Source organism: Vicia villosa, linkage group LG6 (assembly GCF_029867415.1).
Source record: "Vicia villosa cultivar HV-30 ecotype Madison, WI linkage group LG6, Vvil1.0, whole genome shotgun sequence".
In the NCBI taxonomy this organism is placed as follows: Eukaryota; Viridiplantae; Streptophyta; class Magnoliopsida; order Fabales; family Fabaceae; genus Vicia; species Vicia villosa.
Window position 1 is genome coordinate 86,526,577 of NC_081185.1, and position 72,089 is coordinate 86,598,665.

The 72,089-nt window shown below is 36.9% G+C and overlaps 3 protein-coding genes and 2 long non-coding RNA genes across 5 annotated transcripts; all 5 read right to left on the minus strand.

The window, feature by feature from the left end:
- Positions 1-12,800: 12,800 nt before the first annotated feature.
- LOC131611820 (transcriptional regulator TAC1-like) lies at positions 12,801-13,570 on the minus strand. Its single transcript, XM_058883680.1, has one exon. The coding sequence runs from the start codon at positions 13,460-13,462 to the stop codon at positions 12,977-12,979; it is 486 nt and encodes a 161-aa protein (XP_058739663.1). The 5' UTR covers positions 13,463-13,570; the 3' UTR covers positions 12,801-12,976.
- Positions 13,571-18,294: 4,724 nt separating this feature from the next.
- LOC131614051 (uncharacterized) lies at positions 18,295-30,100 on the minus strand. Its single transcript, XM_058885680.1, has 4 exons — positions 29,800-30,100; positions 29,178-29,396; positions 28,228-29,088; positions 18,295-18,788 (listed from the first exon to the last, which is right to left on the minus strand). The coding sequence occupies exons 1-4, from the start codon at positions 30,098-30,100 to the stop codon at positions 18,295-18,297; spliced, it is 1,875 nt and encodes a 624-aa protein (XP_058741663.1).
- Positions 30,101-30,286: 186 nt separating this feature from the next.
- On the minus strand, positions 30,287-38,294 carry LOC131614053 (uncharacterized). Its single transcript, XM_058885681.1, has 14 exons — positions 38,241-38,294; positions 37,985-38,155; positions 37,831-37,899; positions 37,527-37,738; positions 36,347-36,431; positions 34,441-34,637; positions 34,105-34,281; positions 33,800-33,931; positions 33,264-33,347; positions 32,879-33,081; positions 32,657-32,746; positions 32,118-32,559; positions 31,094-32,007; positions 30,287-31,002 (listed from the first exon to the last, which is right to left on the minus strand). The coding sequence occupies exons 1-14, from the start codon at positions 38,292-38,294 to the stop codon at positions 30,287-30,289; spliced, it is 3,546 nt and encodes a 1,181-aa protein (XP_058741664.1).
- Positions 38,295-55,186: 16,892 nt separating this feature from the next.
- LOC131611821 (uncharacterized) lies at positions 55,187-56,286 on the minus strand. Its single transcript, XR_009287168.1, has 4 exons — positions 56,161-56,286; positions 55,874-56,031; positions 55,667-55,787; positions 55,187-55,519 (listed from the first exon to the last, which is right to left on the minus strand). It is a non-coding gene; the product is annotated as an uncharacterized LOC131611821 (long non-coding RNA).
- Positions 56,287-56,427: 141 nt separating this feature from the next.
- On the minus strand, positions 56,428-61,038 carry LOC131611822 (uncharacterized). Its single transcript, XR_009287170.1, has 5 exons — positions 60,161-61,038; positions 57,688-57,843; positions 56,938-57,205; positions 56,639-56,857; positions 56,428-56,505 (listed from the first exon to the last, which is right to left on the minus strand). It is a non-coding gene; the product is annotated as an uncharacterized LOC131611822 (long non-coding RNA).
- Between the last annotated feature and the right edge of the window lie 11,051 nt (positions 61,039-72,089).

Sequence of the window (72,089 nt, forward strand, 5' to 3'; positions counted from 1 at the left end):
ATGTATTTTAAATTTTAAGATTAAATTATGGGTTTTATCATTGCCTCTCATAACCAATAGATTTGGTTATTACATGACAACGAATTCAATTATTTACATTTTATTATTTTATCTCTCGTCATTGCGACTAATAGGTTTAGTCGGATCGAGGAGACAATTAGATAAGAATTAATTAAATTAACGTTAATCAACTAATTCGATTAAATTTATTTCTCGCCAATGCGACTAATAGGTATAGTCGGATCGAGGAGAAAATTGTATTAATCCAAAATCAATTGAATAAGAATTAATGTTTTTTAAAGGGCCAGTAGGATTGGGCAAACCCTAATGCGTTGATAACTTTCTAGTTTTTTTGTGATTTTTTTAACAAAAAATTAATTAAATCAATTTAGTCGAAATAATCGAATAATCGGGACATATTATAATCCTAACCCTAACCCTAATTTTATTATTCAAATCCTAATTATACTATATTATTTTAATTTAAGTTAACCTTTAATATAATAAGAAATCAAAATAATAAAAACAATAAAAAACAAAAAAACCTAGGCGCCGATTGCATGTGGCCTGCCTCTGAGGGTCTATGGTGCATGTAACACCCGTATAATTTTAATTTTTAATTTAATTTGAATATTAGATTAATAATTATTATTATTATGGATTTTATGAAAATAAGAGGAAAATGATGGTTAATGGCATTTGGGCCATGTGTGAGATTAGTAAGAAGAGGGGGTGTGGTGCAGTAAAGCCCTTACTAATTTAATATTATTTTCATAAATAATTAGAATTGGAGAATTGGGAAAGAAAGAACGTGAGAGAACAGAAGTTGGAACAAGGAACGTGATGGAGAACCGTAGAGGGAGAGACCAAGAACCAAGATTCTATCTGAGGTAAGGGGAGACTCTCCGTTTAATCTCTTTTATCGTATTATAGGTGATAGTATGGATTAGGAGTATGATTTGATCCATTGATTCTATATTCTGAATATTCATCTGTGTTCATCATTAAAATTGAACTGTTAATCCCTAATAACTGATAGATTTAGGGTATGATGAATAGAATTGGTAGGGAATCATATACTATGGTTATGGATGAATTCGTATGCTGTTTAGATGTGCTTTTCTCTGGTTTTTGGACTCAAAATCGTGGACTGGTATGAGTAAAAACGAATGGGTTTTGGACTGTTACGAATTCTGCAGGTTCTGGGCATTTTCTGGTGTTTCGCGTATGAAACAGTGCCATACGCGTATGGGATGGGGTCATACGCGTATAGGGGACACTCCCAATGGACTATACGCGTATGATACGCAGTTGCCCTGTCCCAAACACCATGTACTGGTGTTTTGCGTATGAGAGCGTATGAGGATGCTCATACGCGTATGGGAATTTGGAAGGAGGAAAATTATTCTGGTGATACGCGTATGACTATACTGATACGCGTATGAGGTTGATTGTAGGCAAAATTTGGTTCTGTTGAGATGCGTATGATACGCGTATGAGGCAAGGGGATACGCGTATGGACGCGTATGGACCCTATGATACGCGTATGGCTTCCTGTATGTGAAATTTCTGTTTTGTGATTTTTCTGGAAAGTTCGATGATGTGTAACTTTCGATTTGTAGGCCTGTTTGTATGCTGTTTTAGACTGTGTAAACCTTGTGATGCGATTCTGTGGTTTACTGATGATTGATTGTATTGAATGATGTAATGTATATATGAACATGCTTAGTATTGATGATGATGATGATGAAATGAGTATAGATGATGCTACTCATAGAATGGTGATGATGAAAGTATGTTATATATATGTTGCATGCATTCATAAACATGGGCTGAATCCTATATGATGAGAGGATTCAGCGATGGGCAGAATTCCCATTGTGTGGAATTTGTGCTGGCAGGGCCGTATCTGGATGATGATAGATCGGTCGGAGGATGATTTCCACTGTTGATGATTGGTACCACATGCGTAGTGTCAGTTTCATACATGTGCATGATTTGTTTATAGCATGATGATAGGTGATACATGTTGACTGTTTGTTTATCTGTGGATGTATGAATGATTAAATTGTCTGAGTATGAAACAATTGGGTGATTGATATAACTATGATATGTTATTATTTATGATGCAATAACATTGGTTAACTGTGATGAGACTCACCCTTACTTGTTGTCATTTTCAGATTGAGGATAGCGGCGTGACTTGGTGAGGATTAGCTCATAAGTCGGTTTTAGTATTGTGTCGGTGTCATGCTCTGGTAGATGTAACACTGGGAACGCTTTGTTTTGTTTTAGAGTTTTGTTTATAACTCTATTTATTTATGATGTTTGAAGTCTGATACGTTGTTGATGAATGTTGACTTGATGAAGTATTTCCGCTGTGTAAAACATGAATTGATTAATGAGTTATGATCTCAGGTGTTTTCAGTGAATGCATGACTTATACTGACGTGTGTTTTCTTCATTTTATGAATTGTGACACCTCTTGCATGTTTACTCTGATTAATAATTATTTAATTTCCGCGGGTTATTAAAGGGGTGTTACAATAGTGGTATCAGAGCATAGTCGGTCGTTGTGACCAGAGTCTTAGTGTCAGTCTTCTGTGTATACGACTAATACGAGTTATTTGTCGATACTTTTATTCTGACCGGATTGTTTGTGTTAAGCAGAACAATGGCTGGAAGAGGAGGAAGAAACGACGATGCTATCGCTGAGGCTCTGGGCATGATTGCTGGTGTGCTGGGAGGGAATGCCAATGGAGCTGCGATTGGTGCTGACAGACAACTGAACAGTTTCCAGAGGAACAATCCTCCATTGTTCAAGGGCACGCATGATCCTGAAGGTGCTCAGAAATGGCTTAAGGAGATCGAGAGGATTTTCAGAGTCATTGACTGTGCTGAAGATCTCAAAGTGAGATATGGCACTCACATGTTGTCAGAGGAAGCTGATGATTGGTGGATGTCAACCAGAACTGAGCTGGATGCTAGTGGTACAGCAATTACCTGGACTGTATTCAGGAGGGAATTTCTGAGGAGGTTTTTTCCTGAAGATGTCAGGGGAAGGAAGGAAGTTGAATTTCTGGCGCTGGTTCAAGGTAATATGTCAGTACCGGAGTATGCTGCTAAGTTTGTGGAACTGGCAAGATATTATGTGCATTACAATGATGATGAGACCAGTGAATTCTCAAAATGTGTCAAATTTGAGAATGGTCTTCGTGATGAGATCAAGCAGGGTATCAGGTACCAGAGAATCTGGAGGTTTGTTGATCTGGTAGATTGTAGCAGGATTTTTGAGGAAGATAACATCAAGCTGAGGTCATCTCACTCTCGCGAGTTGGTTGACAGAAAAGGAAAGAAACATATGGATCGATGTAAGCCATATGGTAGAGGTAAACCTGTTGATTGGAAGAAACCCAGTGGGGGAGATTCCAGTGCTCGTATCAAATGTTACAATTGTGGTGAGATGGGACATCGTAGGAATGAATGCAAGGTTGACCAGAAGAAGTGTTACAAGTGTGACCAAGTGGGTCATATTGCTGCTGACTGCAAGAAGAGGGTTGTGACTTGCTACAACTGTAGTGAAGAGGGTCACATCAGTTCTAATTGTCCTAAGCCAAAGAAGAACCAATCGGGAGGAAAGGTTTTTGCTTTGACTGGGTCTGAGACTACTCCAGAAGACCGGTTGATTAAAGGTACGTGTTTCATTCATGGCACACCTTTAGTTGCAATTATTGATACTGGAGCAACTCACTCTTTTATTTCTTTGGATTGTGCTGAGAGGTTAAATCTTGAGATATCTGATATAAATGGAAGTATGGTTATTGACACTCCTGCGTCGGGTTCAGTAACTACTTCGTCTGCATGCTTGAATTGTCCGGTTGACATTTTTGGTAGAGAATTTAGGATGGACTTAGTGTGCCTTCCGTTGAAACAACTTGATGTAATCCTGGGAATGAACTGGTTGGAATTCAACCGTGTTCATATCAACTGTCTTGCGAAGACGGTGATTTTTCCTGAAGAGGTTAGTTCTGATAGTCTGGAAATGACAGCTAGACAGGTGAATGAAGCTATCGGAGATGGTGCAACAGTGTTTATGTTGTTCGTATTGATGAATTTGAAGGAGAAAGTGGCGAGTGGCGAATTTCCTGTGGTGTGTGAATTTCCAGAAGTTTTTCCAGAAGATGTGAATGAATTGCCACCGGAAAGAGAAGTGGAGTTTTCTATTGATTTGGTTCCGGGAACTAGTCCAGTGTCAATGGCGCCGTATCGTATGTCGCCGTCTGAATTGGCTGAACTGAAGAAGCAGTTAGAGGAATTGCTTGAGAAGAAGTTTGTTCGTCCTAGTGTTTCGCCGTGGAGTGCGCCTGTGTTACTGGTAAAGAAGAAAGAGGGTTCAATGAGGCTGTGTGTAGATTACAGACAATTGAACAAGGTCACTATCAAGAATCGGTATCCATTGCCGAGGATTGATGATTTGATGGATCAGTTGGTTGGAGCACGTGTGTTTAGTAAAATTGATCTGAGGTCTGGGTATCATCAGATACGTGTGAAGGATGACGATATTCAGAAGACTGCTTTTAGAACGAGGTATGGACATTATGAGTATTCTGTGATGCCGTTTGGAGTTACTAATGCACCTGGTGTTTTTATGGAATATATGAACAGGATTTTTCATCCGTATCTCGACAAGTTTGTGGTGGTATTTATAGATGATATCCTGATATATTCTAAGAATGAAGAAGAACATGTGGAACATCTCAGAACTGTGTTAGAGCTGTTGAAAGAGAAGCAACTTTTTGCCAAACTATCGAAGTGTGAATTCTGGTTAGAGGAAGTCAGTTTTCTTGGACATGTGATTTCTAAGAATGGTATTGCTGTTGATCCTACAAAGATAGAAGCTGTGTCTCAGTGGGAAGCTCCCAAGTCAGTGTCAGAGATTCGTAGTTTTCTTGGTCTTGCAGGTTACTACCGAAAGTTCATTGAAGGATTTTCAAAGTTAGCATTGTCGTTAACTAAACTAACCAGGAAGGGACAAACCTTTATTTGGGATGCAAAGTGTGAAGAAGGATTCCAAGAGCAGAAGAGGAGATTGACTAGTGCTCCTATTTTGATTTTGCCGAATCCGACAGAATCATTTGTGGTTTATTGTGACGCATCACTGATGGGTCTAGGCGGTGTATTGATGCAGAATCAACAAGTGGTCGCTTATGCGTCGAGACAACTCAAAGTGCATGAGAGGAATTATCCGACTCATGATTTGGAATTGGCAGCTGTGGTGTTTGTCTTGAAGTTGTGGCGACACTTTTTGTATGGTTCGAGATTTGAGGTATTCAGTGATCATAAAAGCCTGAAGTATCTCTTTGATCAGAAAGAGTTGAACATGAGGCAGAGAAGGTGGTTAGGATTTCTGAAGGATTATGATTTTGGTTTGAATTACCATCCGGGTAAGGCAAACGTTGTTGCTGATGCATTGAGTAGGAAGACCTTGCATATGTCTATGCTAATGGTGAAGGAATTGGATTTGATTGAGCAATTCAGAGACTTGAGTTTAGTGTGTGAAGGTACTCCTATTAGTGTCAAATTGGGTATGCTGAAGCTGACTAGTGGTATTCTTGAAGAGATCAGAGAAGGTCAGAAAGCCAATGTTGAATTGATTGATAAGTTGACTTTGATTAATCAAGGCAAGAGTAGTGAATTCAGAGTCGACGAGAATGGTATACTGAGGTTTGGTGACCGAGTTTGTGTTCCTGATATTGATGAACTCCGAAAGCGTATTTTGGAAGAAGGACACCGTAGTGGATTGAGTATTCATCCTGGTGCTACCAAGATGTATCATGATTTGAAAAAGTTGTTTTGGTGGCCTGGAATGAAGAAGGAAATTGCTGAGTTTGTGTATTCTTGTTTGACTTGCCAGAAGTCAAAGATCGAGCATCAAAAACCGTCTGGGTTGGTGCAACCGATGTTTATTCCTGAGTGGAAGTGGGACAGCATCTCAATGGATTTTGTGTCGGGTTTGCCGAGAACTGTCAGAAATTGTGAAGCTATCTGGGTCGTGGTGGACAGGTTGACGAAGTCTGCACATTTTATACGGATGAGAATGGATTATCCGATGGAGAAGCTGGCTCAATTGTATATTGAGAAGATAGTGAGTCTGCATGGTATTCCTTCAAGTATCGTGTCAGACAGAGATCCGAGGTTTACATCTAAGTTCTGGGAAGGTTTGCAGAAAGCTTTGGGTACTAAGCTGAGATTGAGTTCTGCTTATCATCCGCAGACGGATGGACAGACTGAGAGGACGATTCAGTCGCTAGAGGATTTGTTGCGTGCTTGTGTGTTAGAAAAAGGAAGTACTTGGGATAGTTATCTGCCTTTGATTGAGTTTACCTACAACAACAGTTATCATTCGAGTATCGGTATGGCTCCGTTTGAGGCTTTGTATGGTAGGAGGTGTAGGACGCCGTTGTGTTGGTACGAATCTGGTGAGAGTGCTGTGATTGGTCCAGAAATTGTACAACAGACTACAGAGAAGATTAAAATGATTCAGGAGAAGATGAAGGCTTCTCAGAGTCGTCAGAAGAGTTATCACGACAAAAGGAGGAAAATACTTGAGTTTCAAGAGGGAGATCATGTGTTTATGAGAGTTACTCATATGACAGGGATTGGTCGGACATTGAAGTCGAAGAAGCTGACTCCGCGTTTTATCGGACCATTCCAAATTTCTGAAAGAGTGGGAGAAGTGGCTTATCGTATCGCTTTACCGCCGATGCTTGGAAATTTACATGATGTATTTCATGTGTCTCAGTTGAGGAAATACATTTCAGATCCGTCCCATGTGATCCAAGTAGATGATATACATGTGAAAGATAACTTGACGGTTGAGACTTTACCTGTGAGGATTGAGGATCGAAGGTTGAAGCAATTGCGAGGCAAGGAAATAGCTTTGGTCAGAGTAGCTTGGAGAGGACCTGCTGAGGGAAATGTTACCTGGGAGCTTGAGAGTCAGATGAAGGATTCTTATTACCTGAGGTATGTTTTCGAGGACGAAAACTCTTTTAGTGGGGGAGAGTTGTAACACCCGTATAATTTTAATTTTTAATTTTTAATTTAATTTGAATATTAGATTAATAATTATTATTATTATGGATTTTATGAAAATAAGAGGAAAATGATGGTTTATGGCATTTGGGCCATGTGTGAGATTAGTAAGAAGAGGGGGGTGTGGTGCAGTAAAGCCCTTACTAATTTAATATTATTTTCATAAATAATTAGAATTGGAGAATTGGGAAAGAAAGAACGTGAGAGAACAGAAGTTGGAACAAGGAACGTGAAGGAGAACCGTAGAGGGAGAGACCAAGAACCAAGATTCCATCTGAGGTAAGGGGAGACTCTCCGTTTAATCTCTTTTATCGTATTATAGGTGATAGTATGGATTAGGAGTATGATTTGATCCATTGATTCTATATTCTGAATATTCATTTGTGTTCATCATTAAAATTGAACTGTTAATCCCTAATAACTAATAGATTTAGGGTATGATGAATAGAATTGGTAGGGAATCATATACTATGGTTATGGATGAATTCGTATGCTGTTTAGATGTGCTTTTCTCTGGTTTTTGGACTCAAAATCGTGGACTGGTATGAGTAAAAACGAATGGGTTTTGGACTGTTACGAATTCTGCAAGTTCTGGGCATTTTCTAGTGTTTCGCGTATGAAACAGTGCCATACGCGTATGGGATGGGGTCATACGCGTATGGGGGACACTCCCAATGGGCTATACGCGTATGATACGCAGTTGCCCTGTCCCAAACACCATGTACTGGTGTTTTGCGTATGAGAGCGTATGAGGATGCTCATACGCGTATGGGAATTTGGAAGGAGGAAAATTATTCTGGTGATACGCGTATGACTATACTGATACGCGTATGAGGTTGATTGTAGGCAAAATTTGGTTCTGTTGAGATGCGTATGATACGCGTATGAGGCAAGGGGATACGCGTATGGACCCTATGATACGCGTATGGCTTCCTGTATGTGAAATTTCTGTTTTGTGATTTTTCTGGAAAGTTCGATGATGTGTAACTTTCGATTTGTAGGCCTGTTTGTATGCTGTTTTAGACTGTGTAAACCTTGTGATGCGATTCTGTGGTTTACTGATGATTGATTGTATTGAATGATGTAATGTATATATGAACATGCTTAGTATTGATGATGATGATGATGAAATGAGTATAGATGATGCTACTCAGAATGGTGATGATGAAAGTATGTTATATATATGTTGCATGCATTCATAAACATGGGCTGAATCCTATATGATGAGAGGATTCAGCGAGGGGCAGAATTCCCATTGTGTGGAATTTGTGCTGGCAGGGCCGTATCTGGATGATGATAGATCGGTCGGTGGATGATTTCCACTGGTGATGATTGGTACCACATGCATAGTGTCAGTTTCATACATGTGCATGATTTGTTTATAGCATGATGATAGGTGATACATGTTGACTGTTTGTTTATCTGTGGATGTATGAATGATTAAATTGTCTGAGTATGAAACAATTGGGTGAATGATATAACTATGATATGTTATTATTTATGATGCAATAACATTGGTTAACTGTGATGAGACTCACCCTTACTTGTTGTCATTTTTAGATTGAGGATAGCGGCGTGACTTGGTGAGGATTAGCTCATAAGTCGGTTTTAGTATTGTGTCGGTGTCATGCTCTGGTAGATGTAACACTGGGAACGCTTTGTTTTGTTTTAGAGTTTTGTTTATAACTCTATTTATTTATGATGTTTGAAGTCTGATACATTGTTGATGAATGTTGACTTGATGAAGTATTTCCGCTGTGTAAAACATGAATTGATTAATGAGTTATGATCTCAGGTGTTTTCAGTGAATGCATAACTTATACTGACGTGTGTTTTCTTCATTTTATGAATTGTGACACCTCTTGCATGTTTACTCTGATTAATAATTATTTAATTGCCGCGGGTTATTAGAGGGGTGTTACAGTGCACCTTCAACCTTGTATGCGTAAGATCTAGCTTGCTAGAGATCCAACGGATGGCTGCAACGGATACATCATGGGGCGGATGCGACTTGTTGCGTGTGATCTGGAAGTGTGAATTGCCACGAAAAATAGAGAAAAAAAAAACGCGCCCTGGCAAGGATCGATCCCAGGATCTGCCTCTCACGCGCATAGACGCTTCACCGACCCAGCCAATTGCGCTTATTGATATTAACTTGGAGCGAGATGTATATTAGAAAACAAACATCGTTAAGAGATTTTAAAAAAACCAAAGCGCCATTACTATACGTTCTTCTTCTTCGTTTTATAAAAAAAAAACTCAGAACCTATGCCCATGGTTTTCACTTGCGTAGCTATAACATGGCACCATCCAAATTTCAAATTAGCGTTAATAAATACACAATAATAACTCAGATTAACTATAGAGAACCTTATGAATCCATTGGACTCATTGATTTGGCTTAATTTCTCCTCAAACCGAAAATCCCAATTTGAAGCTTCCAAACCTTATCAATGGCGAAACATTATATATGCAACCAAACTCCAATTAACTTATGCCAAGAGATTCAGAACATCATCATGAACTCATATATATAATCAAACCGTAACAACTAATCAAGAATTAGCGAAATCGATGCAAACAAATATAACACAAACCGTGGGCACCAAGGTCGTGTTTCTGGACCTGTTGATTATCTGTGATGATTGGTATAGCCCCAGAATCATCCAAGGAACGTGTTTGGATCGTTGGTAGCTCTGGAATTGGTCTCAATCCTTCTATCCGAAAATTACTTTTACTCTACTTTCTTGAAGTTTTGCGTTCTTTTTTTTTCAGCCGACCCCCCTCTTTTTTTTCCCCTCATGCCCAGGCTATGTTATATTGGGATCAAATAGGTCAGAATCTTGATATTCTATTTTTATGAATCAAATATTTGGTTCTTTTGAAGGAATATAGAAAACTTCCAATCTGGTCTTCAATCACCATTCAATCATGCCACACGGTTTCTTGCCTTCCCAAAATCTGTTATTTGTGATTTAATCCAATCCTTTTATATTTTGTGCATTTTATTCAATATTTAAATGAGTAAGAAAAATCAAATAAATATAAAATAATAATGATAAAATAGCGTGGTGGGCTTAAAGGCTTCTCTTGGTGTCATGGGCCTGTTTTACTTGATTTAATAAAAACCAAAAACCTGATTTACACCTAATGTGCAATTAAAATAATAATCCAAGTAAAATCAAGCCTATAATTATTTATTTAAACCAATAATCTTATTATTAACAATTTTATGATAGTGATATTTACACAGTTATATTAATAATCTAGCCTAATCCCCTTAGTTAAATAATAACCAAATTAATTAATAATCCCATAATAAACTAAGTCAATAATAATCTAATTATAGTCATAATAATAATATCCCAATAAAAGATAAATGGTAAAAAAATGATAAAAAACCTTTGGAACGAGATAAATGGGCCTAATGTCTCGGGTTCAAATACTCCATAATCCTACCCCTATTTTAATTCGGGACATTTCATAGGAGTGTGGATTTGACATTAGGAATGTCAAACCCCATGACTCTTAATTTGGACCCTTGATGAATTAAAAGACATGAATTGATCGGGCAAATTTCGGGGTATGACACAGTGTAATTACCTTAACACCTCCTCATCATCTTCCAGGCACAGTGTTTTGTACCTAATCACCACATCTCACGAACCGGCAACACAACCTTAGGTTTAAAAATAAATCAAACCAACACCAAAACATACCGCAACTTTCGATGCTCAACACAATTCATCCTCCACTTCAAGGGACCATGTACACATCGATGTTCAAACATATTTTCATTACAAACCTTCCTTGCCAAATCAGAAAGTATCCTCTCAGGATCTCATCCAAAGACAAAACATGATGCCTGCTCTGATACTAATTGAAATTCTGGTGTAATAGATCCAGATGTCTTGAGAGATGTTGAGACATGTGATCATAAGACATCCTCTTGTTGTACCTGTTTTCTATTTGCAAGTTTTACATCCTTTGATCATATATAGTTAGCCAAACATAAATGCCAATTACAAAATTCAGAGAATTAACATAGAGAATTGCAATTGTATTTCACAATCCACAACATTTAGATAACATTGACTTTCTATCAATTGCTCACCAACTGTTTGTGAAATTGTTTGTGCATAATAATACTTTCACAACAAGTGTTCAACAAATTGACAGAGTTAATTTTTTCATTTTCATATTGGAGGTAGGCTACTTAAGTGTTTAATTGTTCAAACGACTAATTTCAAAATCAAATTATTCAAGTTCTTTCTCATCTTTAGTATCTCTCACATTTATTAAAGGTTTAAACGCATATATGATTCTACCAATAGCGGTTCGGTGTAGACGAAAGTTGATCCTGGAGCACTTCCGTTAGCCATCTTTAGAAACCGTTTAAAAACAAAATAAATTTTTAGTGGGATCTATTCACCACCTCACTCTAAAGTGAAGCCTATCGTTTGACATATATTAGTTGATTAATGCAATTTAGATACTCACCCTCAATTTCTCTCTCTAATTTCTCTTCATCTATCACTATCAGGGTTTTAAAAAACGATCGCGGTCGCGTCACAGTTACGTAAAGGTTTTTGCAATTTCGGTCGGTACATGTGTACTGTGGTCGTTGCGGTGTGAATTAACTATAATTGTTCTTTAATATAAAAAACGGTCATAACGTATCGATATCGGAACTTGCAGAAACCACGGACGGTTTTTTGAAACCTTGATCACTATCTTCTCCCCCACAAACACCAAAAACTTTCATTGATTTACAATGTGTAATTATATGTTGTAACACATTAAACATAAAAAGATCCTATTAACATTAAACCTGGCGCCTATACACCTTAGCAAACACCTGCTTACGATCTCTCACTTCGTATCCTCACCATTATATACACTTCTGCCTCATCACTCAACTTAAAGGAACATTCTACTTTTTTGTCTATTCATAAATTTTTGGTAGCTAAATTACTATGAAGATCATTGAAATTTTCTAAAGCTAAAGGAAAAGGTTGCACTAAACGTGAAGCACGAGAAAGAAGACCACCTTCTAGACAGATAGAGAAGGAAAGTCACCTTACACTCATACCTCTCTCTAGAATAGACCTAGAAACTATCCTACATACAAAAATCAATATAAGCATTAGGACAAAGAAAATCATCCATGTATGATCCAACAGAACTACACAAGAGAGGAGAAGCTACAATAACATACAAATCCAAATTGCAAACAGCCACCAAAGAAAAAGAAATCACCACCAGAGAAGTAACCATCATTGAAAAAGGAACCAGCAAATCACCCAAGTAGTCCTCACAACGAAAAGCTTCTTAGTAATTTATACACCGAACAACGACTTCAAATATTAAAAAAAAAATTGCTATATTCAAATAATAGCTATATATGATCACAATGACATAATTGATTTTCTACATATAATATAATAATAGCCCTGAATTTGATAGGAATGAGCACTGTTCGATCACCACAACTGCGATCGGAAGAGAACTGAAATAACTTGATGTCAAAAATCACCTCCAAATCAGATTTGTCGATCCCGTGGATTGGATATTTGATATTGAAAATAAAAAAAAAATTAATGATGACCACTAAAACAAAAACAAAAAAAAAACCACGAGAATAAAAAAACTCCTCTGCAAATATAGTAGAAAAATACAATTAACTTTTTATGTAAAATAATGATAATACAAGTAATTTTTCTATATAATAATAATAATAATACAAATAATTTCACATTTAGTTATTTTCTCTGGTTTTCTATATTAACAATACCTTTTTGTTTATATAAAAAACCAGAATTAATATACTTTAGGAAAAAAAAGTGACCTAGTTTAGCCAATTTTTCAATTGGCATGCAACTCAAAAGAATGATCGAGTGCTCAATGATGAAGAACCTATTGGCTCATAACCTAACCTAAGTTCAAGGTCTAAATCACATTTATTCTCTTCAATCCTATGTGTCACCCCACCACTTCCCTTTATATCAACAAATGAAGAACTTCTAGGAAGTTCTTTGGTTGTAACCAACTTTCCTTTTTGAGTCTCATGATTCTCTTCCAAATCAACATGGTCAATTGTGTTCTTAGTTGATATGTCCAAAGAAAGCAAGTTTTCTTCAGAAGATTGTTGTTTGAGCTTGGCTCTATCTCTTCTATGGATATTCATGTGGCCTCCTAATGCTTGTGCATTTGAAAACCCTCTCTTGCAAAAAGTGCAAGAATAGGATCTAGCTTGTGCTGGACCACCTATATCATCTGAGTTCCATCTTATTTGCTCAGATTTATTAGGGTTTTGAGTGTATTCCATCTTTCTTTGGAAAGTAATGGGGAAATAGCTATAAGACATAAAGAATGCAATGGAGAAAAGAGAAAAGAGAAAAGTGATTTATATAACTTGAGTCAAAAGGTTATAGTTGCCACAAAATTTATAGTGAGATTGAGAAACTACATAAGATGGTGTTGTTTTTTATTGTTTATTTTAATGTGGTAGCTAAATAATATAATAGTTTACAATTTAGCATGGAAGCTATTAAAAAAGGTGAGATAACCCTAAAGTTAATTTATTAAAATATTAAGTGCTTTGGTTTTATTTACTCATTCAATGATTCTACTAGACATTTTCCTTTCAAATTGCCTTGAGAGGATCAATAAGAATTAATATGATTTTTATCTTGTGCTCTTTTAGGGTTTGTGAAAAGCTAAAAATTGATTTCCCTTAGAATGAAAAGTTAAATAAGGTTTTTACTCATTGTGTATTAGCTTGTGTGTTTCATGCAAATACTATAATATGCCTTTGAAGAAACTATAACTGTCACAGGCAAGATTTTCTTAATTGGCTAAGAAGTACAATATTTGACAAATGAAAAATGAAATAAACTTAGACACATTTGTAGTGGCGTTAGACTCTTCATTTACAATAAGGTAAATTAAAATTTATTATAAATTCGGAAAAAATAAAAGGAAATTCACTATACGATGATTGCTATATCTAATTTTGTCCTATTATAAAGGTTCAAACTTCAAAGATAATTTTTTATTACTTTTAATTAATATTAATAAAAATAGCAGTGATCTTCCGAAATCTCTTATTTCTCATCGGTAACTTGGCATACTAGAAATGATATTAGATTTTAAAATTGTAATATTAACTTCAATAGAGATATTTTTCATGTTGAATAATTGATATCTACGACATCTACTTCTTTCAAGGATAAATGTTTTGACATCAAATGCCAACCTCTTCTCGCACTTAGAAACATACAACGTACAAGTTAATTTGTGTTTCCTTTATCGTGATTGGATTAATTGCAATACAAATGAAGTTTGAAGATGAAATCTTAGAATATCAACTTGTAGTGACATATTCATGGATAATTTAAGAACATTTTTGAAAGTTTTCTCAGCTAAGATTGGAGTTTACACCTCCTTTTAAAGTTGAATTGCATGGAATCATGCTAACTATCAAATATGTTAATAGGAAGAATTAAAGAAATATTTAGCTTGAAACCGAGTCGATGCTAGTCATTCGTGCATTTTCTAATTTGAATACTGACATTTAATAAGTTTTTTTGTTGATTATGACACTCGGTAGGATTCACTATCTATTTATATATTTGAAATTTTTGAGAGAAGAGTTTGTTGAGAATAATAATTCAAGTGTGAGTTATTTATAAGTGGAAGAACTCATACACCTATCACCTTAAGGTTTTGGGTGAATATGTTGTGTCTCTCTGACTTGTGTGTTGCTCTTGATCCAATGGTAAATTCTCCTCCTCATAAACCAATAAATGGCATCAAAGCCTTTGGTTTCGAGAAAGAGATCGACTTACTTGTATTGAAATGTTCAAGAAGAGTTGTCTCGTTGAAATCGAAATGTCGAGGAAGAGGTGTATTGAAATGCCCAGAAAGAGGTGAAAAGTGTCAACGGAAGTACAAGTGTATATGGACAAAAACAGTTTCCACTTGAGGGGGAGCATTGTGGACTCACACTTAAGGGAAAGTGTTGAGAATAATAATTCAAGTGTGATTTATTTATAAGTGGAAGAACCCATACACCTATCACATTAAGGTTTTGGGTGAATATGTGGTGTCTCTCTCACTTGTGTGTTGCTCTTGGTCCAATGATAAATGCTCCTCCTTATGAGAAAGTGAATAAGGTGTATAAGTGATGTATGAGGGTTGCATGCGCGTATCGAAAGAGAAATCGAGCGTCTAAAGTCAATTTAATATTTAAGCAATTTTTGTTTTAATATTTAAGCAATTTCTATCACCCATCACTTTATTTGTTTTATTTAATTTTGTTTTGATATTTAAGAACCCATACACCTATCACTTTATTTGTTTTATTAAATTTTATTTTGGATTAAAAATCCATAAGGCCCAATAGGGTTTCTTTTTTTTCTATATTTAAAGACCTTTGGTGCGGCCATAAGCATCATCTTTCTTATGATAAAATTTGATTTTTTCTTTGTTCTAGTGGATTCCAGCTTATCTGACAGGTTTTGCGCTTGCAACCGTGTGTTTTATTCTAGGTATGCGCTTGCAACCCTAATTCTTTATTCTAGGTTTAGCGCTTTCTATTCCCTAAGACTTCCGACTACGTCAGTTGGTATCAGAGCCTAGTTTCTCCGTTCTTTTATTAGCTTGACAATCATGGCAGATCACCCGACGGCCAGAGAAGATCTTGTGGGAGTTACTGCAGCTTTTACCGCGATTTTAACTGATTTGACTGAATAGATGAAGAATTTAGCAAATCAGGTGAAGATTGCCAACAACATCGGAAATCAACGAAGAGTCGGGAGAAGAGGACATGATAGGGGCAGAAAACTTTTGGATAATTCAATTTTCATTCTACATCCACCATCCAGAATGGATGAAATAATACATCAAATAGTGACAAAAGAATCATCAGGCCTACGGAAGCCATCTACTTTCATTGATTTCTTTTCTTAGGTAAAAGCTTCCAGTTTGCAAAAAAAATTTATACCTTGTAACCCAGAGAGTAACATTCTTAAACTAGAGAAGTTGGAACAATTTATGTTAAAGAGGCAAGGTCCAAAATTGTCAAAGGGGCAACAAAGAATACCGAAGTAAATTATGGTGATGATGAATTTAGTAAATATGAAGTAGATGCACAAGCGCATTTACGGAAAGAGTCTCACAATCAACTTGATGATAATGATATTTCTTCTCAATTTGATTCTTGTACTGAAGTGAGTAAAGATTCTTTTACAATTGAAGTTGCTTTGAAATCTGAGGAGCATTGTCTTTTAAGTGAAAATTCAAAGTTACTAACTTTTGATATGCTTGTAAGCAAAGGTGAAAATGATGACATGGATAAAAGGTGGAACATTTGCAAATCAATGATATAAAAGACAGAAATCATATGGATGTTTGTCATATTTTACTTGGTAGACCTTGGCAATTTGATGATGATATCACTTATCGAGGAAGGGATAATCTGATGGTGTTTACATGGGGCACACATAAAATTGCTCTGGATTCTGTTTTGCACTTTGATAAGAATCCAAGAAAAAAAGTCTAGTTTCTTGGTGATGACATCGAGTGAAAAGAAGTTTGATGAGGCTATTCAAAAATTTTATGTCCAGTACTAACTAAAGAGGTGATTATTGTTGTAAAGGAGAAAATAATATTTAGAGAAGAACTGTTAGGGGTCCTAAAGGATTTCAAAGAGTTCACCGCAGATGAGTTACCAAACGATTTGCCTCCTATGCGAGATAAACACATGGAAGTTAAAGTTTTCAATGTGGGAGAAAGATGTAATCGTGTTTCTGCGTAAGGAAATATGTCTAGGTGATACTTACAGTAAGTTGTATCCAGATGAAGCTCTTTATCAAGAAGAGAACTCGGGGTCGAGTTCTTTAAAAGTGGAGGAGTCTGATGTAGAAGGGATGCATGTGTGCGTATCGAAAGAGAAATCGTGTGTTGAAAAACATTTTAATATTTAAGAAATTGTTTGTTTTAATATTTAAGCAATTTTCTATTTTATTTATTTTATTTAAATTATTTTTGGATTAAAGACGTATAATGTCCAATAGAGTTTCTTTGTTTTTTGTATTTAACGACCTTTGGCGTGGCCATAAGAATCATCTTTCTTATAATAAAATTTGAAGGTTTCTTTGTTCTGGTGGATTCAGCTTATTTGACAAGTTTTGCGCTTGCAATCTTGTGTTTTATTCTAGGTTTGCGCTTTCAACCCTAATTCTTTATTCTAGGTTTAGGGCTTGCGATTCCCTGAGGCTTTCGATTGCATCAATAAGTTGAACAAAGCGCTCTATGGCCTTAAGCAAGCACCTAGGGCATGTAACAAGAAGTTCGACTTATACTTAATAAATCTAAGTATGGTATCAGAGTCTATCGATTTGACCATGGGCCGCCCACCATTAATATTCACGCACTAAGCCCAAAATAATGTTGGGAGTGAGGGGGTGTGTTAGGAATATCCTAAATCCCACATTGGTTAGATATAGAGCTCGAAAATAGTTTATATAAAGTGACGACACTCCTCACTTTACCAACTAGTTTTGCAAGGATGAGTTAGTCAAACTCTAATAGAATTAAGTATGTTCAACTTTTTTTTCTAATTTTTTTATTAGTTAAATTTTACTTCCCTCGTGCTTTTTCAAAAAAAAGAAAACATTTTTTTTATATATTATATAATAGATGTACACAACATAAAACTTATATAGAATATAACTAGTCAGAAACCCGTGCTGCCGCACGGGTAAAAGTAATATGTATATTATGTAAATAACTATAAAATGTTGTGTATCTAAGAATCTTCCAAAAGAATGATATGGTAATAGAATGACAATTAGTTTTCTAATAATGTGAATAGACAATAATGAGTGTTATTCCTAATTGATATTGATTGTCTCAAAAAAAGGTGTACACTACAATATTCCTTACAAAAGATTATAACAAAAAATATGCAACATGAGTCTTCAAAATGTAGTGGAGGCTTAAACCTGAAAAGTACACAAAAGTCAATTGACATGTCCTAATAATAAGTAAAGAAAGTCATTATAAGTTAAATAGTATGGAATGGTAAAAAATTACAAGCAAAAGATACCTTTCACAAGTTTTGGAACACTTCTTTGAAAACAACGTTAGTGGTGTTACACATTGGTTCTCTATCCTTATCATGAATAAGAATCTTTAATCCTTTTTTGATTTAACTCTTGAGATCGCGACATATAATTGACCATGACTAAAAACCTCTTTTGGCAAATAAAAACCAACATGGTCAAAAGACTGTCTTTGAGACTTGTTAATAGTCATGGCAAAGGAAATCATAATGGGGAATTGGTGTCTAACCAATTTAAATGGCCATGGTGACTGTGAGGGAGACAATGACATCCTAGGAATATAAATGATGTTACCAACATTTTTTCCAGAAATGATCTTAGCTTCAATGACATGAGATGCAAGCCTTGTTACAGTGAGTCGTGTACCATTGCACAAGCCTTCAGACTGATCTAAATTGTGCATTAACATTATTGTGACGCCAACTTTCAACCTAATTGAATGATTAGGAAATCCAGAAGTTTTGAGAGCATTAAGGAATTCAGGTGTGACATGCTCATATGCATTAAAGTTAGTAGCATCGGATTTATCTATAGATTCGCTACTGAAGTATTCTTTGTCTTCTCCTACAAAAGATAAAAAAAGTTCAACATTACATAAATGATTTTGATCAGCAAGTAATGTTAGAACAAGATTTGTTCTGATCAATATTCTTAGTTTTGATGATAACAAGGATATGAATTTTGTGTGAGATAATGTGGTACTCTAATACATTGCAATTTCCATTTCAGGAAATATATAAAGAGTATGCACAAATCAGCGCTAAGAAGCTTTGTCTCAGAAGGTTCAGCATGCAACATCAGAACATGGTCTGGCAAGACATCAGAAGATGGTCAAGGCAGAATCAGAACATGGGTCTATGGAAGCATCAGAAGAACTTGAGATCAGAAGCAGTAGCACTGAAGTTCTGATGGTATCACGCTCAGAAGCACTTCAAGGTCAGAAGACAAGAAGATGCTTTGCACCAAGCTGTTTGACTCTGATGATTTTCAAACATTGTATTCTCAAACATCAGATCAGAAGAAAGTACAAGTGGAAGGCTACGCTGACTGACAAAAGGAACGTTGAAAGCTATTAAAGGCAAAACAGTGAAACATTAAATGCAATGTTGTACGGAATACGCAAAGCATTAAATGCGCCCAACGGTCATCTTCTCAAACGTTTATAAATATGAAGTTCTGATGAGAAGCAAGGTTACCAATTCTGAACGAAATTATTCTGAAAGACTTGTTGAAACGCTGTTCAAATTCAAAGCTCAGAAACTTCATCTTCATCAAAGCTCACTACATTGCTGTTGTAATATATTAGTGAGATTAAGCTTAAACGTTAAGAGAAATATCACTGTTGTGATTATAGCTTTTTAGAAGCATTGTAAAACTCTTATTTGATTACATTAATTTGTAAGTAACTAGAGTGATCAAGTGTTGATCAGGATACTCTAGGAAGTCTTAGCTTGTGTCTAAGCAGTTGTAATTAGAGTGATCACGTGGTGGTCAGGATACTCTAAGAAAGTCTTAGCTTCTGTCTAAGCATTTGTTCCTAGAGTGATCAGGTTGTGATCAGGATACTCTAGAAGACTTAGTCGTGGACTAAGTGGAAAACCATTGTAATCTGTTGCGATTAGTGGATTAAATCCTCAGGTGAGGTAAATCACTCCGTGGGGGTGGACTGGAGTAGTTTAGTTAACAACGAACCAGGATAAAAATAACTGTGCATATTGTTTTTATCGTTCAAGTTTTTAGACTACACTTATTCAAACCCCCCCTTTCTAAGTGTTTTTCTATCCTTCAATTGGCATCAGAGCGCCGGTTCTAAGGTGCAAGCACTTAACCGTGTTTAGAAAAGATTCAGGAAGAGAAAAACGCTTCAGTAAAAGATGGCTGGTGAAGTTCATACAAATCCAACTGCATCTACATCTGGCTCTGCTGAGCAATACAACGGTAACAATGGTTATACTAGACCACCAGTATTTGATGGTGAAAACTTTGAATACTGGAAAGATAAACTGGAAAGTTACTTTCTTGGTCTAGATGCTAATCTATGGGATCTTCTGTTGGATGGTTACAAACATCCTGTTAAAGCTACTGGTGTAAGGCTCACGAGAAGCGAAATGAATGATGATCAAAAGAAAGATTTCAAGAATCATCACAAATGCAGGACTGTTTTGTTGAATGCTATCTCTCATGCTGAGTATGAGAAGATATCTAACAGGGAAACGGCCCATGACATATATGAGTCCTTGAAGATGACTCATGAAGGAAATGCTCAAGTCAAGGAGACCAAAGCTCTTGCACTAATCCAGAAGTATGAAGCCTTCAAGATGGAGGATGATGAAGACATTGAAAAGATGTTTTCAAGATTTCAAACTCTGACTGCTGGATTGAGAGTTCTCGACAAAGGCTACACCAAGGCTGATCATGTAAAGAAGATCATCAGAAGTTTGCCCAGAAGATGGGGCCCAATGGTGACTGCATTCAAGATTGCGAAGAATCTAAATGAAGTTTCTTTGGAAGAGCTGATCAGTGCCCTGAGGAGTCATGAGATTGAACTTGACGCTAATGAACCTCAGAAGAAAGGTAAGTCTATTGCTTTAAAATCTAATGTTAAAAAATGCACTAACGCTTTTCAGGCTAGAGAAGAAGATCCTGAAGAATCAGAATCTGAAGAAGAAGATGAACTGTCCATGATCTCCAGAAGGGTAAACAAACTCTGGAAGAGCAAGCAAAGGAAGTTCAGAGGCTTCAGAAGTTCAAAGAAATTTGAACGAGGAGAATCATCTGGTGACAGAAGATCTGACAAGAAGAAGGCTGTCTGCTATGAGTGCAATGAGCCTGGACATTACAAGAATGAGTGTCCGAAACTTCAGAAGGAGAATCCCAAGAAGAAGTTTCATAAGAAGAAAGGTCTTATGGCAACATGGGATGATTCTGAATCAGAATCAGGATCAGACTCTAAAGGAGAGCAGGCAAACTTTGCACTGATGGCGACAGAAGATGATGGATCAGAATCTACATCAGAATCAGATTCTGAAGAGGTATTTTCTGAACTATCTAGAGAAGAGTTAGTTTCCAGTCTAACAGAGCTTCTTGAATTAAAAGCTCATCTTAGTATTAAATACAAAAAGCTGAAAAAGCAATTTGAATTTGAAACTAAGTAGCTTGAGTTGGAAAATTCTGAATTAAAAGAAAAAGTTTTAAAATTATCCAATAATGTTGGATCTCCTTTTGATTCAGAAAAATCCACTCCCAGTCTGAATCATATTCTGAAAGAATATGATTTAAGTTTCAGGAAGTTCTTATCTAGAAGTATTGGCAGAAGTCAGCTAGCTTCTATGATATATGCTGTGTCTGGGAACAAGAGAGTTGGCATTGGTTATGAGGGTGAAATCCCATACAAGCTTGAATCTGTGGATGATATGAAAATATCATACAAGCCTCTGTATAACCAATTTAAATTTGGCCACTCCCATGATATTAAGCACACATCACATGCACAAAGTTTTCACATAACACACACCAAGAAGCATGTGACACAACCTAAGAAATATCATGGAACTAAGAATAAGAAGTATCATACTGTTCCTCCTGCTAAATATTTTGCTAAACCCAAGTTCAATCAGAACTTGAGGAGAACTAACAAGAAAGGACCCAAGAAAATGTGGGTACCAAAAGAAAAGACTATTTCTATTGCAGATTCTCTTGGTGACAAAGAAGACAACATTCAACATGTCATGTCATCTGGACTCAAGATGTTCTCAACACTTGAAGGGAAGAAGGACTGCTTTTCAAGTCCTGCTACTTAAATCTTCTGGAGAAGTTAAGGTTGAAGGAGTTCAGAAGAGCAAGTTTGTTAGTTTTGGAACCATCTGTTTAGGTTGTTTCTAAAGCAATAGTGTTTCATTCTTGGTTATTCTGAATGCTCAAAAAAACTACAGAATATACAATATTGAAACATTGATTGTAGAAGAATCAATCAATACCTGGTTTGATGATAAACTTGGTTCTAAAGAACCAAAGCAGCTTAAGAGCTTTGCAGATAAAGTCTGTCCTATCAGAAGCTGCAGAACCGAGAAGCAAATCTCCAGAAGCTGTGTATATCAGAAGTAATGAATCAGAAGATCATTCAGATTTACATTAGCACACTTCAGAAGAAGTGATTCCAGAAGAGAAAGTTGATCAAATCAGAAGCAGTGATCAAAATCAGCAGGCGTAAAGACTATTCAAATTTTTACAGCTGTCATCTATTATCTGATGGTAAACATGTGTCTGTACGGTTAGTACAAAGCGTGCAGTTGAAAAGACGCCGACCTAGGTAACTGTGTTAAATCATTTCATTTACCACGTTCTCTCACCTAACGTCACTTATCAATTAATGAAAATTGATTTCTCTTGATTCTGTAACTGTTCATTTTCTAATCTTATTGCATTTTTTTTAAAATCCGTCTCTATATATTCTTTTCAAATCATCTCATATATCTTTTTCGCTCCGAGTCTCTCTTTCTTCTTGCATACTTTCGTTTGAAATCTTCTTAGTCGCTTCTAAAACCCTAACCGAAAACCCAAAATTTGTTCTTCCTAGCTGTTCATTCTGTTTCAATGGCTACTTCTTCATCTCAAAATGTTGGTTCATCTACTCTTCTCCATATTCAAGATGAAGTTAATCAGGAACTCACTCCAGTTGTTGCGTGCTCCATTCCTAAGGATAAATTAGAAGTTCTATGTGAACTCATGGTTGATTTTGATAACATTGAAGAAAACGAATTTCATCTCAAAGAAGATATAATTTTTCAAGGATGGACTTCGTTGTTTGCTGAGTTCTGTGGACCAGTCTACCCAGATCTTGTCAAGGAATTCTGGGTACATGCAGTTGTCGCCCCTAAATCAATCTTGTCCTTCGTCCATGGAAAGTTTGTGGTAGTGACTGAGAACATCCTAAGGATGATGTTTGATCTGAGAAACGCTGAAGGAGTTTTTGAAATCGATAAAAGGGTAAATAGGGAAGATGTTTTGTCTACTCTCTACCCAGACATAAATGAAACAAAGAATGTCAAGGATTTGAGAGATCTCTACAAAATCTGGACCAAGATTCTTCTTGGGTGTTTCTATCACAGGAAAGGGACACATGCTTCTGACTTCATCAACAATGAGCAAAAATACATTCTGTACTGCATTGCCACTAAGAAGAAGGTTGATGCTATCTACATTATCTTCAACCATATGTGGAAGGCTGTGAAGGAGTCTAGAAATGCCTTCAGAGAAAAAAGCTGTACCATCATTCTGTTTGGTAGAATTATCTCAAATCTTCTGGTTCATTCCAAGATTGTTGAGAACCTGGAATCTGAAGGTATTATCAAAGACCTTGCTGTCACAACAGGGGCCTGTCTGAATGCCTTCACTTTAAAGAAGATGAAAGTGATTAAGGCCATCACTAAGACTCCCCAACCTCTTGCTGGAACAAGAATCAGAAGAGAACCAGTTCTAGCTGAATTTGAAACCTTCTTCAATAGTGAGGTACCAGAAGTCAGAACTAGGTATCTGAAGTCACAAAAAGAGGATAAAAGTCTTAAAGATCAAGAGAAAGGTGCTCCAATTATAGTAAATCGCAAGAAGGAAGAAAGGACCAAAAGAAAGTTTGATCATCCTGCTTCTACCACTGAGAAAGAAGTGGTCCCAGAAGAAGTCATTGCAAAGGTTGTTAAGGCTGTCTCTGTTGATTTTGAGAAAAATAAGAAGGAAGCTGAGAAAAAGAAGAAGAAGTCAAATAACAATGCTGAGATTGTTGAAGTTATTGAGAAGAAGAAAACCAGAAAAAGGACGTTGATTCTTCAAGAATCTGATGAAGAAAATGTTGTTCAAGAGGCTGTGAATCAATAGGAAGTTCTGGCAAGCGTCAGAAGGAAAGAGATCTCTAGTGGCAAAACAAAAATTGTTGAAGAGCCGAAGAGTAAGAAGCAGAAGAAGACTGAGGCTATGGTCAAAGCCCTTCAGAAAGCATCCAAAGGTATATGTATTTCTGAACCTGATTCTACTCCTGCTGGTATTTCAGAAGTTGCACCAATAGCGGTTGCCCCTATCCCTGAACCAGAAAAAGACACATCAGAATCACCTATAATTGTCCATGTTCTTACACCTCCCTCTTCTCCTGTAACCATTCCTTCTCCTCCACCCACCATCAATCCTGTTCTGGATATACCACCCCTTCAAACTCTCTTTCCACCTCACATATATATCTCCATCTCTCAACCTCCTTCCCATGCCAACTTTGAACCCATTCCTTCTACCTCTCAAAACAACCATAGTGGTTCTGATCTTCCAACATCTGCATCACTTGAACAGCTACTCCGTGATTGCAACTACACTCCCAAGCCTCGTCCTGAAGCTGAAGTGGTAGTGTTAGATTCTGATACTGAAGCAGAATCTTCTTATAGATTGGATAGAGAACCTCAACCCTATTTCATCCCCAATCCTGCCTTCTCAAAAACCAAAATAAAATCCCGCCTTGTCTACCCTATTGGTGTAAGTTTTGAAAAAGTAAAGAGGAATCTCAGAAGTATCTTTGACACCCTCAGAATTGCTGAAAGTTCTGGCCTGAATGACGTCGCTATGAGGAAGTTTTGGAGGATCTTACGCAGAGAATCAGATGCTCTATTTATAGAACTTCAGGAAGCCTGTGTAGAAGCTGCTCCACGGCCTCGTGGAATTCTGAGAAGCTATGAAGACTTCTGGTTTGCCCGTCTCAGAGGAAGACATACCTTGGAAGAGAAGCCCTTTGTGGATGAATTAGAAGTAGCAAGATTGGCTGCTGCAATGGAAGCTAACCCTTGCAGGGAAATTGTTGTATGGATACCTCAATATCCAGTTCTGCTCAGGGATTTCAAGACCCTCTTTGACTTTCTGAGGGAAAACCCTTCTAAGGAAGACCCAAGCTTGGTCATTCCAGAAGTTGTTGACCCACCAGAAGTTGAAGGTCCTTCTGCTCCCAAGAATCTAGCTGCCATTCTTCAGGCACTTGAGAATGGAGATTCTGAGATTCCAGCTGCAGATTATGGAGATGCTTCAATGCAAGAAGCAGATGTAGAAGATCATGTTGCTGAATAAGTTCCTGTTGAGGAAGTCCCTGCAAATGATCTCTCAATGGAAGCTACAGATCACAATGCCATCCCTTTGGGTAGAAGCTGTGAAGCCTCTTCTGATGAACCTTCCCGTCTTGCAAGGACTCTGGAAGTTATTCAGAAGAAACAGGATGAGCAAAGCTCAGTCAATGCTGAGTTTAGAGCTTTCATGGAGAAGCAGAATGACCACAACAATGGGGTTCAAGAGATGCTGGCCAAGATCTTGTCAAGGCTAGGGTCATCTTAAATTGAGTCTTAGTTGTTTTGTTTCTTGTTTTTGCTGCATCTGTTTTGTGCATCTTGTCTTCCTTCTCTTCGTGTACTTCTGTACTTGTCTGTTTGAACTTCAATGAAAATCATCCTTTTCTTCCGTGTGTTTCTTTTTGTTTGTATCTGAATCATTTATGTTTTTTGATGATATGACAAAAAGGGGGAGAAATATGTGATAAATGATTTGATTTAATCAGTTGCTTTGCTAACAGAACTTGCAAAGTTCTATGTTTTTAAGTTGTGTTGTTGCAGGAATCAAAGATTCAAGATCAATATAAGAAGCAACAAAATGAATCAAGCTCTTGGATTCTTGAAGCAAGCTGAGTGCTAGGAAGCTTCAAAATCAGAAGCAAGAAGGAAGAATGATCAGAAATAGCTCTTGGATTCTTGAAGCAAGCTGAGTGCTAGGAAGCTTCAGAATCAGACGCAAGAAGGAAGAATGATCAGAAATTCTGATAATAGAATATGATCCAAATCATTGTCTATTTGCTCTGATACATTGTCTATTGGTTCTGATACATTCTATATAGCCTATATGGCTCTGATACATATTATGTGTTCAGATACATATTTTATGTTCTGATTCATTCATGCTGACTTTTGTCGATTAGTTTTGTTCTGTAACATTTCAGGATGTAGAGATGCTCTGATGAAGCTCTGGTACATTCAACAATGTTCTGATACAATCTAGCATGAAGTGATGTAAGAAGAAATTCAAAGCTCTGAAGCTATCCGAGGGAAGCAGAAATCAGAAGCTGTGAATGTTCTAAAGATCCAGAAAACTCAAGTTCTGAAGCTGTCCTAAATGGAAGCATGAATCAGAAGCTGTGAATGTTCTGAAGATCAAAGAAATTCAAGTTCTGAAGCTGTCCTAAATGGAAGCAGGAATCAGAAGCTGTGAATGTTCTGAAGATCAAAGAAATTCAAGTTCTGAAGCTGTCCTAAATGGAAGCAGGAATCAGAAGCTGTGAATGTTCTGAAGATCAAAGAAATTCAAGTTCTGAAGCTGTCCTAAATGGAAGCAGGAATCAGAAGCTGAGAGTGTTCTAGGGATCTAAAGAAATTCAAGTTCTGAAGCTGTCCAATGGAAGCAGAAGTCAGAAGCTATGAATTATCAGAAGACAGAAGCTTATGTGATCGTCTCTACCGAAATAATCAGGGAAGTCTTTTATTATTAAAGTTCTTCGAGTATTTATTTCAGGGGGAGATTATTCATCTCAGGGGGAGATTGTTAATCTCAGGGGGAGACATATTCACATGCTTATGCTATAGCTGTGTAATTTATCTTTAGCCGTCTGCTCTTTCTGATCGCAAATTCATATCATTTATATATGTTTTTGTCATCATCAAAAAGGGGGAGATTGTTAGAACAAGATTTGTTCTGATCAATATTCTTAGTTTTGATGATAACAAGGATATGAATTTTGTGTGAGATAATGTGGTACTCTAATACATTGCAATTTCCATTTCAGGAAATATATAAAGAGTATGCACAAATCAGCACTCAAAAGCTTTGTCTCAGAAGGTTCAGCATGCAACATCAGAACATGGTCTGGCAAGACATCAGAAGATGGTCAAGGCAGAATCAGAACATGGGTCTATGGAAGCATCAGAAGAACTTGAGATCAGAAGCAGTAGCACTGAAGTTTTGATGGTATCACGCTCAGAAGCACTTCAAGGTCAGAAGACAAGAAGATGCTTTGCACCAAGCTGTTTGACTCTGATGATTTTCAAACGTTGTATTCTCAAACATCAAATCAGAAGAAAGTACAAGTGGCAGGCTACGCTGACTGACAAAAGGAACGTTGAAAGCTATTAAAGGCAACGTCAGTAGACACAACGTGAACAAGGCTCGAGGTAGTTGACAAAATAGTGAAACATTAAATGCAATGCTGTACGGAATACACAAAGCATTAAATGCGCCCAACGGTCATCTTCTCAAACGCCTATAAATATGAAGTTCTGATGAGAAGCAAGGTTACCAATTCTGAATGAAATTATTCTGAAAGACTTGCTGAAACGCTGTTCAAATTCAAAGCTCAGAAACTTCATCTTCATCAAAGCTCACTACATTGCTGTTGTAATATATTAGTGAGATTAAGCTTAAACATTAAGAGAAATATCACTGTTGTGATTATAGCTTTTTAGAAGCATTGTAAAACTCTTATTTGATTACATTAATTTGTAAGTAACTAGAGTGATCAAGTGTTGATCAGGATACTCTAGGAAGTCTTAGCTTGTGTCTAAGCAGTTGTAATTAGAGTGATCACGTGGTGGTCAGGATACTCTAAGAAAGTCTTAGCTTGTGTCTAAGCATTTGTTCCTAGAGTGATCAGGTTGTGATCAGGATACTCACGAAGACTTAGTCGTGGACTAAGTGGAAAACCATTGTAATCTGTTGCGATTAGTGGATTAAATCCTCAGGTGAGGTAAATCACTCCGTGGGGGTGGACTGGAGTAGTTTAGTTAACAACGAACCAGGATAAAAATAACTGTGCATATTGTTTTTATCGTTCAAGTTTTTAGACTACACTTATTCAAACCCCCCCTTTCTAAGTGTTTTTCTATCCTTCAAGTAATTCCTATGTTGCAGCACAAATTCTAAATAATTAATTATTTGTTACCTGGAAGAAGGTTTGTAATATATTTGTTGATATCATCAACTACTTCAATTGTTGAAGCTAAGATTGCATGACTTTGGAGATAGTCCGAATCAAGATAGTTATGAATAAGATCAGGGTAGGTATCCTCCACAATTTCCTTAATGGGATTTGAAAAGTTTGAAATTAAAAACTCATCTGGAATACAAATATCAGCATAACCATCATTCGGCTTACACATGGTCCCATCCCCAATATTTAAAATCCATTCTGAAAAGCTCCTAATGTCATCAGTAGTAGAAGCACATTTACCAGATTGTAACCGCATGTTCTTTGTAAGCTTCAAGACTTTACAGTGGTCCCAAATATAAGAAGAATTGATTGTTGCATGGATAATATCAGATCTAGTACCTCTTGGTATAACGGGGAGAATTTGTCTGAAATCACCACCAAAGACGACAACCTTACCTCCAAATATTTTTTGAGATGCATTAGGCATTCCACTCATAATATCTTTCAAGGATTTATCAAGAGATTTAAAGCAAAATTTGTTAGCCATCGGAGCTTCATCCCATATTATAAGATCGGTCACCTTTAGAAGCTCAGCAAGATCATCTTTTTTGTTAACGTTGCAAATAGAATTTTCTAAAGTAGGGACAGGAATCTTAAACCTAGAATGAGCTGTTCGGCCACCTGGTAACAATAAACTTGCAATCCCACTTGATGCAAATGGCAAGACAATTTTTTTCTTAGACCCAAGTGCAGCTGATAAAGTGTTCCACATAAAGGTCTTACCAGTTCCTCCATAGCCATATAAGAAAAAGACCCCACCTCGTTGCTTCTCGACAGCATCCATTATTTCATGAAAAATGTTTCTTTGCTCATCTACAAAATAGAGAAACATGGGAAATAACATGAACACAATGTAAATGCAGATATTCTTATAATTACTTGGTTAAGTAGAGTAAGATTACCTGTCAGAGAGGAGTACAAATTAGCAAAAAGTTGTTGTTGTTCAAGAACATCGTATTGACGTTCATCATAGAGAAGCCGATTTCCTATAAAGGAAACAACAAAATCCTTGTGATATGGCATTGGCTTGAAATCTTTCAAACTTTTATTATTGTTTTGCAATAGTGTTTCAATAGCCATTAAAGTAAGTTCCTTTACCTCCGCATCACTTAGTGTCAACCCTACAATAAAAAAACTTATATACTATTAGAATATAAGTTCCTGCTAATGGATATAGTTTGTAGCTCCGCATCACTTAATCGGTACTGCTAGTTTATGGCATTTGTTTATTTAAAGAATATAACCTAACAGTATATAAGTTCCTATTAAAATATAAGCTAAGTTATTGTTTTCATATATGCTGACATTATATAATTTGTAGCTCCGCAGCACTTAATCTTATCACTACATACAACTAGTTTGTAGCTCCGCATCACTTTAAAGGTACTGCTAGTTTATCTTTATGTGAGAATTTGTTCCTTTAAATTCTTATCCCTACAAACTGTTAAGATCTTATCATACAGAATGAACAACATTTAATGCATGGTGGAAACAGAAATCTTACAAGAAGTTAAGAGGAAATACCTTGATCTCTTGCCAATAATTGTCGATCATAAAGAATGCCATCTGATAAATACTTCCAAGTCAATCTCCACACATGTTCCGGTCTATTCATGGATGACGACATCAACATCATAACAAATAACTTGCGTAAAAATAACCCAGATCCCCAAACATGTGCCTCTTTTATTGCCTCAACAAATTCTCTATCATCTTGTAGAAATCCCATAGCAAAACACGCTCCTTTAAAAGTTTTATGTTTTTTGCCATCAATAGTTTTGATGTCATCATAACATAAAGGGCCTTTCTTCACAGTGAGCATCATCCTTAAATAAAACAATTCACCTGTGCTTTGAGGAACCCAAATAAGTCTTCCAATGGTATACCCTCGTTTCCTTGGTTTCCAACTTCGGCTTCGTTTATGATAAACAAATTTAGAAACAAAGTCACCGTAAGTTAGTAATCTAGCTTCTTTGTAAGTTTTGTTAGCCTCAAACCAAGATGTAAACATTTACTCGGTTACACTTGGTTTGAGTAAAACATCACCAACTTGCTCATAGTCTTTGTAGTAAACGGTGTTTTCACATTCCATGTGAAAGTACAATTTCTCTACGGCTTGTTTTCTTCCGTGTATAGAATATGAAAATATCATCCAACATGCCTCGCTTGGGGAGATGTATCTACAATCTAGATATTGCTTGATCTCGTCAATGTTGTCTTTGTTAGAATCGTGAATGACAGCTGAAATTTGATCAGAACCTTTGTTTATGTATTTGAAAAGATACTTGATAGAAGTACTTTGATTGCACCATTCCATGTTGATGTGGGCTTCGTACTTCAACAATAAACTTGGATTGTGAGGAACAACATGACCACTATGAAAGATGACCCCGTTTTTTTCAAACGTGTGACCGTTGTTTCTTCTCCTATAAATAGGATATCCATCTTGGTCCACTATAGTGGTCGGTTGAAATTTTTTGGGGAAGTACTTGGAGCATTTCCTATCTTTCATGCAAGGTGAATTAATATTTGCCAAACCACAAGGACCATGAACCATATGAGATTTGACCAAATTGTACACCCGAGGATGTGTTAAGGGATCGGGCACTTCAGCACTAATTATCTTGTCAATGTCTTCGGGTCTTGGATATTTGTTTGAAGGATGCAAAAAGATCAAAATATGGGCATGCGGCAATCCTCTCTTTTGAAACTCAATGGTGTACATATCTAGCATTCATAGATATAAGTAAATTAACACAATATCGTAGTAGTAGTATTAATGCAACAAAGTATAAGATAAGTTAAAGATGAAACTTACAGGCAAGCACTTTTCCTAGCACACCTTTCTTGGTTAAATCAGTTAGCAATTGATCAAACTTGATTTTGAATATTCTTGAAATGATGTCCGACCTATCTTGTGGTTTCAAATGAAGAGGACCAAGTACTCTTTGAATCTCAGGCCAATTTGGGTTGTAGGTAAATATAATGAACAAATCAAGAAAGCCAACTTTACTACAAATGGCCATACCATCATAGTACAATTGATCCATAAACCTACGACCGCCGACAAAGGAGGATGGTAAAACAACGCTTTTGCCTATGCTTGACCCAGAAGCTTGACTCTGATCATCTTCGTCGTTTAGAGACTTGTACTTGGAGACCCTAAGCTTTGGTTGATTTTTTCTAAGCCATTCTAACTTCTCGGATTCTAAAATTGTGTAACCATCGCACCGAAACTGTTGGAACAACCTCCTAGAAGATAATAAAGTCTTAGCCTCAGTAAACCTTGTTTGAATGCGAAATGCAAGCCATTCTCTAATGGTAAGCCTATTTCGTATGCTGTTTTCATGGATGGGCAAGTCTCTATGAGCTACATCAGGCCTATAACCGTCTTCACCGTAAGGAAAAATCAAAGGATATTGAAAAGCCATGAAACTTGCATGAAGCTCATTGATTCTCTGAAGCTGTCCTCCTTTTGTTTTCATTATGATATCCCTCATTTCTGATGTGTCAATATCACCGACAACCAACGCAGCAACTTCAGAAACAGTCGGTTTATTATATACTCTCCCATCTGTGGATCTATTAGAAATTAGTCTCAGCTTAAGGTTTTGAGTTTCACCATTGTCTAACCATTTCCTTGCCATTTGAAAACTCTTAGCATGAGGATTGCATTCGTACAACATATCAGACAACTGTTGGACAACCATTTCATCAATGTGTTTGGAGTTACTGCCATGTAGTTAATATGAAAACTAATTAATATGAAATGAATTTGTAAACCATAAGGCATGAAGGCATATAAGATTTGATCGAAATCAATTAACAAAGATGCTTGTTACCTTAGTCCTTGTATTCTATGATGGACCTCATTCCCCGTATCATAAATATACAGTTGAGCAAATTTCGGTTTTTGACCTTGTGGAGGTAACAAACTCCCAATTTGATGACATGTTTGACCTTGTATCCTTATTGTCGGAGGCCCGCGTCCATTGTTAAAATGATTGTCCAACTTTGCTCCAGGTGATGTGAGGGCAAACATCATATTGTAAACTCGGATTTGATGTTGGAACTTCCTGCTGTCAAAGTTATCGTTATCAAACAACAGTTTTGCAAGTACTTTTGGAGGCTGTTCTAGCAATGAAAGTTCTACTTTCCCATTTCCACAACAAAGCATAAATTTCGGATTGGCTGCATGGGAACTTTTGTGCATCCTTTCTTGATACCACATCATTGCTTTACAATACCGACATTCTATTAGAGGGTCACTAACATCGTAATAATCTACACAATGAATTAGTATTCTGTTCATTCTGCTGAATAATTTAAAATGCAAAAATTTCTGAAATCCGCATAATGCCATTTAATATTCACTACATACCTTCGGAAGTTCCGCTATAGTTGTCGTGAATTGTAAATGGTGCTGCAACATCTTCCGATTCTGACCATTCGTCATCTTCGGATAAATATGCTATTATTCCAAGTAAGAGAGAATTAGGTGTAATACAAAGATTAGCATAAAAATTGGCTTAGACTGTCCATACATGTTAATGATAGCAATAATGATTATTCCATAATGCAAGGACCATAGATTTAAACTTACTTGCGAATGGGTCATAGTCGCTATCCTCTCCAGAGTCGCTCTCAAAATCCAAATTGATGGCTGGCGTAAAAATAGGACATGACGGCTCCGGTCTATGATTGGCACTATGTGTCGATCGTGAGACAGAAGTAGCAATATTTGTGTAAGGTTGTTTCTTGGTTTGATCAAATTGCAAGGTAAGAATGCTCGGTCGACTGTCGCTCCTGAATGCAAATAAGTCATGGGAACCACGATATATGTTGTGTAGAGTTTCTAAGATTGGGCTATAGTTGTATATATTACAATTTTCATTTAAAATACATCGAACATGTACCTATGTTGTGATGTTAACTCTGGTGTCTATTTTTTAGACTGTGTTTGTTGTTCATTCGCTTGTACCGCAAACTTTTTGCTCAAGTTGATAGCCAGGTTGGGAACTCCCAATTGCTTCCTAGGTCGACCCCTACCTGGTTTGTTATTGTTTGGACAACTGCAATTTCAAAACAGCACCACAGCAAGATAGTTTAATGAAAATGCCATTACTGTTATGTTGCTATTTGTTGTACAATTCTTATAGAAACATGAATGAAATGGTTATATAAATGGTGATAACAACTTTAGACAACATAATGAACATATAAAAGTTTTAGAATTTGTAATTCATCATACGACATTTGAGTTACGAAATACAACGGATTGGTTGTCTGGATGGGATGTGTTGCAGTTGTGGTAGGTTGTTCATTCGCCTCCAGTCCTACTATGTGAGGTACTGCGGAATTGACTCCATTAGTGACGGGATGAATAGTGGCATTTTGAGTCCTTGGGTGATCAAGATGGAACAATGTGTTATAAATGGACAACTATAAGGAGCAGATGGAACATAAATGATGTACTTCTTTCAGCTGCTATAAAAATAAAAATAAAAAGCTTCTAAGTACATACAAAATTTTAGGAGCATCTGTCCCAGTCGATTTTGTTTGGATAGGCACATTCCTGCTCAAGTGATTTGCTATATTCGGAACCCCCAACTGCTGACTAGGCCTGGCTCGTGCTGGCGTGTTCGCTTTTGCTCTTCTGTTATTCACATTAAAAGAAAGTAGCAGTTAAATTTATCAAATTAGTATAACCATAATGCACATAACAGAAATTATCAGATTTGACAAAGTTCCTTTATTTGAAATAGCGCAGTATTGATAAAAGTAATATTTTGCAAACATGATGACTAACTAATTATTACTGAAACATACACAATTTGAGATGCCGCAGAGTCCGGTCTTTTTGCAGGCTGCCTTTGAAGTGCAATTGTGTCAAGATGTTTTATTACATTAGCGTCACTGTTACTTCCTGGCCCAATATAATAAGTTTCTAATGTTGGTGTATTAGATGAACTTCCAAAGTCAAACACGGTTGCACTAGAAGAAAACCTAGACAATAAATTTGTTCCTAACGTCTCTATATGGCACTTCCGCAAATTTGTTTTAAAACCATGTCTTGATGGGCTTGGTTCGGAACCTTGAAAAAGTCGTGTATTATTAAATGCCTAATTCGTTAGGTGGGACTGAGAATTTTGGTTTTGATTTGACGGAGTCAGCTCGGCCAATGGTTGTCTCGGTGTCATTGAGATAGGCGACACAGGATTTGTATCCATATTTATCGGTTGGTGAGGACTATATTTCGGACGCTTTGAACGGTTCTCTTTCAAAACCAACGATCTTCGCGCTCTTACTTTTTTCCCTAGATCAATGTTCTCAAGACGTTCCATTTTGCAAACATATGCACCCTACATAATATGTGCAAGCTAAATGAGTTGTAAGTACAAACCAACTATAAGTTCACCAAAAAAGTGTTGACATAAATTCATAGGTTTCAAATATCACTATATAAGTAAGACTTATATGGCACTGTTGTATTAAACATATGTTAGAAACAAAAAAATTTAAGCTTATGTACTTATTGCAATCAATCATATGGTATAAACTGCTCAATTCTCAACTCAATTATAACATGTTTTAGAACATGGAACTTGGTTGGTTTTTCATTTATTGCAACCAAAATAAATACACACCAACCAAATTTAATGAGTAACCAACCAGCTGCATCATAAATAAGTGCAACCAACCAAGTTCAAGCTATATACTGAAACTACTCATATGTCTTTGGGCAGCAAGTTATATAAGCTAACTTCCAAACTAAAGAATATAAGTTCCTGCTAAGAAACACTGTATCCATGGCTACTGTTAAAGGCCTGCTATAGTATGAAGTGAATCTCAAGTTCAGTTTAAGCAATTCATATTTATGTTCGAACCACATGAAGTGAAGCACAAGATGTTCTTTATCGTCAACCAAAAAAACGATAAAACGACAGAAGCTCTATTAGAGGAACACATAACATGAAGGCAACATGTAGAATTGAAAGCTCATGCACATAATTCTGGATTGGCCAACCTTTTCATTCTTAGTAAGATATATATAAAAGTAACAGATTATGATAGATGTGTTTCTAACTATGTTATTTACTTAATGTTTGTTTAGGAATAAGTCATGTTGACATCTAATACATGTTGTCTGACTTTACAGAGCTATGCTGAATTAAATGACAATGTTGGGCAAGGTTGACAGAGGCGGCAATTCTCATGAGTTTGTTGCAGTTCAGAAAAATTATCTCAAATGGAATATGTTATTCAAAGTGTTTCAGCTATAGCATGGAGTGGATGTCAAGCACAGTTTCAGCTATACATAAGTAAGTTCTAACAAATATGCACACCTTACTCACAAGTTATCGTGTCCAGTTCAGTGTTAAAAAAAATCCAGAGGCTCATATATGATTTCCAACATGTAGATTTCATTCAAATGCAAAGAACATGAGTTAAGACAAAAGAAGCCCACCTTTTAGGAGAGGCAATATTGTCAACCATGTACTCAAAGCTGCGAATGCAATATTAGTCCAAGGCAAGTCCAAGTTGTCCTACAATTGTTTTTATTGTTATGAACTTAGAGTTAGTATATGCATACATGGATCAAGTTATTATTCATTTTGAAGATTGTAATTTTTTGAGCTAGCATTTACATTAATTTTAGCTCTTTAGTAAGTCTTCTTTAAAAAAATCCAGTTCTATTAGTTTGCCCTGTTGTGTTATAAAAAGCAATATTAAAATATAAATGTATTTCGTAAAAAACAGTTGGGGACTTGTTCTGAAAAGCAAAACTACCATAGATAAATTGTCCAAATAATGCAGAATTTCAATTGACCATTAGATAATTTAATATAAATGAAACAATGATGAATTTGGAAATAGACTACCACCCTATAAATTGCACCAGACTGCAACAGTGCCAAATAAATCATTATTCTGCGCAAAGGTTTTAATGTGCAGTTGGTACATGTTTTGATTTTGACAATGTATGTAAAGTGAAACTGTAATTCTTGAAAAGGTACATGAAATGTGCTCTTTTTTATGAGAAGCATAGCCCTTACCGTGTTCATGTTACCCTTGCATTTAAGTCTGATTTGATATTGTACTTTTTGCATCCTAAATGAAGGTAGACTCCAACAACCAAAATCTGAACCGTAGATCTGTAGAAGGGTAATAGCAGAGGTAAGTAGCCATTAACACATAAGTAGTTTCCAAAGGGCAATAGCAAAATATATTAGATAAAAGAACTGAAATATATGACTGATATAAACTCTTGAACAAAGGCATGGTTTGGCTATTATAAAAATTCAATTGAGAGCCATTAATTATGTTCCCGCCCAAACAATACAGCAAAAACTTTTTGTATAGGGCTGGTATAGAAAAAGCATCTGTAATGATAAATAGAAATTGTAGTAGAACATGCAATAGAAATTGTTGCTTGAGAGCATATAGAAATATAGGTTTTGAAATTATTGAGAGAACACAACATTAGGTTCTCAATTATTTAGAGACATGAATGTGTTTGTAAGAAGAGGTAAAACAGAAGTGAATAGATGACATGGTTATTAGACAAAGCCTTTCTCAATGAAATGTAATTTGTAAATCAGATTCTCATTGAAATTTGAGTCTGGTTTCCAAGTTCATGTGTAATTTCTTGACTTTTAATTTATTTATGAAGCATAGTATAGAAATACATATTCAAAACATAAGTCATACAAAGCATAAAATTTAAGATAAAGATTCTTCCTCAATACAGTGAGTGACATTTGGAAAGATCAGAATAGACTTTTCTGGTTAGTAGCAAATCAAGTATATTGCATTGTAAAAGAAGTTGCTACCTACTGGCCATTAGGTATGAAGAAATGGGAAGCATGTGTCACTTGAGTTTTTATTTTCTATTATAATAGATAGTAGACAAAAAATAAATTAGATAAAATAAGCTTGAAGTTGAATCTAAAGTTGTATGGCAACAGACATTTTTGAAGGACAAAAGGTGATTTTGAAACTAAAACACCTTGACAAATATATAACCAACAGCAAGTTAAAAAAACTACATGGAGTAAACATAAAAGATTCAGCTTAAATAGTATGTTTAGAAGTTAAAGTACACATTTCAAGAGCATAGAACATGCATTAAAACAGAAAATCAAACTACAAAACACATAGTACTTGAATAGTTTCCTTACATAGAAGGTGTCAAATTAAAAGTGGCATAAAAAAAGATATGGCTTCTGAATGAGGCTCTCCCAAATTACTCCTTCTTGATATGCTTAATTTTCTTCCCAGCCTTGGCCTTCGTAGCAGATTGCTGAGGGGTCGGTTCTTCAGCCAGAATGGGTTCATTAACATTGGTTGATGCAGCAACCCGCTTGGCAGGAGTGGAGCTAGAGCTCGCAGTTGGGCTCCCTGAACGGTTTGCATCCAAGGATGGTTGTGTAGTTAGCTCTAAGTCTTTAGATTGTGTAACCTAGTAATAATATTGGAAAAATATTAACATCTAAGATTATTATGATAAACAACCATTAGCATATAATTTCAATTATATATGAAATGACATACAATTGGTTGGATTGGATGATCAGTTGGAGTGTTGGCTTCATTATCCACAACAACAGCATTTGAAGTAAGCTGTAAAAAAATATGCAATCTTAAAATTTTTCTTTATGCCAAACATTTATGTTTAAGTGTTCAATGATATAAGTTAATATAAAACCTTATTAGGGCAGAGGTGGTTGTCAAAAGTGTTGAAAAGGTTGTCCTCGTTAAGTATTGCGATGATAGAGAACTGCTCGAAACTCGATTGATATTTGACTCGGAAAACCATTTGTTTGTTCAACAACACATCGAGGTGAACAGGCCAAATCTTAGGGTTCTCTTCACCAGCCTATGAACCACAAAAAATGAAATAGTAAAAACCTTTATTTAATCATACTAAAGTATAATTAAAATTATTGGATCTTCTAACTAACTGATCGGTGCATTTTGATGCACATTCCTCTACGGTTGTACTTATACAGTTCCATGGTTTTCTTGTCTTATTTTTGTATTTTATAATGTTTTTATTTTTAATTTATTTTTATTGTTATTTGATTTTCGTATTTAATTTTCAGCTTTAACAGTCTGCACGGAAACGATCATAACTGAAGTTCCAGAAGTCCGATTGAGGCGTTCTAATAATCGACGGAAAGCTAAGAGAAAGAGCTACAATTCTTATGTTGGAGTCAAAGTCAGAATCGTACTGTAGAAGGGCCAGAAAATTCGTTGAAGTTGCAGCACTAGTTTTAGTTAAGTTTCGGGTCAATTAGTTTTGGGCCTGGGTCGTATGTTTGACCCAGTTGGATTGTAAAACGGGTTGTACTCTTTCTCCTTAGGGTAGCAGCCGCGGTACTGTAGCATGATCATCACTATTCACGAAATAATTTTGAGTTTTTGTACGATTTTGCAATGGAGAACTAATCCGAGGGGCAATCTACCGAATTCGAATTCCACAAAACTTTGAGGTTATTATTACTTTCAATTTAATTTAGTTCCTTTCCAATTTGTTCTATGATTTCGTTTGCTTAATTCGTTCTTATAGAATGTATTGGATTTAATTCGATTGATGTGTGTTCCTTACTTTAATCGCGTTTAAACTTAGCTTCTTCGTTTCTTCGCGCTATCGATAACCGTTTGCTTAATTCGGTGAACCGTTTGCTTAATTCGGTGATTAGGATCATAAGTCGTGTAATACTGTCGACGCTTGTTTCCTCAGTATTACAATCGAATAGGAATTGGTACCGCTTAGGAGAATTGAAATTGAAATAACCAATGATAAGTTGGAAGTAGAACCGGTAGATTAACCTGTTAAAATCACTTATTTCATAACAGCTTATTTCAATAATCACTTATTAAGCACTTTTTCTATTTCGACCATCAAACCAAACCCCCCCAATTTGATTTCAGTTAGTAATAACAAGAATCCTTGAGACGATATTCGAGTCAATTGTCGCTGTACTACGGTTTTGAAAAACAACTCGTTTTTGATCCGCGCGCGACAGCGGACCAAATTGGCGCCGTTGCCGGGGATTTTTGTTGTTATTAACTGATATTAGAGTCATAGGTTTAGTGTTCTCACGTTCTGGTCGTATTTTCCTCACTGTTTTGGCCAAACCGCGTTTAGAGTCGAAAAATTCAGTTTTTGAAAAACTTGTGTTCGATTGTAAAAAGATTTTGCCTACTGGAAGTAGAAAAATCGTGTGATCAATACTTTCTTACTCTAGAAGAGTAATGGAATTCGACCCAAAATTGCCAAATTCATCGTTTTTCTATTTTTAATGAATTTTTTACTGTTTTCATAGAGTCGAAAAAATCCAAAAAAATTCTCAAAATTCTTATTTCATCTAATTAGATTAAATTTTGTATTTTTATATTTTTATGAACTTATTTTAATCGTGTTCCTTCATTCTATTTGTTTATGGCTGTTATAGGACATTGTTGGTATTTTCGCATTTGTTGCTGCATTGCTTAATTGATTTTGATTTTGAACTTGATTTTGATAATATGGTTGATCAAAGAACACTAAGGCAGCTAGTTGCGCTTGATGTTAATTATAATGGTTTATGTATTGAATATGATGATGTGGTTGTTCCCTTTGAATCGAAATCTGGTTTAATACACTTGTTGCCAAGGTTTAGTGGTCTTGTAGGCGAGGATCCACATAAGCATCTGAAAGAATTCCAGATTTTTTGTTCTACACTATTGAGACCTAAAGGAATAACAGAAGACCATATCAAGATGAGAGTCTTCTCGTTCTCACTTCAAGGTGCTGCAAAAGATTGGTTATACTACCTTGAGCCGAATTCTGTTACAAGCTGGAATGATCTCAAAAAAGTGTTCTTAGAAAGATTCTTCCCTCCCCAAGTTACAACTTTTGCATCTTCCAGACCTTCACTAGAGGATATTGTCAAACAAATAAGTGCAAAAATAAAATAAAATATAAAAACATATTAAAACATAAAAATAAATAAAACAAACCGAAGAAATACTTGAGTACAAACATGGAAGAACGTGCATTAAAATGCACTAATCAAATTCCCCCACACTTGAACTTTTGAACTCCGAGCAAAATGAAAAACAAGCAGAAATACATCAACAGTTACTCATCCTAGGCTACAAATCTTCTTCGGGTAAGTTTGCATCGACAGGTACTAATCTTGCACACTAAGGACATTGTAAGAACACTAACCACAGATATGCAGACATAAGGCTCCTAAATACACAAACGAATTCAAATCATATTATTATACCATAGCCTAACTTACTCATCCTTTTTGCTCTTTTTCATTCAGGCGCAATCACATTAAGCCCGTTATCTCCACACACTTATAGCAGGACAACCGGTTAGTGATTCTGATCCTTTTGCACGGGGTTCCGGTACTTGCGTGGCATAACCCTTTGCTTACTCAGATGTAGTTGCGGGGGATCGGACCGTAATCCTCCCTACCAAGTTCAGCACCAGAAACCGCTGAACCAACTAACAAAGAGTTTTGAAAACTTTTTTTTTTTTGAAGATTACACAACCGTTGGGTTAAGTGACCGGGTGAGGATCACCAAACTTAGAAGGTGTATTACCTTTTTCTTTTCTCTTTTTTTCTTTTCTTTTCGGAACATTCACTTATATTCATCGGCTTCCTGCGTAAAGTGTGTGAGAGATGGTGCCGACTGCTGAAATAAACTACTCAAGAGCTGTCAAAGAATGAGAAATTAAGGCTAAAACATAATAACAAATTCAAATCAATTTCCGTATGCAGGAGACTTACGGTGTTAGAACGATACCGATCTTGGGAATTTTTCCCAAGTCTCCGCAAACCCGACTCAAATCAGTGTGTAGCCTAAAACTTTCAAGAAGATGCATTTTTTATTGAAATTAAACAAAATACTAACACACAAAAAACAAATAAAACACACAATTTCCTAATTCCCCCACACTTGAACTTTTGCACTCCGAGCAAAATGAAAAACAAGCAGAAATACATCAACAGTTACTCATCCTAGGCTACAAATCTTCTTCGGGTAAGTTTGCATCGACAGGTACTAATCTTGCACACTAAGGACATTGTAAGAACACTAACCACAGATATGCAGACATAAGGCTCCTAAATACACAAACGAATTCAAATCATATTATTATACCATAGCCTAACTTACTCATCATTTTTGCTCTTTTTCATTCAGGCGCAATCACATTAAGCCCGTTATCTCCACACACTTATAGCAGGACAACCGGTTAGTGATTCTGATCCTTTTGCACGGGGTTCCGGTACTTGCGTGGCATAACCCTTTGCTTACTCAGATGTAGTTGCGGGGGATCGGACCGTAATCCTCCCTACCAAGTTCAGCACCAGAAACCGCTGAACCAACTAACAAAGAGTTTTGAAAACTTTTTTTTTTGAAGATTACACAACCGTTGGGTTAAGTGACCGGGTGAGGATCACCAAACTTAGAAGGTGTATTACCTTTTTCTTTTCTCTTTTTTTCTTTTCTTTTCGGAACATTCACTTATATTCATCGGCTTCCTGCGTAAAGTGTGTGAGAGATGGTGCCGACTGCTGAAATAAACTACTCAAGAGCTGTCAAAGAATGAGAAATTAAGGCTAAAACATAATAACAAATTCAAATCAATTTCCGTATGCAGGAGACTTACGGTGTTAGAACGATACCGATCTTGTGAATTTTTCCCAAGTCTCCGCAAACCCGACTCAAATCAGTGTGTAGCCTAAAACTTTCAAGAAGATGCATTTTTTATTGAAATTAAACAAAATACTAACACACAAAAAACAAATAAAACACACAATTTCCTAATTCCCCCACACTTGAACTTTTGCACTCCGAGCAAAATGAAAAACAAGCAGAAATACATCAACAGTTACTCATCCTAGGCTACAAATCTTCTTCGGGTAAGTTTGCATCGACAGGTACTAATCTTGCACACTAAGGACATTGTAAGAACACTAACCACAGATATGCAGACATAAGGCTCCTAAATACACAAACAAATTCAAATCATATTATTATACCATAGCCTAACTTACTCATCCTTTTTGCTCTTTTTCATTCAGGCGCAATCACATTAAGCCCGTTATCTCCACACACTTATAGCAGGACAACCGTTTAGTGATTCTGATCCTTTTGCACGGGGTTCCGGTACTTGCGTGGCATAACCCTTTGCTTACTCAGATGTAGTTGCGGGGGATCGGACCGTAATCCTCCCTACCAAGTTCAGCACCAGAAACCGCTGAACCAACTAACAAAGAGTTTTGAAAACTTTTTTTTTTTGAAGATTACACAACCGTTGGGTTAAGTGACCGGGTGAGGATCACCAAACTTAGAAGGTGTATTACCTTTTTCTTTTCTTTTTTTTTCTTTTCTTTTCGGAACATTCACTTATATTCATCGGCTTCCTGCGTAAAGTGTGTGAGAGATGGTGCCGACTGCTGAAATAAACTACTCAAGAGCTGTCAAAGAATGAGAAATTAAGGCTAAAACATAATAACAAATTCAAATCAATTTCCGTATGCAGGAGACTTACGGTGTTAGAACGATACCGATCTTGTGAATTTTTCCCAAGTCTCCGCAAACCCGACTCAAATCAGTGTGTAGCCTAAAACTTTCCAGAAGATGCATTTTTTATTGAAATTAAACAAAATACTAACACACAAAAAACAAATAAAACACACAATTTCCTAATTCCCCCACACTTGAACTTTTGCACTCCGAGCAAAATGAAAAACAAGCAGAAATACATCAACAGTTACTCATCCTAGGCTACAAATCTTCTTCGGGTAAGTTTGCATCGACAGGTACTAATCTTGCACACTAAGGACATTGTAAGAACACTAACCACAGATATGCAGACATAAGGCTCCTAAATACACAAACAAATTCAAATCATATTATTATACCATAGCCTAACTTACTCATCCTTTTTGCTCTTTTTCATTCAGGCGCAATCACATTAAGCCCGTTATCTCCACACACTTATAGCAGGACAACCGTTTAGTGATTCTGATCCTTTTGCACGGGGTTCCGGTACTTGCGTGGCATAACCCTTTGCTTACTCAGATGTAGTTGCGGGGGATCGGACCGTAATCCTCCCTACCAAGTTCAGCACCAGAAACCGCTGAACCAACTAACAAAGAGTTTTGAAAACTTTTTTTTTTGAAGATTACACAACCGTTGGGTTAAGTGACCGGGTGAGGATCACCAAAATTAGAAGGTGTATTACCTTTTTCTTTTCTCTTTTTTTCTTTTCTTTTCGGAACATTCACTTATATTCATCGGCTTCCTGCGTAAAGTGTGTGAGAGATGGTGCCGACTGCTGAAATAAACTACTCAAGAGCTGTCAAAGAATGAGAAATTAAGGCTAAAACATAATAACAAATTCAAATCAATTTCCGTATGTAGGAGACTTACGGTGTTAGAACGATACCGATCTTGTGAATTTTTCCCAAGTCTCCGCAAACCCGACTCAAATCAGTGTGTAGCCTAAAACTTTCAAGAAGATGCATTTTTTATTGAAATTAAACAAAATACTAACACACAAAAAACAAATAAAACACACAATTTCCTAATTCCCCCACACTTGAACTTTTGCACTCCGAGCAAAATGAAAAACAAGCAGAAATACATCAACAGTTACTCATCCTAGGCTACAAATCTTCTTCGGGTAAGTTTGCATCGACAGGTACTAATCTTGCGCACTAAGGACATTGTAAGAACACTAACCACAGATATGCAGACATAAGGCTCCTAAATACACAAACCAAATCAAATCATATTATTATACCATAGCCTAACTTACTCATCCTTTTTGCTCTTTTTCATTCAGGCGCAATCACATTAAGCCCGTTATCTCCACACACTTATAGCAGGACAACCGGTTAGTGATTCTGATCCTTTTGCACGGGGTTCCGGTACTTGCGTGGCATAACCCTTTGCTTACTCAGATGTAGTTGCGGGGGATCGGACCGTAATCCTCCCTACCAAGTTCAGCACCAGAAACCGCTGAACCAACTAACAAAGAGTTTTGAAAACTTTTTTTTTTTTGAAGATTACACAACCGTTGGGTTAAGTGACCGGGTGAGGATCACCAAACTTAGAAGGTGTATTACCTTTTTCTTTTCTCTTTTTTTCTTTTCTTTTCGGAACATTCACTTATATTCATCGGCTTCCTGCGTAAAGTGTGTGAGAGATGGTGCCGACTGCTGAAATAAACTACTCAAGAGCTGTCAAAGAATGAGAAATTAAGGCTAAAACATAATAACAAATTCAAATCAATTTCCGTATGCAGGAGACTTACGGTGTTAGAACGATACCGATCTTGTGAATTTTTCCCAAGTCTCCGCAAACCCGACTCAAATCAGTGTGTAGCCTAAAACTTTCAAGAAGATGCATTTTTTATTGAAATTAAACAAAATACTAACACACAAAAAACAAATAAAACATACAATTTCCTAATTCCCCCACACTTGAACTTTTGCACTCCGAGCAAAATGAAAAACAAGCAGAAATACATCAACAGTTACTCATCCTAGGCTACAAATCTTCTTCGGGTAAGTTTGCATCGACAGGTACTAATCTTGCACACTAAGGACATTGTAAGAACACTAACCACAGATATGCAGACATAAGGCTCCTAAATACACAAACAATTTCAAATCATATTATTATACCATAGCCTAACTTACTCATCCTTTTTGCTCTTTTTCATTCAGGCGCAATCACATTAAGCCCGTTATCTCCACACACTTATAGCAGGACAACCGGTTAGTGATTCTGATCCTTTTGCACGGGGTTCCGGTACTTGCGTGGCATAACCCTTTGCTTACTCAGATGTAGTTGCGGGGGATCGGACCGTAATCCTCCCTACCAAGTTCAGCACCAGAAACCGCTGAACCAACTAACAAAGAGTTTTGAAAACTTTTTTTTTTTTTTGAAGATTACACAACTGTTGGGTTAAGTGACCGGGTGAGGATCACCAAACTTAGAAGGTGTATTACCTTTTTCTTTTCTCTTTTTTTCTTTTCTTTTCGGAACATTCACTTATATTCATCGGCTTCCTGCGTAAAGTGTGTGAGAGATGGTGCCGACTGATGAAATAAACTACTCAAGAGCTGTCAAAGAATGAGAAATTAAGGCTAAAACATAATAACAAATTCAAATCAATTTCCGTATGCAGGAGACTTACGGTGTTAGAACGATACCGATCTTGTGAATTTTTCCCAAGTCTCCGCAAACCCGACTCAAATCAGTGTGTAGCCTAAAACTTTCAAGAAGATGCATTTTTTATTGAAATTAAACAAAATACTAACACACAAAAAACAAATAAAACACACAATTTCCTAATTCCCCCACACTTGAACTTTTGCACTCCGAGCAAAATGAAAAACAAGCAGAAATACATCAATAGTTACTCATCCTAGGCTACAAATCTTCTTCGGGTAAGTTTGCATCGACAGGTACTAATCTTGCACACTAAGGACATTGTAAGAACACTAACCACAAATATGCAGACATAAGGCTCCTAAATACACAAACCAATTCAAATCATATTATTATACCATAGCCTAACTTACTCATCCTTTTTGCTCTTTTTCATTTAGGCGCAATCACATTAAGCTTGTTATCTCCACACACTTATAGCAGGACAACCGGTTAGTGATTCTGATCCTTTTGCACGGGGTTTCGGTACTTGCGTGGCATAACCCTTTGCTTACTCAGATGTAGTTGCGGGGGATCGGACCGTAATCCTCCCTACCAAGTTCAGCACCAGAAACCGCTGAACCAACTAACAAAGAGTTTTGAAAACTTGTTTTTTTTTGAAGATTACACAACCGTTGGATGTCGAACCGGCAGATTAACCTGTTTTAATCACTTATTTCAAAACAGCTTATTTTCAGAATCACTTATTTTAAGCGTTTTTTTTGTTTAATCGAAACCAAACCAAACCCCCCCCCCCCCAAATTCGAATTTGCTTTTAGTTAATAAAATCAAGAATCCTTGCGATACGACTCGAGCCATTGTCGTTATACTACGTTTTGAAAACTACTCGTTTTGACCCAGGTCGGCTAATGTCCACCCGATTGCTTTCTTGTGCCTCTTCAATACCTGCAAAAGTCTGTCTTCTTGATTTAAATCAAGGTTAGAAGAGATAATAACAGGAAGTTTTTCATTATGCTCCAAGTAAGCATATTTCAGGTTCCCAGAGAGCTCTTTTAGCTCTAAGGACGGGGGCTGAATGATGGATGGAAGGCTTGGGGCAGCCGGGATGTCAAGAGCATCGACGGCAAAAACAGCCTCATCGGTAACAACTTCACCTGTAGGAAATGTATCAGGCTGCAAGGAAGCATCAATCTCAGCACAAAGGACACAAACGTTAGTGTCAGTGCAGTCAGGACATGAATAATTATCATCAAAATCAGAGAGAGATGGAAAATCAAGTGCAAATAATTCAGAACAACTCTCATCAACTAATTCAGAAATCAACTCAATGTTAAAAACCGAATGCTCCTCCACGGGGTGTTTCATGGCATCAAAGATATTAAATTTTGCGACGATGTCACCAAATTCCATGGACATGGTTCCATCATCAACATCAACTTTTGTCTTCGCCGTTTTCATGAACGGTCTGCCTAAGAGGATGGGAGCTCTGCTTGACTTAGTTTCTCCTTCCATGTCCAGAATGTAAAAATCTGCAGGAAAAATTAAATCGTTAACTTGAACGAGGACGTCTTCCACTATGCCGGTGGGACGTGCATTGCTCCTGTTCACCAGTTGAACGATTAAACCTGTATGCTGCATGGGACCAAGGCAAAGGTTATTATAAATAGAAGTAGGCATAACATTAATGCCCGCTCCTAAATCAAGCAAACAATTATCAAATTTCTTATCCCCGATGGTACAAGGAATAGTAAAAGTTCCCGGGTCCTTGCACTTTTGTGGCAAGACCTGAGAGATGGCCGAAACACTTTGTTCGGGCTGAATAAAAGCAGAGATGCTTCTTCCCAAGTTGACTCTGTCACTTCCTTTTACTTTTCTCTTGTTTGTACACAGATCCTTCAGAAACTTTGCATACCTTGGAACTTGCTTAATCACATCAAGAAGCAGAATGTTTACCGCTACTTTCCTGAACATATCCAAAATTTCTTTTTCTTTGTCTCCCTCCCTAATTCTTTTATTTTTCAGAACTCTATGTGGGAAAGGAACTGGTGGCACATACTCCTTTTCTTTATTTTTTTCAGTTCCGACCACAACAGAAGAAGGAGAAGAAAGCTCAGCTGGAGAAGGTTCAGATGGAGAAAGTTCAGAAGTTACCTCAATGAGTTTTTTATTCTTTTCAGGGGCTGTTTCTGTAACTTTTCCGGATCGCAAATAAATAGCGCTCACATTAGCATTACCATTTGGATTGACAACAGTTTGTGCTGGAAGTTGGTTTGAACCTTGAGCTTGCATATTATTTATTTGAGTAGCAAGTTGTCCCATCTTTGTGGTCAAGGTCTGAATGCTAGTGTCGGTTCTTTGTTGAAACTGAAGGTTGTTCACGGCCATTTGCTTAACAAGATCTTCTAAGGATGGTCCGGAAGTAGTAGCTGGAGGGGTGTGATGTGGCTGGGGTAATGGAACGGTAAGCTGTTGTTGGGAAGGCTGCTGATTTCCATATCGAAGGTTGGGATGATTCCTCCAATTGGGGTGATATTTGTTGGTAGACAAGTCAGGGGTGTTGTTGTACCTGTTCTGGTTGTAAAGGTTGGCTGCATAAGCTTGAGGCAGCTCGGTAACAGTATCATCTTTCAGAAGAGGACAAGTATCAGTGGGGTGATCATGAGCTGTACAAATGCCACATACAGTTGCTGTTTGAGGTTTCGCTACTGCAAGTTGTTTAACTAAAGCGGTCAGCTCATCAAGTCTAGTTTCAAAAGCTCTGTTCGAGGAACCTTGAATTTGATGTACACCCTTGGTCTGGACAGAATTGGTTCGAGTGGTGAACTACTGGGAATTTAAGGACATATTTTCAATGAGGGCTCTGGCAGCAGCTGGAGTTTTGTCAACAAGTGCTCCACCACTAGCAGCATCAAGAATGTTTCTATCCATAGGTAACAACCCCTCGTAAAAGTACTGAATGAGAAGTTGTTCGGTAATCTGATGTTGAGGACAGCTTGAAACTAACTTCTTGAACCTATCCCAGTACTCAGCCAATGACTCGTTATCTTGTCTAATGCCACATCTTTCTTTTCGGATTGAAGCAGCTCTAGAGGCAGGAAAGTATCGCTCCAAGAACACTCTCTTCAGAGCATTCCAGCTTGTGATTGAATTCGGTTCGAGATCATATATCCAGTCCTTCGCTGCACCCTGCAAAGAAAAAGGAAAAGCACGAAGTTTGATATGATCTTCAGTGATCCCTTCAGGCTTCAATGGTTTAGAACACACCACCTGGAATTCCTTCAAATGTTTGTGTGGATCCTCACCTGCAAGACCATTAAACTTTGGCAACAAGTGTATTAAACCCAATTTTAATTCAAAAGGAACAGCAACAGCATCATATTCAATACACAAGCCATTATAATTAACATCAGGGGCTGCAAGTTGCCTTAGAGTTCTATTTTCAGCCATTTCAAAAGCAAGTTCAGAATCAGAATCATACAAATTATGCAAATAATCAGACTCAGAATCAGACTCAGCTATGGTCGGTGAAGGTGAACTATTGCTAGCCTGGCCTACTCTACGAAGTGTGTGCAAGGTTCTCTCTACCTCAGGATCAAAAGCAACAAGTTCAGGACAGGAAGACCTAGTAGCCAGGACTAGTGCACAACAATGCAGCAACAATCGTGAAAATGCCAACTATGTCCCTAAAACAACACAATGACGCAAATCGATTAAAAATAATTCAAAAAAATAAACTGACACCGAAAATAATCTAATGACGTAAAAATAAAATTTTGATATTTTTTTCGGAATTTTTCGACTCTATGAAAACAGAAAATAAATCATTAAAAATAGTAAAAAGGCTTTTTTCGCGATTTGAAAAGTTTGTCACGTAACTACTCTGTAGTACGTCACTTTTGATCAGGGATTTTTTTCACACCTAACTGTCGGGACAGATTTTCGAAACGGTGAAATTTTCCCAAAAACCGATTTTTTTTCGACTTAAAAGGCGTTATGGCCTAAACCGCGAGGAACCTATGGCCAAAACGCACAAACACTACACCTAAGACTCTAATATCAGTTAATATTCACAAGAATCCCCGACAACGGCGCCAATTTGATCCGCTGTCGCTCGCGGGTCAAAACGAGTAGTTTTCAAAACGTAGTATAACGACAATGGCTCGAGTCGTATCGCAAGGATTCTTGATTTTATTAACTAAAAGCAAAGTCGAATTTGGGGGGGTTTGGTTTGGTTTCGATTAAACAAAAAAAACGCTTAAAATAAGTGATTCTGAAAATAAGCTGTTTTGAAATAAGTGATTAAAACAGGTTAATCTGCCGGTTCGACATCCAACTTATCATCGGTCAATATAATTCCAGTCCCTAAATGGTTTCAATTCCTATTCGATTGTAATTTTGAATTAACAAGCGCAATTCATACTACAAGATTATAAATTCCTAATGTCCGGATTAAGCAAACGGATTAAAGTATTGTGAATTAAGCAAACACAATTGCGCGGATAAAGCAAACGCGATTAAATTATAGGAAGAACAATCATCGAATCAAATCAATATATATTCTATGGAACTTGAATTAAGCAAACAAGACATAGAGCACGATATTGAAAGGAATGAATAATTTAATTGGAATTGATAAAAAAAACCTCAAAGTATTTGGAACTCGACTCCGGCAGATTTCACCTTCGGATTAGTTCTCCATTACACGATCGTACCAAAGCTTCAAAATATTTTCGTGAATAGTGATATGTGAGATATTGGATCGAACTCTAGTATTGTCGAAGGGTAGCTTCTTGGTTCGACAGTTCGACAGGGTTAAGCATGAGGTCGAAGGATTGTTCACATGCTGGTGTCGAAGTGTGCATGCTGTAGTCGAAGATGGGTCTAGCATGCAGATGTCGAAGATGCTAGAGTTGTTAGCATGTTAAATTAGGTTTTAGTGTTTAAACCCTAATTTGTTAAGTTAGCTTGTTTATTAAGTTGGCTTGTGTAATGGGCCTTGCTGAAAAAGCCCATTAGTTAGTATGTTAGGTTTTATTATAAATAGCATACTAGTCTCTCATCATTGCTAAGCTGCAAATCCTAATTTAGGGTGAGAGAGGTTATTTGTTATTCTTGTAAACTTGTAATCTTGTTTTAAGAGAAAGTAAAAGAATAACGGTTATAACCAATTATTGTGTTCTTCTTCTCCCCTATAATTCCCTATTATACTTTGTTATTGGTATCGTTTTTCACAACAAATTGGTGCGGTGAGCGTGGAGAAGATGCCTTCAACAAAGTATGAGATTGAAAAGTTCACCGGAGTGAATGATTTCGGTCTGTGGCGCTTGAAGATGAAAGCCCTACTGGTTCAGCAGGGTTGTTTGGAAGCGTTGAAGGGAGAGGCAGCCATGAATGCTGCATTAACGGCAGCGGAGAAGACAACTATGATCGAGAAAGCACACAGCGCAATTCTGTTGAGCCTTGGTGATAAGGTTCTCCGGCAGGTATCAAAGGAGACGACGGCATCAGGGTTATGGGTGAAACTTGAAAGTTTGTATATGACCAAATCGCTGGTAAATCGACTCTACCTGAAGCAAGCTTTGTATTCATTCAAGATGATTGAAGACAAAGTATTGGCTGAGCAGTTGGATATGTTCAACAAGCTAATTCTTGATCTTGAAAATATTGATGTGAAGATCGATGATGAAGATCAAGCGCTGTTACTATTGTGTTCTTTGCCTCGATCACATGCTCACTTCAAAGAAACTCTCTTGTATGGAAGGGAGTCCCTGACGTTTGAAGAAGTTCAATCAGCCTTGTACTCTAAGGACTTGAATGAACGAAAGGAGCATAAACCTTCGACTGTTGGCGAAGGTTTGGCCGTTAAAGGAAAACTCTTACGAAAGGATGGTAAGTTCGACAAGAAGAAAGGCAAAAGCCAGTCGAAGTCTTACAGTGGCGAAGCATCTGGCATTCGATGCTACCATTGTAAAAAGGAGGGTCACACAAGAAAGGTGTGCCCTGAACGCCTGAAATATCATGGAGGTAAGGATAATGGCAACGCTGCCATTGTTCAAGATGATTTCGAATCATCTGATGTTCTTGTGGTTTCAAGCAGTGACTCTAAGAGAGAGTGGATTATGGATTCAGGTTGCACTTGGCACATGACTCCAAACAAAGACTTGTTCGAGGAATTATGTGATCAAGATGGTGGATCAGTATTGCTGGGAAACAACAAGGCTTGCAAGATTGCAGGTATTGGATCTGTTAGATTCAAGCTCCATGATGAGTCAATAAGGTTGTTGACTGAAGTCAGGTATGTTCCTGATTTGAAGAGAAATCTGCTTTCTCTTGGTGAATTCGACAAGAAAGGATATGTTTTCCAAGGAGAGAAAAGTATCCTAAGAGTCATGAAGGGTTCGAAGGAAGTCTTGAGAGGCGTGAAGAAACAAGGCTTGTATACCCTTGAGGCTGAAGTTGTAAGTGGTTCGACAAATGTTGCATCCACGAAACCGTTGTCGAAAACAGAAATCTGGCACATGAGATTGGGCCATGTCAGTGAAAGGGGTCTGGTCGAATTAGGGAAACAAAATCTGCTTGGTGGAGACAAAGTCGAAAAGCTGAAGTTTTGTGAACCCTGTGTACTTGGAAAATCTTGCAGAGTGAAGTTCAACAAAGGCAAACAAAGAACACATGGATCCCTTGATTACATCCATGCTGATCTTTGGGGGCCTGCAAGGTGTCCATCACATTCAGGAGCAAGGTATTTTCTATCCATAGTAGATGATTATTCCAGAAAATTATGGGTATTCATCCAGAAGACTAAGGATGAAACTTTTGAGAATTTCAAAAGTTGGAAGACTCTGGTTGAAAATCAGACTGGCAGAAAGGTCAAGAGGTTGAGAACCGACAATGGCCTTGAATTTTGCAATGAGGCATTCGACAGTTTTTGTGCTGCCTCTGGTATTGCAAGGCATAGAACTACTGCAGGTACTCCACAGCAAAATGGTTTGGCTGAAAGGTTTAATCGAACTATTTTGGAGAGAGTCAGATGCATGTTGACTAGTGCAGGGTTAACAAAGGTGTTCTGGGCTGAGGCTGTTTCGACAGCAACATATCTGATAAACAGATGTCCTTCGACAGCGTTAGATATGAAGACACCTGAAGAAGTTTGGTCGGGACATCCACCAGATCTCGACAAACTGAGAGTATTTGGCTGCGTAGCCTATGCTCACATTAGGCAAGACAAGGTCGAACCTAGAGCTCTGAAATGCATGTTCATGGGATACCCTGAAGGATTCAAAGCTTATAGGCTATGGTGCCTAGAGCCAGGTCACAGGAGGTGTATCACCAGTCGAGATGTAGTTTTCAATGAAACTGAAATGGCTTTTAAGAAAACTGATGATGTTGGTCGAAGTACAGAAACATCTGACGAAGAGCTGGAACAGGTAGAGATTCCTGTTAAGGTGGAGCATGTTGATGCTGAATTGCATATCCCAGATGAAGTCGAAGAAGAAGCAGAAGATGCTGAAGTTGAGGAAACTGACGATGACTATCTATTGTCGAGAGATAGGTCGAGAAGAGTCATCAAGCCACCTCAGAGACTTGGATATGCAGATCTTATAGCTTATGCCTTAATCTCTGCAAGTGAGGTTCTAGACGAAGAACCTAGAGACTATAAGGAAGTTATGAGGAGTCGAAATAAGACTGAATGGCTGAAGGCCATGGATGATGAGATAAAATCTCTTCATGATAATCATACCTGGGAACTGATCAAGAAACCTGCTGGGGCAAGGTTAGTCAGCTGTAAATGGATTTTCAAAGTTAAGGAAGGAATTGAAGGAGTGACGTCAAAAAGATACAAGGCAAGGTTAGTTGCAAGGGGTTTCACTCAGAAAGAAGGTGTCGACTTCAATGATGTGTTTTCTCCTGTTGTGAAGCATAGGTCCATTCGAATGTTGCTTGCCATGGTGGCACAGTTCGATCTTGAACTGGAACAGATGGATGTGAAGACTGCGTTCTTGTATGGTGATCTAGATGAAACGATCCTGATGAGGCAACATGAAGGGTATGTCGAAAAGGGAAAGGAAGATTATGTGTGCAAGCTAAAAAGAACTTTATATGGGCTGAAACAATCTCCTCGACAGTGGAATAGGAGATTCGACAAGTTCATGACACACATAAGTTTCATTAGAAGTCAGTTCGACCACTGTGTTTACTTCAGATTTCGACCTGGTAATTCATTTGTTATTTTGTTGCTTTATGTGGATGATATTCTCATAGCAAGCAACAGTGTCGAAGATGTGATGAGGGTGAAGGCTGAACTCAATAAAGAGTTCGATATGAAGGATCTGGGAGCTGCTTCCAGGATTCTTGGAATTGACATTCGAAGAGATAGAAAGAAGTCGAAGTTATGCCTATCTCAAGAGGCATATCTACGGAAGATTCTTGAAAAGTTTGGTATGTCGAATTCGAAGCCAGTTGTGACTCCAACAAACCCTCAATTCAAGCTGAGTATTGATCAGTGTCCCAGTACTGATGTCGAAAGAGCCTATATGAATAGCATCCCATATGCTAATATAGTCGGTTCTTTGATGTATGCTATGGTCTGTACTAGACCCGACATAGCATACGCAGTAAGTCTTGTAAGCAGGTACATGGCGAATCCTGGAAAGGCTCACTGGCAAGCATTGAAGTGGATTTTAAGGTACATAAATGGGTCTCTGAATAGAGTCCTAATTTATGGTGGAGCCTTGGGTGAAGATGGTAAAGCAGTAATCGAAGGATATGTCGACTCTGATTATGCAGGTTGTATGGATTCCAGGAAATCTATTTCTGGATATGTTTTCACTATGTTTGGCACAGCAATTAGTTGGAAAGCAACACTTCAGAAGGTTGTTGCTCTATCAACCACTGAAGCGGAGTACATTGCATTAACTGAAGCTGTGAAAGAAGCATTGTGGCTTGAAGGTTTTGCGAAGGAGCTGAAACTTCAAGGTCGAGGTATCACTGTTAAATGTGATAGTCAAAGTGCAATACACCTGTCGAAGAATTCAGCCTATCATGAGCGAACTAAGCACATTGATGTGAGGCTGCATTTCGTCAGAGGAGTAATCGAGCGTGGAGAAGTCCAAGTGCTGAAGGTTTCGACTGAAGACAATGCTGCTGATATGATCACCAAGACATTGCCGAGTTGCAAGTTTTTCCACTGTATGCAGTTGATAAAGCTGCATGAAGAAAGCTAGTTTGTTCCTTGACGTTGTAGAGTTAGGTCCAAGGTGGAGATTTGTGAGATATTGGATCGAACTCTAGTATTGTCGAAGGGTAGCTTCTTGGTTCGACAGTTCGACAGGGTTAAGCATGAAGTCGAAGGATTGTTCACATGCTGGTGTCGAAGTGTGCATGCTGTAGTCGAAGATGGGTCTAGCATGCAGATGTCGAAGATGCTAGAGTTGTTAGCATGTTAAATTAGGTTTTAGTGTTTAAACCCTAATTTGTTAAGTTAGCTTGTTTATTAAGTTGGCTTGTGTAATGGGCCTTGCTGAAAAAGCCCATTAGTTAGTATGTTAGGTTTTATTATAAATAGCATACTAGTCTCTCATCATTGCTAAGCTGCAAATCCTAATTTAGGGTGAGAGAGGTTATTTGTTATTCTTGTAAACTTGTAATCTTGTTTTAAGAGAAAGTAAAAGAATAACGGTTATAACCAATTATTGTGTTCTTCTTCTCCCCTATAATTCCCTATTATACTTTGTTATTGGTATCGTTTTTCACAACATGATAGATGAACAGTAACCGCGGCTGCCTAACCTAAGTCAAAGCCACAACCCGTTTTACAATCCAACTGGGTCAAACATACGACCCAGACCCAAAACCAATTAACCCGAAACTTAACTAAAGCTAGTGCAGCAACTTCAACGCATATTCTGGCCCTTCTACAGTCCGATTCTGACTTTGACTCAAACATAAGAATTGTAGCTCTTTCTCTTAGCTTTCCGGCGATTATTAGAACGCCTCAATCGGACTCCTGGAACTCCAGATATGATCGTTTCTGTGCAGACTGTTATTGCTGAAAAATTAATACGAAAAACAAATAAGTGCAAAAATAAAATAAAATATAAAAACATATTAAAACATAAAAATAAATAAAACAAACCGAAGAAATACTTGAGTACAAACATGGAAGAACGTGCATTAAAATGCACTGATCACTAACCTTCTTCATAACTTCTTGTAACTCCTTTGCACTCAATTTCGTGTAAGGGATAACGTCCTTGTCCCAAAAAACAAAGGTACCTTTGTAGTTATCATACTCAAGCTCAACTTCAACTTTGAATCTACAATAAAATTGAATGACAAAATTTATAGGATAATGATATAATAGGCAGCTTGTTATATAGATATAGAGTTAAGTTGGGCTCACTTGGTTACGGGTTCGACATTGGTAATTCCGCATGCACATTCAAAAGTTTCACCTTGTGACTTGTTGGAAGCTCTGCAGCCAGGGCATGACTCAAAAAACCAGCCAAACCTGGAAGCTTTGAAACCTTTTGTAGAGCCAATGGTGGTTGCGAAACAGTCCTAATGCATATAGACATTGATATTAATGACATTCAGATTTTCATGAAACAGTCCCATTACGAAACTTGGTAAGATGTTAGTTTGTATTGGAAGGAAATAAACTCGCAACGACAGTGGTATTATATTTACCTTCTTTCCTTCCTTGATTGCACAGATACTTTTGACTTCGTTGAGGCTGGTCCAACTTTTGTTGACAGATTGAAGGGACGATTCAAAACTCAAGGACAGCGAAAGCGCATTGGAATTTCCAGTTCCTCCATAGCTGAAAAGGGAAATATAGGCTCAAATATTGTATTGATAGGGATCAAATACAAAATAATTTAATATAAATTACAATTAACATTATAAACCTATAATATGAACAAAAGCAGAGACATAAATAAGTTGTGTACTAACTAAATGACTAATGGCATAGAGGAAATATCAGAAGTCTTGAGCCACTCCATGCATTTGAGAGACTCCGTGCTCCAGAAACTGCACAAGACACATGGTTTTTTTATCAAAAGTTCAAACATTGTAACCTGAAGTATAACAACTATAACAATTGCAGCCAGAGACATGGTGCAAGTATATCAACATAAAAAATACAATATTTTGGAACTAAAACCTGTGTTTATCTTGCACCACGCATGTGTCAAGACAATAATAGTAGGACCAACCATCTTGCTAGGGGTATTGTAGTTCATAAACTGTTTGCACTAATCATCCCACAACGCAACCTCGATCACGTTTCCTTCAATATCACGCAAAGTGATATTGACGCAAGACTTCCTTCCACCACCACCCATTTGCGTCTTAAGCTCATCTTTAAAAACACCAATCACATCTACTAAAGGGACTACAATTAGACCTAAATGTGGTATACGATAACATGCTTGCGGTATCTTAAGTATAGTAGATAGTTACCGTATAACATGTCAGGTTTGTAGCTTCCCTTGAGAAAATCTGCAATAGGTTGAAAGTTGTATCTGTGACTCGGAATTTCTGGAATTTCCAAATTGGTCATGGTAGTACCTCCGTTGAATAGAAGTTTGAGTGGGTTAGAACACACTTTAAAAGGTCCATCATTGATAACAGGATCTCCATTATAGAGGGAATATGTTTCATGCTCTTTGACTTGTTTGATCCAATCTTGGAAGTCTCTGCTCCTAGTCGTAACATGAATCCAATCACCCTATGACATGTTTTGATAAAGAAATATCAGTAAATGCACAATAGTTAGCATGTACTAAATTTTGTAGGAGCATAAAGTGAAGGGCATACAAAACAGGGCTGTATGGATGAACAAACTAAATGAAATATAAAAAACCCTTAAAGAATGTAATGAATGGAATATAAATAATGTAATGGCAGAGAAGAAATATCACTCATGTTAAACAAAAATATACTGGCAGAGAACAAATATATAAACAGAAACAGTGTTAGACTAACATATATTAAAGAAAATGTCACTAACAATGAGATCTGATATGAAATAGTAATGAAGTATACTTTAACAAAGGGCATGAAAAGAAACAGAAAACCTTTTGTTATCTAGTTTTATTTTTCGAAACAACATTGATATAAATCAATGAAACATTGGTTCTTATACAGTTTCATCCTTCTTTAAACAAACTTTCTGTTTGCTTTAAACATTTCGTGCCATAAGAAACAAACCTTTCCATATTGAATGATGAACTCAAGGTGTTGTTGTCATGTTTTTTCCTTAACAAACCACACATCAATAACCCTTATTAGCATCTTCCAAAATTGATTTCCCTGGACCATATCCTTAATGAGTATCGGAGCACGAGACATTCTTGTTGGCCGACACTGCGAGAGAAGTGCAAACAAAGATCGGAAGTTAAAATCAAGGAACCGACAAAAAACGCAAATAACAAAACTTACCAGGAAGGATATTATTAGAGAAAACTATTCATACAAATTAGAGAAAACTATTCATACAAAAAGTTCCTTTGTAAATAAAAAAACATAAGAAACCAAGTAGTAAAACAGATGAATAGTATATAAAGAATGGAACCAAGAACCCAGTAGCAAAACAGATGATTTGCGGTTGAATAGCACAAAATGAAGGAGATAGAGAAGGATTCCAAGAACCAACTAATGTAATATGTTGAAGAAGAAACCTGATTGGAAGCAGAGGTTGGACAGTCTTCAATGGAGAATAGGCAAGGTTAAGTTGGAGAGAGAATCTGTAGAGTATTGTGAAGGTAAGATTGCAGCGAAAATGACTTATGGAAGGAGGGAAAAGTTTGATTTTCTATTTGGACCAATAGGAACATTAGCAAATGGCATGTAGTAGGGAGAAGTGACCTTTTGTATTTAGGTTGTTACTCTTTTATCCTTGCAGTAAGACAATCCAATTTATTTAGTACAACAAATTAAATGAGTTATCAAGGGCTTTATTGGTATGGCTTGCACAAAAATGGAGTAGTAGACATTGAATTAGAAAGTTACGGTTATATCCTTTATGCTGTGTAAAGTTATTTGATGAGAAGGGCATAATTGGGTGTTTGGTCAATCTAATAGTAATGGTAAGATAGTAGATGACAAAGATTCTTGTGTCAAACAATTACTCATAGCTTTTTAAAATAACTTTGAAATAATTTTAAGAATTAAATCAACAAAATAATTTTTATTAAATAATCTTCCTTTATTAAAAAATATATATTTTTGTCAAAATAGTTGAAATATATTTCAAAATATTTTAAATAAATAAACAAAATATTTGAAAATTAATAATTAGTGAAACAATTTATTTATTATTAAAAATTTTCATTTACATAAACTGATATAGTCAAATATAGTTATATGAGTGAGCAAAGTTAACACTTTTCTGTAAGATATTTGTTATCTATTTTGGTTCATCAAAATTTACTTTTCTTTTAAAAAGAATACACCATCTAGTTAGGTTATCTCTAAAATCTTTGGCTTAAACTCCTAACCTTAGGGTTAGGGGCCTTGGTCTTGGGGGCTGATTTAGCTGGTGGTTGTGTCTTATGGGGTTGAAGGATTAAGAAAAGCGTAATGGTTGGTGTAGCAACCTGCCCTAAAAATATAGCTTTTAGAGTCGCCACCTATTCTGAAGGGCGAATAGGAAACCCTACGCAGTTAAGAGATCAGGGTAAGTTATTATAATCAGGTCGAGGGAAGGTGTTAGGCACCCTCAACCCTTTCCTAAGGTTTAATCGAAGATAAGGTTTATGGCTAAATATTAAGGTTTAGTAGCTAAAGAAGTGAATAGGGTGAAAATTGAGATTTGAACTGAATGGATGTTTTGAGGAAGGGGGACTCGCCTTGGTTATCCAAGTGCCTACGTATCTCCTTATGGAGAATCAGAGTCAACGTAGTTCGGGCACAGGATTGTACGCCTTATAATTAGAGTTTGAATGGTTTTGAAGGCTTTTTGAATGGCCTATCGTAGTTTTGAATTTGATTTGAAAGGCATTTTCAGTTGCCTGATTGAAAAGGATGAAAATCCGTAGTATCGTGGTTTAGTGTTTTTTAGATGTCTTGGGCGTACAACCCTGATTTAATATGGCACCGTTAGATGCGATGACCAATAGATTTGGTCATTATAGCTAACGGATTATGGGGCATTGCTGGTTACTCAGATCGATAGATTGATCGTCGCGGGCAGCAAATTAAAATGTATTTTAATTTTATGTAATTTTTATCTCTCGTCTAATGCGACTAATTGATTTAGTCGGGCCGAGGAGAGAATTTAAATAAAGGATTAATTAAATTATTAATCAAATAGATTAAATTAATCAAAATTATTTCTCGCCTACTTCGACTAATAGGTATAGTCGGTTCGGGGAGAAAATTTATATTAAGATTAATGTTTTGCCAAACGGTAATGGGATCGAGCAAACCCTAATATTTTGGTTACACACTCCTAGGGTTTTTATGATTTAATATTAATTAAAATTAATTAAATCAATTAAGTCGAATAATCGACATAATCGAAAAATTGGGGGAATAAATTATAATCCTAAATCCTAATTTAATTTGATATTCTAATCCTAATTTAAATAATTAATTAAATTTCCTAATTAACTAATATTTAACCTAATCTTTTTAAATAATAAAAATAAAAAATAAGTGAAAGAAATAGAAGAAACCCGACTGTGATCCCCTGCTGCTGGTCTTTGGAGTGTCCATAGTGTGCCATCAGTTCCTAGGCGTTGGATCTTATGTTGTTGACAATCTGATGGCTCAAATCCCAAGCTCATGGTGAGGCTCCTTGAGCGTGGGTGCACAGGATCTATGGAATGCAAATAATAAAAAAAACAAGTTACGTAGCCTGGGATTCGATCCCAGGACCTTCAGCTTGCAACCACGCCCTTTGCCATCCCGGCTATGCATATTATCTGTTTGAAATACGATGCGCATTAAATATAAAAGAACGCAAATAAAAAGAAATGGAATAAAAGAGATTCGCGCCCAGTAGCTGCATCGTCTTCCTTCTTCGTTTTTCTTAAAAGAAACATACATTTAGCCACGATTTTATTGTATGGCTGTGTGTCCCCATTAATCAAACCTGCAAATTATTAGCAAGGAACACAAGAAGCTAATCCAGACCAATTATAAACGACCCCACGAACACGCTATGCTTGTTTATTTTTCTTAAAATCAAATCTAATTGAAAGCCCCAATTTGAAGAACACCCAACCCTAACAATGGCATTCGGTTAAACCTGCAACAAAACTCAACAACACCAGTCCAGAAATATTCCCCACATCGAAACGAACACAATCATGTAATCAAAACCGATTTCTAATGGCCGCACGTATGCAAACGAAAATATAAGAAAAACGGAAAAACGCGATGCGCAGTGGCTCGTTCTTGATGTCTTGCGCCTGAAAATTGATTTGAATTCCCTCGCCACTTCCCACAGATTGCGTTTTGATGATCAAAAGCCTTTGAATCTTCCTACAATGGCAAAAACGAATTTATATTTTTCTGGTTTTGGAGAGGATTCGGTTATGGGCTTTTTTTCCTTGCGGTTAGTAGCATGAATGGAGAACTGAGATTTGAGTCTTTGTGTCTTAATGATAAAGCTCCTCTCTTTGAAAGAAAACGCTAAAAGGAGCGTTCCCCTCTCTGTTGTTTTTTTTTGTGCCTCTCGTGTGGATTCCTTTTTGTCCAAAGGTCTTGCCGTCTTTTTTCAGCTTTTCTTTTTTTCGGTCCCCCCTCTCTTCTGAATTATTCTTAGAATATATATCAATAGCATTAGGTTAAACATTTTAAGGAATGAGTCATGTGTTTGGAAGGTTAGATCTTTGATTAAAAATTGCATAAGATCTTTCTATTTTGAGTCCAATATCCATCTCTTCTTTCCAATTTCCTTTGCATATTCTTAACTCATATAATTGATATATTAGATGATTAAAACTAATTTTAGAATCAAATCTTGGATTTAAAACCATTTATTCATATTTTATATAATTTATCAATATTTACATGAATTAAAATTCAAGTAAATAAAATAAATAAAAATAGAATAATTGTTTTTAGAAATCAATATAAAGCCCATAATCCAGTTTGAAATCTACATCTTAGACTCATTGATCAAGAAAACCAAAATCACTTAGTTAGGGTTTTATGTATTTCTTGGATTTCGACCAACTTGTGCGCGTCGTATCTCCCTCAATTTTAATCCTATGAATGCATTCTAGGACTTTTTAGAAAGCTCAAAGAGTCCTCTAAATGACCTTTTTTGGTTTCATCTCAATTGAAGCTTCCATGCTCAAGTTATGAGCCTTGACCTAAAAGGTGTTTTTTCGTTGACTTTCCAAAGGACCTGTAATGTTTTTGTCCATATCTCCCCAATGGTGCATTTCTGGATTTTGGGCCCAACATCAAAGTTGTAGAGAATGAAATTTCCTTGAGAATAGGCTTTGGTTGGACAAATTCTGACAAACCATGTGAGATTTATGACGAGTCAAAATTGAGTTGACTTTTTCCTAAAAACCCTAATTTGAATAGGAGAGAGTGCTTGAGAAAAACCCTTGAACCTCGAGTTATTGAAGATGACATGAGGAGGGCAAATTTTGGGGTATGATAGTTGGATAGATGTGCAGAGTAGAAGATATAGAAAAGATCAGAGAAATGGTGGAAGATGGGATTCGAAGAAAGGAAAAGAAGGTGAGGCGGGTGAAGATATTTTTAGCTACTATTTCTCAGAGTTCCCGGAGGAATACAATGCAAAGGATATGTTTGATATCTTTGTTGACTTTGGGATTGTGTTTGAGGTAGTAATACCTCCAAAGAGGGATAAACGTGGAAAGAGGTATGGATTCGTAAGGTTCAGGAAGGTGGGAGATGCTGGATTATTAGAGGATAAATTGGATAACATTTTCATCAAGGGACGTAAAATCCATGCAAATGTACCAAGATTCCAAAGGGGTATCAAAGGCAAGGACAAAAGTGATGGGAAAGTAGATAATGTGCATGAAGATACCAAATAGAAGTGGAAGTCGAATCCTTATCATTTTAGGTGAGAAAGTAGAAGTAAATTGGCAGGGAGTAAGAAATTTTATGCTCAAGTGGTGAAAAACATAGGCCAAAAGGATTTGGGACAATGGGGGAGAGAGAACTTTGGAGGGCAACATGGAAAGAAGAAACCCTTATTCATTCATTTTCATTTTAATATGGAGAAGGAAGATTTAAAAAGATTAGAGGCTGCTTTTGTAGGGGTGGTGGTAAAACCAGGTTCGACATATAATATTCAAGAAGCTCTGTATGAAGAGGGTTATTCAGGGGTTAACGCAACTCCGTTGGGCGCTAATCTATGTCTGCTGGAACAGATGGAGTCTGGGGAAATAGACACCATGATAAGAGAATCTGGAGATTGGGTGAACTTATGGTTTTCTGACATTCACCCCCTGGTCACCGAAGGATGTTGATAATGAAAGATTGACTTGGTTAAAGTATTATGGCTTACCGTATCATTTTTGGAAACCACAGTTTTTTGCATTTATCTCGAAATTTACAGGAGAATACGTTTGTTCGGATAAAGAAACGATGGAGCATACCAAGATGGATGTTACAAGGATCCTGGTCCAAACAAAAGGAGCGGGTGTCATTAATGAAGCTTCCAATCAGGAGGTTAATGGAAGATGCTATGGGATCAATGTTATGGAGGATTTTCATGGACCAAAGAGAATGGTGATCCCCAAACCTAACTATCTGGTTGTTTCATCGGAGGACTCCTCGGTGGTGGGGGATAGCAACTGGGGAGAAAGTGAAGAAGGAGATGACGTGGAGGAATGGGGTAGTGGGAAAGAGGAAAAGTCAATGTCCAAGAAGCTTTGTGTCATGTATAATCATAATTGTCCCAAGGACAGTTGGGAGATCTTAGGAAAAGAAGCTGCAAAAGGTGGACTGTCTTTTCACTTGAACGAGGATAATGCTTTTCTCGAGAAAGGTTTTCTAGCATCGAAAAAGGATGTAGTTGTTCTGAAGGATGATGGTAAGGGAGCATTAAGTGTAAACGAAGAAGGAAAGAAGCCTTGTCAGGAGGGTGAAGCTGTTAGCCATTGTAGGGGCTCCTTAGTTGGGCCTGATTTGGTTAATATGTTGGATAATGAGGTGGAATCGGCCCATTTAGAAAAGGAGTTAATTTTGGATGTGGTTATTGGGCCTGGAAGTAAAGCCCAGGGACCGAAGTTTAGAAGGAAAAAAGGGATTGGAGAGATATACGAGAGTATCAAAATTCCTTATGTCCCTTCGTATAATTCAGCTTTGGCCCAATCATTCAGAAACCCTAATTTCTCTTTATCACAAAACGTTACTCATGTCTTTAATTCGTTGTCAGGCTCCAAGTCTGTGAATTCTCTAGTTTCTAGTCCAAGTGTTGATTCTGTTACAAACTCAGGGGTTATTCAAGGTAATAGAAGATTGTTAAGGCTGGAGGATAAGGTTCCGTCTCTAGTGTGGAAATCGATCAAGGAGTTGGGAGTCGAAGGGGTAGAAGATGATGAAGTGTTTGAAGGTATTGTTCGAGATTTGAAAGATAGGGAACGAAAGAGTAAGGGCAGGAGCAAGGCGTTGTCAGAGTTGATTCCATGAATATTGGAATGTTTAATATTAAAGGGGGTGGAAACTCCATTAAAAGGAGGCGAATTGGGCATATTTTCTCAAAGGCTAAGGCAGACTTATGCTTTATTCAGGAACCAAAGTTAACTAAGAGGGAGGATTCAATAGTTGTTAGCTTTTGGGGGTCCCGAGACTGTGATTGGTCAGTGAAAGATTCTGAAGGAAGGTCCGGTGGGTTGTTAACAATATGGAGGAAGGATGTGATTAACCCGGTCTTCAGTTTTAAAGAGAAATGTTTTCTGGGGCTTAATGCATAGTGGCATGGTAAGAATATGTATTTCATTAATGTGTATTCGTCATGCTGTCTTGAAGAAAAGAGGTTGTTGTGGAAGTGCCTCTTAGATTGGAAACAGAAATTACCGGAAGGGGAATGGATTTCAACTTTGTGAAGAACAAGGAGGAAAGAACAGGAAGGTCTGAGAGCAGCTCTAGAGAAATGGAAGAATTTGCGAAGTTTTTGGATCTCATGGATGTGGTGGATTCTCCTTCGATAAAGAATAAGTTTACTTGGATCAGTGCTAATGGTAAAGTTAGGAGCAGGTTAGATAGAATTTTGTTGTCAGCAGGTTTATTAGATCTCTGGAATGTTGTGGCTCAAGAGTGTGGCAAGAGGGATATTTCAGATCATAGGCCTGTGTGGTTGAACACTAGCAATCTTGACTGGGGCCCTAAACCTTTTAAGGTGCTAAACTGTTGGTTTGAGCATAAATACTTTTTTGGTTTCGTGAAGGAGCAGTGGAATACCTTTGAAGTTCAAGGCAGTAAGGCTTTTTGTTCTCAAGGAGAAATTAAGGAGGCTTAGAGGTAAATTAAGGTGGTGGAACAAGAATATTTTTTGTTGGGTAGATTTAAAGATTGAAAGGGAAGTCGATGAAATTGATAGGATTGAAGAGGACGATTTTTATGTAAGCAATCAACTGAACCAAGAGCTTCTTGATAGAAGGAAGGAAGTGCATCAATCTATGTGGAATAGTCTCCATTTGAAAGAGAGTATTCTAAAACAAAAAGCAAGACAGAGGTGGGTGGCGGAAGGAGACAGAAATTCAAAGTTTTTTCATTCTATGTTAAAGGCAAGGACTAGGAAAAATCAGTTGGTAGCGGTTCTAACTAACCAAGGGATGGTAGAGAGAGTGGAAGGATTTAAAGGGGTGGCAAGAGGTCATTTTGAATCAAGATTCACGAGGAAAAACCATGTTAGACCTTCTCTAAATGGGGTTGAGTTCAAGAAACTGACTGAAGGAGAAAGTGGTATGTTGGAGGAAAGATTTTCAAGAGAGGAAATTATGGATGTGGTTTGGAACTGTGAAGGGGATCAGAGTCCTGAGCCGGGTGGTTTTAACCTGGATTTCTTTAAGAGATGCTGGGATATTGTAGGGGAGGATGTTGTTCAGTGTGTGTTAGATTTTCACTCAAAAGCCTCACTTCCTCAAGCTATGTCGGCTTCTTTTATTGCGTTGATTCCTAAGGTTGAATGTCCCTTAAAGATGGAGGACCACAGACCCACTTGTCTTGTAGGAGCAGTGTATAAAATTATATCCAAATTATTGGCAGCAAGGTTGGCAAAGGTGATTCACAAGTTAATCTCTAAGACTCAAACAACATTCATTCTTGAGAGACAGATTTTGGATGGGATTCTTGTCACTAATGAGATCATAGACTATGCTAAGAGAGAGAAGAAGGAATGTCTGATGCTAAAAGTTGATTTTGCTCAGGCATATGATTGCGTTGACTGGAGATTTTTGAGAGACTTGCTTTTAAAGATGAGGTTTGGAGAAAATTGGCTTAGATGGATGGATACAGGGGTGTTCAACAACAATATGTCAATCTTTATCAATGGAAGCCCCACAACAGAATTTAAAGCATTTAGAGGGTTGAGACAAGGGGATCCTTTGCCTCCTTTTCTTTTTACTATTGTGGTGGAAGCGTTTGCGACTTTGGTGAGAAATTCAATTAGTATTGAAGGTTATGCAGGTTTTAAGCTTAATGAGAAAGTGTCTTATGATTTGTTGCAATTTGCTGACGACACGATTCTAGTGGGAGAAGACTCGTGGAGAAATTTATGGGCGATCAAATCGGTGCTGCGAGGCTTTGAAATGATTTCTGGCCTTAAGGTTAACATGTGTAAGAGTAATCTGTATGGGACAGGTTTAGAGGAGTCCTTCATACTGGCAGCCAGTCAGTTTTTAATGTGTAAAATTGGAAAGTTCCCGTTTAACTTTCTTGGGGTTATGGTGAGAGGTAACCATAGACGTGTTTCATTTTGGAATCCTATTCTGGTTGCTATGAAAGAGAATTTGTCCCTTTGGATAGGACGATTGCTATCTATAGGTGGTAAGATTACATTGATTAAATCGGTTCTATCTAATGTCCCTTTGTACTACCTATCCTTCTTTAGAGTTTCGGTGTTGGTGGTGCAGGAGCTAAACAGAATTCAGAGGAAATTTTTGTGGAACCATAAAGCGGAAAGGAAAGGTTTGTCTTGGGTTAGCTGGAGCACGATGTGTAAGCATCAACATGATGATGGCCTCGGGATTAAGGATTTGGCCAAATTTAACAAAGCCTTACTTGTTAAGTGGCTTTGGAGGTTTGTAAATGAAACTGATGCAATTTGGAAAGGAGTCCTGGAAGCTAGATATGGAGCTTTGTGGGAGAGAATCGTGCTGAAGCAGTGTTCAGGTAGAAGAAGCAAGGAATCGCTTTGGTGGAGGGATATGATGTTCCTAGGCGACTCTGTCGAGGTAAACTATTTTTTCAATTACTTATCTTTTAAGTTAGGAGAAGGTTCCTTGATTCCTTTTTGGTATAGGTGTTGGATAGGACATAAACCCTTGTGTGTATTGTATGCGAATCTTTTTATGTCTGTTCCTAATGCTGACGTGTGTGTTAATGAGATGGGGACTTGGATTGATGATTGTTGGAGGTGGGGGATTGATTATGGTGTGGCAGTGTTGAGTCAGGAAGTTGCGGATGAAAAGAGAGAATTGTTGGAGATTTTGGATGGATACACGCCGTACAGAGGTGTGCAAGATTCTGTTGTTTGGACATTGGGGGGTACAGGCGATTTTTCGGTGAAATCTTTGTATTCAGAGTCGATTAAGGTTGAAGAGGCAGAGTCGAGGATGTTGATTCCTTGGAGGCTTTAAGGAAGATTTGGAAGGAAAGTGTTCCTTCAAAAGTTAGAATTGTTGGCTGGCGTTTGCTGTTAAACAGATTGCCTACAAAGGAATTACTGGTTGATATAGGAATTTTGCAGGAGGACGTCGAGTGTGTATGTGTTTTCTGCTTTATGCATATTGAGGATAGGAATCATATGTTTCTATCTTGCCCTGTGATCATAAAGTTTGGGATACGGTGTATAATTGGCTGGGGATAGGCAGCATTCAAGGTAATGGGTGTGTTTCACACTTTGTATGCATGTTGTCTAAGTTGCAGGGTTACTGTGACAGAAATAGAGCTGCTGTCTTTTGGTTAGCTACCTGTTGGTGTATATGGAACCAGAGGAATGTTATTATTTTCAAGAACGGTATTCTGGATGTAGGCGAAGTTGTCCATAAGATAAAAATGCATACATGGTGGTGGTTGGGGATTGGATCAAAGAAGAAAGTCTTGTGTAATTGGTATGAGTGGTTTCATACACCATTAGAGTATTGTAACAAATCTCTTGGTTTGGTTTTGGTGTAGGAAATCTCGGTTAGTTGTAATTGTTTTCTTCGAGTACAAATTTTACTCCTTATTATATATATATATATATATATATATATATATATATATATATATATATATATATATATATATATATATATATATATATATATATATATATATATATATATATATATATATATATATATATATATATATCATTGCTAATTAAAAAAAATTGGAAAATTTTGTCTTTACAGAGAGGGTAACTTTACTAACTTATATAGTATATAAGTTAAGTAAAGAGATATGATACAGATTATTTTTAAAAAAATGACATTAATTTTATGAAATAATTAATATTGATTTGTTTGATAATTTAGATAAATATTAATATTTTTTAAAATTTTTATAATACGTTTAATTTAAAAAAAATCTTATTCCAATAGGATTTTATTATTTTAGATCATATATAATGACAAAGCTACCTTGCCATACATATTTTTTATAAAAAATCTCAAGAATTTTTGAAATTATTTATTCATTATAGTTATTAAATATGAGTTTAAAAGATTGTTTTAATTCCGCATAAAATAGTTATAAAATAATAATTTTTATATGTATCATTATTAATAATTTCTAGAATCTGGTTTTTTTAAATTAAAATTAATATCTAGTTCTTTTTGTTGTGTTTTACTTTATATATCCATTTTTTATTTAAAATTATATTTGTAGACAGTGGTAAACATATAAATTATTTAACTTAATTTAAATATAAAGTAAAAATATTATTCAAAGATATTTATTGATTATTTAATAAAGATAGATTATTGAATAAAAAAATAATGGAAGACATTAACCTAATCTATCAAAAATTTAGTAAAAATATTGTTGAACATACTCAATTTATTTCGAAAAAAATATTTAATTAGAAATATATGATAATGTTCAAAATTAATTGAAATATTATGTTGGTTTATCAAGTGATAAAAAAAATTTAGTATCTAGGTTTAAAAAAAATACCAAAAAAACTAGTTTTTCTGAAAATTTACCAAAGTGTCTGGCAGCACACCCTGGAGTATGCGCCAAACCAAATGGCGCATTGGTATAAACATGAGGTGTATGCGCCATACCATTTGGCGCAAATGTGGATGAAGTTTAAGTAAGACATTCCAAATGGCGCAAATATGTTGTTGTTTACACATAGGAGCCATTTCAAATGGCTTCTATGTGTTAGGTTTTTTTTTTAAATATCCCATTTCGTTTCATTTCGCACAAAGTTTTCGATTCCGGTCTTTGCTTTTCGTAAAATTGTCCGATATCCCGATTTTGTAAAATTGTCATTAACCCTAATTATGTTATTTAATATTTGTGTTGTAAATTATGCCGTTTAATAAAGTAGAGTTCATTGATTCAAAATATGTTACAAAGTCGATACACGAAGTCGATACATTATCGTAAACATATGTTACAAAGTTGATTAAACATGCGATGAGGTTGTTCCACGACTAGGACATTTCTTTTTATTGTGTTCTAGTTGACGACAAATGCTACATTTTCTTTCCATTTTGTCATGCACGTCCATTTCAGTTAGAATATGAGTACTGTTGGGGGGACCCTTTTTCTTTCGTCGCATCGTGTCATTATGCCGAATTACCTCCCATTCATACTCAGGCCAGTAATTCTCCTTTGCTACCACTGGAAATGCCACACTGTATACCTGGAGCAACGTCTCAGCCTTGTAAATTGGAGATAGTGGTGATAACGCGTCTCGGTGCGCAAATGCACATGCTGCTATGACATGTGAGCAAGGCATACGAAATGCATGAAACTTTCCACAGTTGCACCAATAATCATCTAATAGAACCCGATATTGTTGTCTCGACAATCCTTCATTGTGGTCAATTTTTTCTCGAACACTAAAGGTGCGGTTTAATCGATCGAAAGCAGTTACATAATGACTCTTGGCCTTCGCTGATTGTTCTTTCATAAATTTCATGCAACTCTTGCTGAACAGTTGACCCGGTTCTCTAACAGCACTCCACCTCTTACCTCTTGTTGAGAATAGCAAAGCCATCCTAAAGTAGGTTGCCTCCACCAGTGCAGTGATAGGAAGGTTTCGAATGCCCTTAAAAACACCATTCATGGATTCTACTAGATTTGTTGTCTCCCTGGAAAGGTTATCAGTCCAACTTCCCGCATCCAAATTTGACAATACAATTTCACTCGGATAATGTTGGAATGTAGGTTGAGTTAATGCATATCCTACATTGACTTGTATTTTCCAGAGTTTCCTATCCTTAATCTCCCGCATGAAATTCTGGGCAATATGGCGAATACAGTATACATGTGTTGATGGTGGGTGTTGCCATTCATTTGCAGAATTGTTGTAAGCACTTTCAATGGAAGCATGCCTATCAGATATTAAACAAAGATTAGGCTGAGGAGCAACATATTCTCGGAGATTCCTTAGAAAGAAACTTCAACCCGTGGCAGTTTCATCTCCCACTATTGCGAATGCTACTAGAAATATATTGTTGTTTCCATCTTATGAAACATCCATCAACATGGTTCCTTTGTATTTACCATATAACCAAGTTCCATCGATTTGCAGTATTAGTTTACAATATGCAAACCCTCGTATGCAAGGTTGGAAAGCCCAGAAAAGGCGATGGAATATTCCATTTCATTGGACACGGGTTCCATCCGGGCAATGCGCTGGCAATGTTTCTAGAATAGAAACGGTGTCAGGAGCATATGTTTGAAGCGCAGTTAGGTAACATGGAAGAATTTTATATGACTCCTCCCAATTGTCATACACAACTTCAATGGCCTTTGTTTTCACTATCCAAGCCTTTCTGTAGGATGGCGTGTAGTTGTATGATGTAGTGATATGCGAGATAATCGTTTTCACCTTCAAAGACGGGTCACAGTTGATAAGAGGCAAGACCTCCTGACAGATAAGATCATAACTAAGCTTCGTATGATCTTGGGACATGTTGGAGTTGACACATGTGTGTTTTTGTGAAATTGACCCTATGACCCAGGCATCACTTCTCTTCCTATATGAAGCACACAATCTGAATGCACAATCATGGTTTTTACAAATGATTATATACCTTTCTAGGTTTGAGCGGGCCACTTCAAAATCAACATTATGTGCCATGTTCCATTTTTTAATAGTTCTCAGACATGCCTCCTTAGAAGGAAACTTATCTCCAGGCTTTAACGCTTCATCACTTTGTATGTACGGGTTGAAGAAGATATCAGATGAAGGTTCGTCGCCTTGTAAGTTCAAGTTAGTCATATGTGCAGGAGGTTCGTACACATGACCAGGAGGCACCGATATGTCCTGCTCGTCTTCAGATTCTTCATTGACCATGTCGTCAACTTCAGTTTCCTGTTCATCTTCTTCTTCTTCTTCTATAACATCCACCTCTGCTTGCTTGTCGACGGGTGGGTCAATAACTTGTGATTGAACAACACGTGATTGTTGTGTATCAACCTATATGGTAACATACTGCTCGATGCATTCGTACCCAGAATATTCGTGATTAGCAAACATATTTTGGAGGTCTTCGTCATTTTGAACTTCAACCTGGTAAAACTTAACCAGGTTGTTGTCACGAATAAAAGGATATTGGTAGAAAATTTGTGCAATATGACCCATTGCAATCTTCGCCTCAAATCTCTTATGAAAGTATTTAAAATTGGCTTTTTTTCTTAATGAAAATGTAACAACTTCAGTGTTTCTCATCAGAAAACTAGCTCTTTCACATATGTATGTCTCACCATTTAGATCGGCATTGACTACGTATTGGGGTGGGGATGCCATTGTTTTGGATAAGTGTTTGGCTGTGTGTGGTGGATTGTAAAGAGATATTGGCATTCTTAAGTAGCATAAGATATTACTGTTGCATACTGTTTATCATCACGCATACAGTCAAACACAATGATCAATGTCTATTCTGAAGATTCCAACATGATGGGACAAGACGAACCCACACTGATCAATGTTTGTTCTAAAGATTCCAATATGATGGGACTAGACGAAAGCACACTGATCAGTGTCTGTTTACCTAAATAACGTTTGCAACAACCATGACAACTTTAATTAAATTATCCAACTTCTAGTTACATCATAATAACGTTTGCAACAACACAACGATTTAAAATTAGATTACAACAACACAACGATTTAAAATTAGATTGAAACACAATAAACATAACATCGAAATACATACTTCAAACACAATTACATCATATCAGGACTCACTCAACATATACCATTAAAACTACTCAACTATAATTGC

Bases quoted from the DNA above. Each gene is read 5' to 3' on its own strand.
- LOC131614051 (XM_058885680.1), bottom strand. From the start codon at position 30,100: ATGATGCTCACTGTGAAGAAAGGCCCTTTATGTTATGATGACATCAAA. The intron at 29,089-29,177 runs GTAATCTTACTC...TCTATTTTGTAG, and splicing joins TTTGTACTCCTCTCTGACAG to ATGAGCAAAGAAACATTTTT. The intron at 18,789-28,227 runs GTAACAAATAAT...TATCTTTTGTAG, and splicing joins TATTACAAACCTTCTTCCAG to GAGAAGACAAAGAATACTTC.
- LOC131614053 (XM_058885681.1), bottom strand. From the start codon at position 38,294: ATGGAACTGTATAAGTACAACCGTAGAGGAATGTGCATCAAAATGCAC. The intron at 38,156-38,240 runs GTTAGTTAGAAG...TGTGGTTCATAG, and splicing joins GCATCAAAATGCACCGATCA to GCTGGTGAAGAGAACCCTAA. The intron at 37,739-37,830 runs GTATGTCATTTC...TATTATTACTAG, and splicing joins ATCATCCAATCCAACCAATT to GTTACACAATCTAAAGACTT.
- LOC131611820 (XM_058883680.1), bottom strand. From the start codon at position 13,462: ATGTCTTATAGCTATTTCCCCATTACTTTCCAAAGAAAGATGGAATAC.